The sequence below is a fragment of the Lactuca virosa genome, chromosome 4, assembly GCF_052849685.1.
Source record: "Lactuca virosa cultivar CGN04683 chromosome 4, Lactuca_virosa_CGN04683_v6, whole genome shotgun sequence".
Classification (NCBI taxonomy): domain Eukaryota; kingdom Viridiplantae; phylum Streptophyta; class Magnoliopsida; order Asterales; family Asteraceae; genus Lactuca; species Lactuca virosa.
Genome location: NC_136429.1, coordinates 521287718 through 521359806, shown reverse-complemented (window position 1 = coordinate 521359806; position 72089 = coordinate 521287718). Strand labels below are relative to the sequence as shown.

Genomic DNA, 72089 nt, shown 5'->3' with positions numbered 1-72089 from the left:
GAAAGGAATTGTTTGAACCTTCAGGACATATGATTATAAGTTCTGAAAGGGTTTGAACACACACATGTTATCTAATGAAGGGTGTATAAGCTTGAGAAGTCTGGTTAGAGACTTATCGAAGCATCACGTATCAGAAGTCTACACTTTAGTAAGAAAGTCAAGAGTGTTGATTTCTAGAAGTCCAGTCGATTTCTGGATACATGTCAAAGCTAGTGAGAGCATAATTTTATGCTAAGTGTTGGAAGTTGGAAATACTATTTGTAGGAAACAAGATTACAAATCAAGTTGCAAAGTTTGGAAATTTTTTCGCTATAGTAAGGCTTAAGGGAGAGGGCATTCATACTTCGTTTCAAACCAAAAAGTTTAGATTGAAGGGTTTAAAATAATTTAGTCTTGGACATATATGAATATCGTGTTGAAATGGTTCAACATAGGAAATTCGATATATGGAAATATTATAGCAAGAGCCTGATCAGATATCAGGTCTTTATGTAAGACATTATGAATCGAGTCTTATATGCTTCGGATATAGGTTTGATTATATATTTTATACTATTCACTTGTTCTGATTTTTCCAAATTCCTATGGCATTGAGAGGGAAAAAGGACTAGAAGTTGGTGTGACTGAAGTTGTTGACAACTGTTAAGAACATTCTGAGGTTTACCAAAAGAATTGGTTGCTTGTGGACAGTTGGAAGTATAGTATTGTTTGGAAGGACCATAGTGACATGTTTTAGATTAGGATGATTCTTGGTCAAAATTGATGGTTATATGGGAATATGGAAATGTTTCCATAGAGGGAGTTGATGATTAAAACCTACATGTGAGTTAGAAACTTTAATGTAAGGAAGGTGTTCAAGGAGTGTATCTTGAATTTGAGACTTCATTACCATGGAATTGTTCCAATGGAACATTTTGTAATATCGTTGGCTAAGTTTCTGTGACTTTGAACCCTCGACACATAGGATCATTGCATGTAAGGTTGAGCTCTAACACATTCTAGTAGTGACAAGAATCTGGAATTGTGAAATGAGCATCATTACAATAGTATCAGTCAATTTGTTCACAAAAGAATGACTATAGAGAAACATAGTGTGCATGTTTATAACATGACATGACTGATGTTTAATTCAAGTGTTTATTTGATTACATGAAACATTATACAATGAATAAAGTCTAATTAATATAGTGATTAAATAATAAGAGTTTTATTTATATTCAATATTTTTGAGACCATAGTTAATTAGTTTATTATTGTGTTTCACTTCGCATGTTTTACTTCCTGAATAATTTGATTATTCAAAATTCCACAGTCACTCATACTTTTGGAAGTAAGTAGTGAATTAAGACTGTCATGAACTGAATTGTAGATTGTCTATGGAGATTAGACATAGAAATAGTTTTGCTGCAGTGTTCATGAGTAATTAGAAAATGGGGATTTTGAGTATTGGATAAACCCACGCTCAGAGAATTACTTCATCGATTTTATCATGAGTAATTATGAGTGTTAAGTATTTGAGATATTGAAACTGATTTTGTATTTTTGGTTATTTAGGGAAGCCTTTTTAGGGTTTTATATTTTTAGTAAATATTTTTTGTTCCTTATAAATAATCATTAGGTTAGATTTTGATGTAAGCTTTTTCTCACAAAAGGGTTTTCTTTGTACGTTCATATCCATATCAATACACACAAAACCTTTGACAGATTACTTGCATATTGTGGTAATTGATTCATGATTGTTCTTCAGATTCTGCATTCATCATCTCGTCATTATTCTTAACAAGTGGTATCAGAGTGGGTTCTTGTAGATTGCCGCGATTATTGCAAAAATCGATCAGATATGGCGAAATTTTTTCATGAATCTCACATTGTTCTTCAAGATTTGTAAGTTTTCTTAAAAGAAAAAGTGAAATATCTCTTATTATTTTAAAACCCAACTCAGATCTGTTATCTTCTATATATTCTATCATCTGATTTGTTCTTAATTCGTGTTTTGGAAGAGAAATAGAAGAAGAAATTTGTGTTTTATTCTCATATTCGTGTTCAGATCTGTTTTCTCTCTCTAGAAATCATTTCAGATCTGTTTTCTCTCTCTATAAATCATCTCAGGTCCTTTTTCTCTCTCTAAAAATCATCTCAGATCCGTTTTCTCTCTCTAGAAATCTTGTCAGATCTATTTTCTCCTTCTTCGAGTTTTATTTCTGGTTGGAGATATGATGAACTCTTCAGTTTCAAAGTTGTTATCTTCGATTAAAGAACTAGGAACGAAAGTTACAGATCCAAAATTTAGACTTTCAAATACAGATCGTTGGTATCTTATATATGGTCCAATAAAACGTTCGCAAAGTGTCATTGATTTGTATAATCTCTTAGTAGATGGAGAGATTGATAAAAATGCATATTTGAAAAATATAGAAAAACGAATTTTGAAATTTTTGGATGATAATGAGCCTGTATTGGAACAATTTCGTATTATCAAAAATCATTTGGAACGGGAAAAAGAAGAACAATTGGAGAAAGAAAGAAAAAGAAAAGAATATGCTATTCAAAAGGATGTTCTTGGTGTGCTTGATAAAGTTCATAAAGTTCTTCAAGTTTCTGAAGAAAAAGTGACTCCAGATGTTCTCGTTAAGGGGGAGTCAAGAGTTTCAAGTTTTTCAGAAGTGTCACAATCTGAATCTAGTGTTTCAAATTGTGAATCGCAAAGCAAATCTCCAGAAATCATGAAAGTGAAAAAGTTATGTTCTATTGGAACTCAAACAGAAGATTTTTTATGTTCTGATGATGTTTTTGAAGGAATGGTTCCTTACAGAAAGCCAATAATACAATATATTCAGATTTACCAAACCCCTAATGATTGTGTTCAAAAGACTTCTAATGTTCAGATCACGAAATGTAATGAACATGTTCAGATTCGAAAACCATATTTGAAGTCTCAAAACCTGAAAAGGAAGAAGAAGAAGAAGAGTACAATGAAGAAGGTTTGGATGCCTAAGGTACAAGTCCCTCATGCTTGTGAAAAGTTTCAGAAAGTTGAAGCCAAGCATGTTGAAAGAAAACTTTATTCTCATTTTTGTTCAAACGAAGATGTTAGAAGATGGAGAAAAGAGAAAAGGGTTCATGGTTTGGTCAATGAGAGTTATGGAAATTTTTGTTTTCCAACAACGAAGCGCATCTCATTTTCAGAAGATGAGCGTTTTTCTTCAAAGAAATAGGCTTGCAAAAAGTCTTCATCAATTTTGAATCTAAAATGGGTACCAAAGGTTTCATAAACCTTCGTCAAAAAAAATAATAAAAGAAAAGAGAAAGGGGACAAAATTTGACAAAAATTCAATCAAAAGCGTGAAATTTTGTTGAAGAAATCAATTTTTATTGATTTTTAAATGGTTGGAATTGACAAAAAGCTGAAAAGTTGAAAAAGGGGGCTGAAAAATAACTTTTTCTGCAAAAAGGGCCGAAAAATGACACATTGCTGCAAATAGTGGACTGCAAGCTGTCATTTACTGCAAAATGAGGGTCAGATTCGGAATTTTGGTTTTAATTTCGGAACTTTGGGTAGTATCTGCCATTTCTTTAAAAAATTAAGGGATGATTTCAGAACTTATCAGAACTCGTTTGAGTTATGGAAGTCTCTCAAATCGGACTCGTATTTGGACAGCAGGAAATCAGAATTAAACAGGTTTCGGAATTGAAATCGATTTCGGAATTCACAATCAGAATTACTGTTCATATTCCGATCCTCGGAATGAACCGGAATCGGAAATTCAAAGCTTACGGAATAGGAATTCGTTGATAGCTATCGAAATCGGAACGAAAGTCATGGAAATCGGAATTATTTAATCAGAATCGGAATTTATTCGGTCTTGGAATCGTAATATTGATTTACGATATTACGAATCGGAATTGACAATCAGAACCATGTTCGATTGAAATCGGAATCAAACTTTGTAAATGGTCTCGGTATTGAAAATCCAAATCGGAATTTCTTAGAAAATCAAAATCTGAAGTACTGCAATCGGAATTGAAGTTATCAGAACAGCAATCGATGGGATTTATTGTGATCGGAATTTCAATATCGGAGGTATATTCATGGAAATCGGAATCGTGCTCTCAAGTTTTTTTAATGGTATTCGATTTTGACTTTTTGAGTCAAAGATCCTGTTTTCTCCGATCTGATTCAAGAAGATGAGATAAAATTTCATTTACAGCCCCTAATCTTTCCACAAATGACAGTTTCTACCCCGTTCTCACAATTCTTTACATTTTCTTGGGTTTTTATCATTTTTACCCCTTCTTACCAAAATATTTTCATTTCTTATCATTTTCTTTGGTCTTATTCTTTTTAAACCCTTCTAAATAATTGTTTCTGATTCTATTCTTTTTGTCTAAAATTTGAAAACCGAAAAATACAAAATAATTTTTGTTATTTTTCGGTTTTAATTTCTGAAAATCGCGAATATTCAAAAAGACATCATTTGTTCAAATCTGACAGGTTTTGAAGATCTATTTTGACAAAGTCGCTCCAAATGACATAGTAGGTTATACGCAGACTTACACTATGAGATAGCGTAGATTGTTGGTGATTCTTCTTAACTTTCCGGATTCTCTCCATGGTATTTGTTGAAGATTCAAGGGGGTGTTGATTATTCAAAGGGGAGTTCACATTTGGAAGATGATATTTGTTTCTCTCGCTTTGAAGACCCCATGTGCTGATGAGTCTCACAATTTAGGGGGAGAAATTCCAAGAAGATCGGAAACCGTGATATTCATCAGTTTCAACATCCAGGGGGAGATTGTTGATTATTTGAGATATTGAAATTGATTTGGCATTTTTGGTTATTTAGGGAAGCCTTTTTAGGGTTTTATATTTTTGGTAAATATTTTATGTTCCCTATAAATAATCATTAGGTTAGCTTTTGATGTAAGCTTTTCTCCACAAAAGGGTTTTCTGTGTACGTTCATATCCATATCAATATACACAAAACCTTTGACAGATTACTTGCATATTATGGTGATTGATTCATGATTGTTCTTCAGATTCCGCATTCGTCATCTCGTCATTATTTTCAACAATGAGATGATAATATCTTATATTCTTGAAACAGAGATATATGAGTTGTTATTTACAAGTCAGTTGTGCATTGATTATATGTAAACGCATCAGTAACTTGATGTAATAAAACATGTTGTTGTGTATGATTTGATGAGTAAATAGTACAAGCATATAAGTTAAAGTTTATTCGTTCCTTTTGCCCTAACGGGAAAATTGATATCTTTAGGCCCCTTGATGATATGATGTCGACATCTAAAGTGCTTGGCCGAGCCCGGACTAAATTGATGTGTTCAATTAGCAGTCTGAATTCAGTCGTCACAAATCAGAAATCAGGAAACAAAACTTGGACAATAAGATTGATTATAATTCATGTCTCATGTCCTGGTGATATCTTGTAGAATGAAGGAATATTTGATCACTTATCTTAGGACACGAAACTGACTGGGTCAGAGTGCGACAACGGCTTTTGGAAGCTACAATTTGCTGATCGGTTTGGAAGTTATACGGGCAATTATAGTTACAGACTTATCCAAGTGGGAGACTTTTGGATTGGGTGTCTAAGCCTATAACTATAAATGGAATAAACTCGAATTGATAGTGGCACAGTCCTTTTGCGTTGCCCTCAAACCTGGCAATTGAATAGGATAGCTTTTAGAGAGAGAGAGAGAGAGAGACTAATTTATTAATTTATTATATGGTTAATAAATTAATTGAAAATAAAAATAAGTAGTTTGTTAATATATTATGAGAATAATATATTAATTGGAAATAGTATTATTTAATTAATAATTAATCAGAAATTAATTAGAATTAATTTTGGGATTAATTGGATTAATTAAAAGTGCAGGGTTTGTTTGGTTATTTATTGAAAGTTGAGGAAAGGAGCCCATGGACCTCATTGGATGAGGTGGACAAAAATCACTTAGTCACCAAGCAAAGGGATTAGGGTTTCCCCCTTAAACCCTAGCTTTGGCACCAAGCTATCTTAGCTATATAAAGACCCTTAGCCTTAGAATTCTTGCCATGACATCCCTTTAGAGGTTTATGGCCGAAATTTTCACCTCTCTCCTCTCTCTCTCTTCAATCTCCTTGGTTGCTAGGGTTTGGGTGTGAATCATTAGAGGCGCGACACTTGTGGCGCTTGCTTCCAAGAGTCTTTCAAAGAGGAATTCAAGATTGTTTGCTATAACAATCTTCAAGGTTAGTTTTCTTGTCTTATGAATTAGTTTTTCATAAGAAAATTTTGTAATATGATGACTCATAGTATGTTGTCTATATGTGAAAGACATAGATCCTATTAGGTTGCATGTGCCCTAATCATTTGAATTGTTTTAATGTTTTCCGCTTAGTGCATTGTAGTTGTAACCCTAATAACCCATCATAATCTATCCCCATCTTCTCAAAAATGTGGTGTTGGTATTGAACAAAGTCCCTTGGAGCCCCCTAGGATACACTCACTAGTCAATTTAAACATCGCTTTCTCTTTAACACAAGCACAATCAGTGACCCCCTTTCCGAAGCAGGAGTAGTCCATTTGGTTTTGAAAGCCACAACCGGTCTGATACCTGGTTTAGGTAAAGGACGATCGGGTATTTTTGACAAAGATTGGGCAGATTTTGTTGACAGGACTCATATAATGCATCCAGGGCTCTCAAGAGAACAAGTGGAATACACGCTCATCTCGATGCGCCAACGAGCAATCAGCAGCCGCATCCCCTTTGTATATCCATCAAATGAATAAATTCATCAAGAACTTCAACCTTCTATCGATGCAGTCAAGGCGATATAGAGTTCTGAAGTTCGTGTTCCTGACGTTTCTCCACAAGCCAATGATGAGGTCATAGGAGATGTTCCCGAGCAAACCAATGCCTCGGATGATCCTCCTCCAAAGTTCGTGAGTGTTGAAGATTTTTTTTCTCCTGATAATGACGATGAAGTCTCGGAAGAAATTCTTTTTGAAGATGACAGTACATTTGTTGGTGTTCTTCTTGTTCGCACCTCACTCAACATTTTTCAAAAGCCTTCCTCCTCCAAATCTCATTTCCATTTCAGACTCACTTCGTCCTCGGAGGATTCCGATGAAAATGTTGCGCCTAAGCACAATGATGTTGTTCCTCCTCCAGAAATCACACTTGGAGGTCATCAGGATACTCCTACTCAAGAAGCTCCACACGATGATGACAAGAGCAAAGACAATTTTGATCACAAGTAAGAAAGTTCCACCTCGGAGATTGGCTCCTCCGATGAAAATATTGCAGATCCATTTTCATTTATGGAACTCCGAGATAATGTTGCTACAGTGTGACATCCCCATATTCACGATAATTCTAAAAATTTTATTTATGCTTATTTGAAAATCAGAGTATTCGTTTTAAAGAATAATATTGCGGAATTTGTTCCCAGAAAACATGATAAATATATTATCAAAGCATTTCCGAAGAAATGTATTTTATTTATATTAAAACTTTGGGATGTCATCGTCAATACAGAAACATAAGCATAAACAGACCTTACATTCATTTACACTAATGATTTACATCTCCATTAATCTCTTAGTGTAATGTAGCTTCGTATCGACACTTGTGATACAAATAAACTGAGTGGGTTTGGTTGGGAAACCAGGTGAGTACATAGGGTTTTCAACCCACAATAATATAGTTAATTTGTTTCTTCACATATTCATGTCAAACAATTAACCCGATTACCTATCCCCATTTTCTTCATTTAATCACCCCTAAATATTTATCCTAAGGGTCATCTCCTACATCGTATTTACCTCTCATCTCCTTACATCGCATTTCCTTATATGTTTGTTCCTAAGGACTTTTCTTAAGGATCATCACTTACATCGCATAGACAATACTGATTCGGGGATTACTCCTTCAATACGTGTCCAGTAAGGGTTAGGGTATCATTGCATGAATACGTAGTTACAACATCGCCTGAACTCGTAATTCATAGTAAGGGTTAGAGTATCATCGCATGAATACGTAGTTACAACATCGCTTGAACTCGTAAGTCATCACCTACAGGTTATGAGTCTGGTGGTGTTTCCACATGACTGTCTGGAATAGTCTGTGGTCGCCATCTATACTCTGGTAGATGACTACATCGCCACATTGTCGGTCAAGGTTATGGCATCTCGTCTCATCTCACATAACCTATTTATCATCACCTATCTATCATCACCTAGTTATCATCACCTTTCTATCATCACCTATCTCTCATCACCCGTCACTACCCAATATATATTTATAAGTATAAAAAGATATGTATAAAGTTTAAATCATGTAAACATGTATAAATTGTTCATCTAGCATAGGTACTAAGAACACAGATAATATGCACACATAGCACGTAATTTATATTAAATACTTCACATCTATGTGTAAGATGAAAGTAACTATGCACTCACTTATTAAAGTGATGACTCTAAATTTGGACAACGCTTCGCTTCTAACGATCGTCTTTTCCTTCGACGAAACCTAGCATTATTATTGCTAAGTTTTAGTCTAATATTTATTACGACTAATTAGCTCAAGGTCTACGAGCGTTATTGTTTTATAAGTGTTAAACAATACTTTTTAACCACTATGTACAGACATGGGCCAGACATGAAACACCAGAGGGCAGGACCATTTTGGCATTTAAGCACTTCTGAAATCCAACAAACCTATGCGGCCCTTCAAACCAGATTTCCCGTACCGCGAGTAGTTAAAAGATATTATAATAACACTTTTTATAATTTATACTTACCACATATATTGCTTATAGGTTCATAATAACGATAATGAACTTAAATATAATTTATACTTAAAGAAGGGTAAACATAACTCACTTACAAGGGGGTTTTAGCGAGGAGTCGGGCTCTACAGGGGCAGAACTTCGTCGCTGAATCATTTTAAAAAGATTCTTGCACCGCTTCAGCGCTCGCCTTACTATACTAAAACTACAGAAAGAGAAGTCGAATCACGAGGGACCGAAATGCTCGGGGGATAAGAAGAGAAAGACTCTTGAATCAAAAGAATGGTGCAAGAAATATGAGAGCCTAGAGCCTCTTATTTATAGTAATTGAATTTTCAAAAACCACCCTTTATAGTTACTTAAATGAATAAACACCCCTTTATAGTACTATTTTAAATAGATTTAACGATATTTGTACTAAACTAATGTCGAAAGTACTAAACACTAGTCTTATAACGACCGCATCGTCGATACCTTTATAATGATATATACATATGTATACGTATATATGATTTATACTTAATTTTAATACCTAAATACGCTATTATAAATTATAACTCGTTCATATGAACTCCGTTTTTGACGTTCTTTATATCCACGCGTAGCTATCGACGAGATCTACAACTTTCGTTTGGACTTCATCCGTTAATTTTGACTTTATTTTTCGTCCATATTTTTATAAAATTAAATGATTTTGCTAAAATCATAACTCTCTGGTACGGACTCCGTTTTGGTATTCTTTTTCTAAAAATTCCGATTTTTAGGGAGTACTACGATTTTCATTTTGGTGGCACTAGCTAAAAGTCAACCATTCTCTTCGTAGCTTTTTACGTCATACATTCGTTGTGCGCGGCTAACTTGTATATCTTATTAAAATCATATCTAATTCATACGGAGTCGGATTTCTACGAAATTTATATATTCGGGATCGGGAATTCGTGTGTATATATATATATATATATATATATATATATATATATATATATATGTTTTGACGCACTTATTTTTACGATTTACGGACGATTCCACTGATTTTTCCTATTTTATTATATTATAATAATCATGAAACACATAATATTCATATAATCCTTCTTTATTACGTCAAATAGGTTACATTTGTTGACCCTAACTATTACTTTGGTTAAGATTATTTATCCTAGATAATCTTCCATAAAAAAAATCATTTTTAACGCTTGTTATATCTTAATTGACTAGCCCGAATCTACGGGTTTAACACACAGCAAACTCTAAGGTCGACGCGGTCACTAAACAATTTACAGGCCTTGAGTCAAAACTTGAACTGGTACTTAAATCACTTTCCGAGATCAAAGCTGACGCTCCTTCCGAACTTGATCGTTTAAATCAACTGGATCAGCTTATCTCACTTCGTCTAAGTCGCACTCTTGAAGATGTCGAAGCATGTTATAAGGAAAACATGGATTATCACATCTCCACAGTCACTACTATGCTCAAAGTTCACGATGATATGATTTCTGCCACTAACACTCTGATCAAGCAAACTCACATCTGCCATGAAAAACAAATTCAGAGCTAGGAGAAAGAAATTTGTCACAAAGACGCCATGAACTTGGTTATGCAAGAAGTTCTTATTAAGGTCATTCGTGTAGCTCAACATCACCTGGATGTTCCGAACTACAAGTTCGAGGAAATTCTTCTTATCATTGATGAAACCTTCAATCACCTCAAAGCTCAAGCTCCCACTGCTGAAGCATATGATTCACTTTCTAAGAAAATCAACACAAGCTTTCAACAAGTTTTTGAATGCCTAAGTGAGCTTAAATCCGCTTAGTGCTTTCATCGGAGGCAGGGCCGTCCTATGCAAGAGGGGGGGAGAACAACGTGTGGGAGAACAACGATCAGTACAATGGAGATTTATCTCGGAATTTGCTCTCCGAGATGAAGACTCTGATAAAAAAAGTTATGGAAGTAAACACTTCTGAAGCTGCTGCTGATGATGATGATGATGTAGATGATCTTGTTGATGATGTAGTTCTTGGATTGCAAGCCATCAGAGAAACTCCAATCAAAGTCCTTTCCGAATAAGAGAATATGAAATGGTCCTCAGTTTCTTAGCCAACATCTTTTCCCGAAACGTTTAAAAAGAGCCGAGACATGGCAAAGGTTAAAACAAAGCTAACAATTGATGCCTTCCGAGCGACTCAATCAATGCCTCCTTCGAATCCTGCTTCGAAGATTGTCCATATTGACCAAGGTTCTCCAATTAGAAAACCGGATGAGATTCCTGATGATTCCTTGCTTCCTCCTCCATTCGAGTTGTTCGTTACTAAATCCGAACAACAAATCATCTCCTCCATCTCATCTCAAGTTGATCTTTTAGACAAAGGCATACGAATAGTCACCGATTTTGACAGCCCAATGAAGTCGTTCAAAAAGTCTGAGGGCTGGTCAAAGGAACAATTACAGCAAGCATTAAAAGAAAGCATTCGAATTCAAGATCTTAAGAACAATCCAAATCCGATGTTGGGCATTTTTCCTCTCTTATAATAAGGGATTCTTCATGATATACATTTTGTGCCTTTCATGTATTTCGAACTTCCAACTCAAGATGTTGATCAAGTGGACCTACAAATCTCTCCACATGGATGCTATTATATCAGGTTCACACCCCTGCATCCATCTGATGATCCTCAAATCATCATCCGAACTGAGCGTGAGGGATTGAGAACCTTTTACTCTACCAACGCAAGTCCTCAAAAGGAAGTGTGGTCCCGAAAGCGAATTACCAAGATAGTTGGTCATGGTAGAAAGGTCCAAAGCAAATACGATCTTGACTGTCTTCTGTACAGATACTACATATCTCAAAAAATAGAATCCACCATCACCATCACTGATGCAGACTTCCCTTTAATGAATCCAAATGACATTCTTGTCATAGCTTCTCACCTCTGAGATCGTTAAACAAACAAATCTAGCATCGAAGCTTACAACTCTACTATCTGCTTTTTGAAGGACTACATCGCTGAATTATGTCGATCCGATGTGGATTTCGCTCATCTCTTAGGAACAGGAAAACTTTTTGGCCAAGATCACTACCAAACTACCTGAAGCCCAGATCTTAGAAGAAGGACCAAATGAAGAACCAGAACTTGGTTATGTCTACCTCAAGAAGAAGACCAATCAAAAGGAATTTTTTAGAGTGCTTGATAAACATCTCATTCTTACCAAGATTCTTCAAAAATTCATTTCGAATGCTGCCAAGAGTGATTCTTCTGACCACATCAAGAAGAAATTTATTGAGCATCTCCAATGGGACATCGAAGTCCAAATCTGGCTCCAGAGTGCCTACTTGTTTGTGTTTCACAAATCAAAGTGATAAGTTGGATGGCTGTAAAGGTCACTTAAGGGGAGATTGATAGAACATGAAAAGTGATCCTTATGCAATCTGAAGTCAAGAAAGTCTTAGATGATGAGTTATGAAATACAGACCATTCCGAAGTAGAAGACAAGTCCGGGATGCATCTTAGTAATAGAATGTTTCTAAGTCTGTAATGATAAATTATTGTTCCAAGTACTATTTTGTTGTGTTCCAACTGTTTGATAGTATAGTAGATGAAACAAGATCAACAGAAACGTTTGTGTCAGTCTGTTGATCTACAGATGTCTGATAGTCCACGCTTACTTTTTTAGTTTGTCTTTCTACTTACTCCTTGGCTATTTAAGGAGTAGCCACCTTTGTATTAGAAAAACGGTATATACACCTTTTTCACATCAATCAAGAATTATTCAGTCAATCATTCTCCCTAACATTCTTATTCTTCTTCAATAACTTTACATTGTTCATACTTAATCTTTTTATACTTTTGAGTACTTTGTTGATTCTCTTTATTCCGAGACAAGACTGGTTTACCAGACTTGATTGGATCCTCATTATTAGTAGACATTGATCTTAAGTTAATTTAAGGTTTGAGTTTTCAAACCTTGTCTGTGCACTCAATTTAGCATTCACAAGGAGAAAATTTGGAAATTTGAAGATGAACTTATATTAAAGTGGATAAAAAAGATATATTTTTTTACAAAGAATTCGACGATGATATATGTGGATTTATACACCCTTCAGTCCGCAAAACTATTTGTCAGTCCGTAGAGTTGTTTGTCAGTCCGCAAAACTGACTTGTCATTCCTTTTTCTTATATAAAAATGACATAAAATACACATTTTACATAACATTATTTACTATAAGGTAAACAAAACACATACTTCAACTCGGTTTTACATAGAACTCAATACAAACTAACATTCGTTGTGATTCATACATTACAATTAAATTATATTGCAAATGGGGGTAAGACAACCACCCTTTCAACTGGTATTTCCCAATGCAGAATGATTGGAATAGGATTCACCATCTTAGTTTGGAAAGCATTTCGATAGACTGCAGAAGTCAACATATAACTTACCATCTGTTGGATTTAATAAAGTATAATAACATTTAATTATTACCTTCGAATTCAGCTCGTTGAACATACACTCCTTCAATCGACTCATGGACCGTCTGAATGATTGACGTTATTGGTAACGGGTGCCTGTTACCTCTTATCCAATTCACAATAACGGGAATGGCGATGGATTAAACATTGAAACATACTTTAGGAAAAAAAAAGCTCGTTCCCATTCTGCAATGGCAAATATTCTCAAACCGCATTTTGTAATATGTTAAAACACGCATACAAATTAGACATATTGTACATTTTTCATGTCTTCTAGAACAACTGTTCAACAACGGTATCACTTCCAGTGGAAGCCCGTATTTTCTTAGTTATATTTTTACAGCAATACCCATGATATGAATCGGGGTAGAATCTTCGAATGTCGTAGTCTATTGAATCAGACATGTGGTTTATGAAACCAACTTCCGTAGTGTCACCTAAACATTCTTTCAACCTCCTCATGAACCATGTCAAAGAATCGTCACATTCTATGGTTCCCAAAGCGAATGTTATGAGAAAAGGTTCATGATTTCCGTCCAAAGCAACTACAATGTACATTGTTGTTATGTTGGTCCCAATAAGGGGTACATGAGCAACAAATATGATTGGTATCATAGATGTGAGAAATGTACGAATCTGTAAGAAAAGACACCAACATTAGCCAAATAACAACTTGAAATTAAAAATAATTTACTATAAAAGATGACGTACGATGCATCCCAAAGCCACAAAACAAAATTGAAAATGATCTCTCATATCTTTCTTAATGCACGTGAAGGTATTAGGATTGATTCTTTGTAGATTATGGAAGAATATCGGTAAGTTGGAGCAACTTTTTTTTAATACCTCATTAACCGAACTTATTTTGACAACTTCTAAACATGAAATTGGTTCTCCAATTTAAATGGGTTTCATTTCCATTTTTTGCAGGGGTACAGTCTTTTTCATAGATTAGTCATTTGGAATACCCAACCCGAAATAACAATACATAACTGTTTGTCAGTCTGCGGAGCTGTTTTCCAGTCTGCAGAGTTGTTTTGTCGGTCCGTAAAGCTGTTTGCCGGTCCCTTTTTGTATTTAAGTAATTTTTTAATCTATATGAAAATCATACCTCTATTCCGAAATGGTCTCTAATGTACCAACTTCTTCCAATGCAACAACGTCGTCCAATGCTCCACGTCCGTGGACGACAAGAGAGGTGATGGTTGTGACACGATGTTGGATGAACGTTAACGTGGGTGTAACAACAATGGCTCCCCCTCATTGCATTGTATGTGACGAATGGACATGCATAACATGTTTGTTCAACCATGAGATGGGACAATGACAACACCGGGTAAAAACAAATATTGTTAGTAAGTGGATGGATTTAAAGGAAAAAATCACATGGTTCAATCGTTGGTATCATTATGTTAAAAATAGAAAATATTATTACGCGGACGATGAAAAACTTTTAGAAATTGTTAAAGAACATTACTTTTGCGAGAGTGACCTATAGTGTCATGTATTATGGTTTCTACAACTTCACTATTTGTTTGCCTATAATTTGGATGTATCAGTAATGAAGAACATGTGTGTTCATCATTAAACGTATTAATTTCAACCATTGCAGTATCTTTAAGGACAATTGCATATAAACACCAATGATATTCTTTTTGCAGACAAACAACCTGGTACCGAGATTTGGTTGATTTTTCTACCTTAATCAGTTATTCTGAAACTTTTCCTTAACGACTTTGAATTTAACAACAAATACTAATTCTTTTTTTGGTGTTATAAGTTTGATTCACAACTATTTTATCATTCAGGCATAAACTATGAAATAGTCTAGGTTCAAGAATCAGATCTTGACAATAAGAAATGGGAGGAATACAATACAATGGGTTAAGAGCAATTTTTCATTGTGTGAACTCATCTTTTGACCATTCTTAAATTTATTATTCATCAGATAATCGAATATCCAAATCAGGTAGTTCTCCAAACTTAAATAAATTTTGTTGTTCTAATTTTATCATGTGCAAATTTTGTTATTCATCATTATCTGATACAAAGTTATCAAGAACTGAAGCACTCTTTTGATAACCCACTCCCACGTCATTTCCTCGTCCACAGTACGGTTTCCACCGAATTATCTTCCTCCAGAACCTATACAAGTTTTAGCTCCGATAAACTGATTCAACAGAGGTTGTTCTTCAAGTTCTGCATCAAGCACCGATAAATACAAATGCATCGTCCGCTTTGTTTCATACATTCGTCTGCAAGCTCTAAGGCATAACCACAATCCGGATGTTGAAAAGACAACTATAGCCTTATCTCTAACCATTTGTATCAAGATCCCGTGGTCAAAATTATGAGGAAGATTTAAAACAAAGTTTTTAAAAGTATTTCTAAGGTACATGTCATCTCCATTAACATATTGAATAACCCTCTCTTCACAAATGCTCTTTCAAAAAAAAAACCTTTCCTACACAAAAAATAATAAAACTCATTTTTTCAAAAAACTCTCCACGGAATAAGATAATTATCAAGAGCAAAACTATAAGATAATTATCACAAAACTGCTCTCTAATGATTAAAACATTCTTTTAAAAAAAACATGTTTCTGTTCTAGATAAAAATCATAAATGTTACTTGACCACTCCAACAAACATTTCCGTAGAAAAATGATAGTGTCGCCGAGGGTAGTACGATTTCCACAGATCCTTGTTCTACAGAAATTGCGGAAATGTCAGACGTAAGTAATTGCTTTCAGTTGCCAATTCCGCAGAAACAATACTATTTCCACAAAGACCCGCTCTGCGAAAGCATGCCATCAGACATGATTTTTCGTCTTTTTGCCCACGTGTCCAGACATGATTTTTTCTCTTTTTTCCCACATGTCCAATTCCTCGGATATGAAGTTGTGAAGTTGTTCCGTAGAGACCCTCTCTACAGAAATCGTAGTTATTTTATGAAAGTTGAATTTTCTTGGTCATTTTTTTCGACCACACCTCATTTTCGGTTATTTGATGAGCTTTACAGCGAAGTGATGCATATAAGGCACATGTTCTAAGACTATATAAAAAGGGAAGTTATGTTTTTTTTCAGAATGAGCAATTTGGTTTGCTATTTTGTTCACGTTATCACCTTTAGAGATTTCTAAGAGGTAAATGATAGGAATTAGATAGTTAAATACTTAAAGAGGTAAAAGGGTAATTCCTAAGAGGTAAGAATGATAGAGTGTACTTTCGGAAAACCCAATATTTTTTTAAAATAAGCTGTAAGTCTTTAGTCCAAAGGCTAAAAATGTAAGTAGTGTTGTATTGGAAAATAGTATTATGAAGTTTTATCTATATATAAAACTACTTGAATGTTTGTTATCCTCGCAAACCAAATGTTTTGTTAATACCCCATGTGAGTTATCATAACCATGCTAATGACTGATATTCCTGCTACGACGTTCTTCAGGCGTCGAAACTGTTAGACATTTGTCACCCTAGACTAGCCGATCTAACTGTAGCTAACAACTCAGGTGCGGGGTTGTCAATCCCATATAGATCTATACACAAGTGTCACACTCTCCCTACAAGAGACTCTGGTTATAATGCAGGACTTAGTGTGTACTCTGGTAGGTACGGTGAAGCCAAATGTCTCACAAAATTGTATCAACCGGTTTACGTGTACTGAAAACCCTTTTTCTTGTAAATGTAAGTACTACCCTTCCATGGTGGTTACATAGTGTAAAAATAATTATACTTCTAAATAATTACTTCTTTGTCCCGAAAGGGTAAAATAGTGTGAATGCCCCATAAACTATACCTATTATAGTTTATAAAAATTGTTTCACTGAAATGATGAATCCTTTGTATGTACCCTACATATATATATCATGCTTGCAGAAATCGGGATTAATCGACGATTAATCGTGGATTAATCGCTTGGCGTTCTCCAACCGTCGAGGATTAAGGCATTAATCGGAAATTTAGGATTAATCGGGTTTGGCGGGATTAATCGGCCTCGGCGGGATTAATCGGTCAACAAAAAGTCAACAAAAGTCAAAAAAGTCAAAAAAATTCAAAAAAAAAGTCAAAAAAAGGAAAAAAAAATTAAAAATTTTTTAAAAAATTCAAAAAACCAAATTTTTTTTTACTCCAAAATTTTCAAATTTTCAAAATTTCAAATCTTATACCAAAATGTTTATATTTTCGTATTTTCAAATTACAAGTTTTCTTATTTTCTATTTTTGAAGTACTTGTTTTTCTTAAGATATATTAATATTTAATTAATTTTAATATTTTATTAATAATCTATGGTCTCCGATTAATCCCCGCCAAGACCGATTAATCCTTTAACACCAGTCGAGCTACCGTCAAACGATTTTTACAACCTTGATATATATATATATATATATATATATATATATATATATATATATATATATATATATATATATATATATATTCTTATATGAATATACTAGTGTATTTGTAATCATTTCTCGTGGTTTTGTGTTTTTAGCAAAACGTTGTATGAAAAGTTCACGAGTTTTGACGCAAAACTATTTATGAATTTAACAGTTTTGTATAAACGGTAGGAAAATGTATTTAACCATTCGTATTTTTAACACAAGTTTTCTTGTGTTTTGCTTGTATCCCCACCCCCCCCCCCCCCCACCCCTCTAAAACATAGAAAATCTCGGAAAATATAGGGGTATGAACTCACCTTGAGTGTGATTGTGGTTGTATAAGGAGGTGATGGTGGAGATCTTCAAGTCAAAAACACTTGAAAGTGGTTGTATCCTATGAGGTTTTAAAACATAGTAATGTGTATGAATGATATGAACTATCATGAAAGGTGTTTGTAAAAACACTATATTAATAAAAGAAATACTTACAACAATTCTTAAGATCTATCTTGAAGTATGCTTCCCTGGAAATGGTTGAAGGTGTTACTGGGGAGAAATGTATGAAGGTTTGAAGACGTTTCTTTGAGAGAAATGGAGAAAATTATAAAGATGTAAATGAGAAAGGGGGAGGTGAATTCGTCCTAATATATAGATCAGGGGGTGAGAGTGATGTGATGTTTGCATTGGTTTGTGTATCTTATCTTATTGGGAAAGGGATCAACCAATCACATTGCAACATTATTGGATCAAATTGGTGATTTCGGCCAAGGAATGACCGAAATCACCTTGTACACCACCGAAATCACATGTGATTTCGGTCTAGGCATGGTTTTGGTCTAGCATGATTTCGGTCTTAGTGTGAATTCGGCCATGGCATGAGATTCCGGTCCATTACAACTGAAATCTCATGGTTTTTGATTCCCAAAACCGAAAACTCTTAAGAAAGGTATAAATTCATGCTTTATGACTTATCTATTTGGATCTTGCTTGACTTTTGTTGACCCGAAATAGCCGGTTGTCACAAGTCTCTAGAGTGATATTGGCTCATTGGCTACGCCTTTGAGAGAGGGATTCATCCGTGGGCAATCATCCTATTAGGATATTGTATTCTCTATTTTGGTTCATCCAATCCTCAATATCAATTCCAGTTTTTGATGGGGTTTTGAGCATTACATCAATCCTATGGTGCACATGCAACCCTAAAGCTTTGGATCTAGGTTTTCTCTAATTGTACATGCAACAAAATTATCCAAAGTTATAAACCCTAATCTAGCATGTTTATTTCAAAATAGACATAATAAACAAGTTAGAATGATACCTTTCTTTGTAGCTTGAAGATCTTCAACCTTTGAGAGCATTGTTATCACAAGTGTAATACCTCTAATCGATCACAAACACCAAAAGCAAGTTGGAAGAATATAAGAGAGAGGGAGAGGCACAAAATCGGCTGGAGATCCTTCTAGGCTTTCAAGTGGCCGATTTCTGCATGCCCAGTGGTCCCTTATATAGCTGAGGTATTAGGGTTTCAGTCAAATACCTAATCTAGTTGCTTAAGCCTTAAGCATCCCATAGGATCCTTCCAGAACACCCTATGGACGAATTCTATTATGGACGAATTCTATATGGACTATCCATAAGAATCCGTCCATCCCTTAACTTAGGGATTATCAGCCCATTTTCCAATTATCTTATAATTACAGTAGCAGTCCCCGTAATTTAATTAATCTCTTTTGACCCCAAAATTAATTTTAAATTAATTCTTGACCAATATTAATTAAATAATATGATTTCTCTTTTAATATATTATTCCTATAATATATTAATAAATCATAATAAACCTCTTTCTCCATAATTCATCTAGTCAAGTTGCTATGGTGAAGGCAAACCAAAAGGATCATGCTACTATCGGTCAAGTACATACCAAATATAGTTATGGACATAGACACCTAATCCAACAGTCACCCACTTGGATAAGTCTAATAACTATAAATGCAAGTACGACTTCAAAATCCGATTAGCAATCGTAACTCTCAAAAGCTGATGTCGAACTCTGACACGTCCTATAAATAAGGGATCATGTAGTCCTCTGTTCTCAAGATATCATGCAGACAAATACATGGAACATAGTCATACTTATTGTCCAGTAGTTTGTTTCCTAATTCCAGATTTGTCTGACATAGAACTTAATTGAACACATCAACTTAGTCCTGACCGGGCCCGACACATAAGTTAAAACAAAATCATCGGGGGGCCCAATATATCGCTTTTAATCCTCTTAGGATAAAAGGAACAGATAAACTTTGACTTATATGTCTGTACTATTTACTCATTAAATCATACACAACAATATGTTTTATAACATCAAGTTACTGATGCGTTTACGCATTATCAATGCACAACCAACTCGCAAACAACAACTCATATATCTAGTTTTAAAAATTATATGATATTATCGTCTCACAATCACTCGTGATTAGATTCCATGAAGTGATTCATGTGAGCGGGAGTCTAATCCAATACTCAAATCTTATTTCAAAAGCACTCATGAACGTTGCAGCAAACTTTTGCTATGTCTAAACGCATTAGACGATCTACAAGCCAATTCATTACAGTCTTGATTCATACCTACTTCCAACGTATGATTGAATGTGGATAATTTAAATAATCTTATTATTCAGGAAGTCAAAACACGCAAAGTGAAACAATAGTAAACAATTGACACAAGACAGTAACATTACATATAAATAAAACACCTTTATTTAATCATCAAATGTCAATTACATTTTATCTATTACAAGTTTCTAAATAGCTACATAATCACTAAAACTAATATCGTCCTTCAGCCCAATACTCCTAGCATGTTGCAAGTGCTTAACCCTACTCAGTCCCTTCGTAAGTGGATCTTTTAGGGTTCTCTTCTGACGATACCCTCTTCACTACGAGGAGTCCCTCTTCTACTCGATGTCTAATGAAATGATACTTTCTGTCGATGTGCCTGGATCTGTCATGATCCCTCGGTTCCGTGGTTAAGGCGACCGCACCTTCGTTATCACCGAAAATCTACATAGGCTCCTTTATGGCAGGTACAACTCCAAGGTCTCCGATGAAGTTTTTTAGCCATATTGCCTCCTTCGACGCTTCGCTCGCTGCTATGTACTCTGATTCGCATGTTGAATCAGCTACTGTCTCCTGCTTGGAACTTTTCCAAGTCACTACTCCTCCATTTAGGGTAAACACCTAGCCCGAATGAGAGCGGAAATTATCTCGGTCGGTCTAGAAACTGGCGTCACTATACCCTCGCACTCTCAATTCATCACTCCCACCGAGGATAAGGAACCATTCCTTAGTCCTTCGTAGGTACTTAAGAATATTCTTTACTACAATCCAGTGGGCTCTACCAGGGTTCCCTTAATATCTGTTGACCATGATTAAAGTGAAGGCCACATTAGGGCGAGTACACGACATATCATACATGATCGAGCCAACTGCGGAAGCATAAGGTACTCGGCTCATATATGCCATCTCAGCTTCGGTACTCGGGCTTTGAGACTTACTCAGCTTGGTATTGCTTTGGATTGGTAACTCCCCCTTCTTGAAATTCTCCATGCTAAAACGTTTCAGCACTTTGTCCAAGTAAGCACTTTGTCGAAGTAAATTCATGCTTTATGACTTATCTATTTGCATCTTGCTTGACTTTTGTTGACCCGAAATAGCCGGTTGTCACAAGTCTCTAGAGTGATACTGGCTCATTGGCTACGCCTTTGAGAGAGGGATTCATCCGTGGGCAATCATCCTATTAGGATATTGTATTCTCTATTTTGGTTCATCCAATCCTCAATATCAATTCCAGTTTTTGATGGGGTTTTGAGCATTACATCAATCCTATGGTGCACATGCAACCCTAAAGCTTTGGATCTAGGTTTTCTCTAATTGTACATGCAACAAAATTATCCAAAGTTATAAACCCTAATCTAGCATGTTTATTTCGAAATAGACATAATAAACAAGTTAGAATGATACCTTTCTTTGTAGCTTGAAGATCTTTAACCTTTGAGAGCTTTATTATCACAAGTGTAATACCTCTAATCGATCACAAACACCAAAAGCAAGTTGGCAGAATATAAGAGAGAGGGATAGGCACAAAATCGGTTGGAGATCCTTCTAGGCTTTTAAGTGGCCGATTTCTGCATGCCCAATGGTCCCTTATATAGCTGAGGTATTAGGGTTTCAGTCAAATACCTAATCTGGTTGCTTAAGCCTTAAGCATCCCATAGGATCCTTCCAGAACACCCTATGGATGAATTCTATATGGACTATCCATAAGAATCCGTCCATCCCTTAACTTAGGGATCCTCAGCCCATTTTCCAATTATCTTATAATTATAGTAGCAGTCCCCGTAATTTAATTAATCTCTTTTGACCACAAAATTAATTTTAAATTAATTCTTAACCAATATTAATTAAATAATATGATTTCTCTTTTAATATATTATTCCTATAATATATTAATAAATCATAATAAACCTCTTTCTCCATAATTCATCCAGTCAAGTTGTTATGGTGAAGGCAAACCAAAAGGATCATGCTACTATCGGTCAAGTACATACCAAATATAGTCATGGACATAGACACCTAATCCAACAGTCACCCACTTGGATAAGTCTAATAACTATAAATGCAAGTACGACTTCAAAATCCGATTAGCAATCGTAGCTCTCAAAAGCTGATGTCGAACTCTGACACGTCCTATAAATAAGGGATCATGTAGCCCTCTGTTCTCAAGATATCATGCAGACAAATACATGGAACATAGTCATACTTATTGTCTAGCAGTTTGTTTCCTAATTTCTGATTTGTCTGACATAGAACTTAATTGAACACATCAACTTAGTCCTGACCGGGCGCGACACATAAGTTAAAACAAAATCATTGAGGGGCCCAATATATCGCTTTTAATCCTCTTAGGATAAAAGGAACAGATAAACTTTGACTTATATTTCTGTACTATTTACTCATTAAATCATACACAACAATACGTTTTATAACATCAAGTTACTGATGCGTTTACACATTATCAATGCACAACCAACTCGCAAACAACAACTCATATATCTAGTTTTAAAAATTATATGATATTATCGTCTCACAATCACTCGTGATTAGATTCCATGAAGTGATTCATGTGAGCGGGAGTCTAATCCAATACTCAAATCTTATTTTAAAAGCACTCATGAACGTTGCAGCAAACTTTTGCTATGTCTAAACGCATTAGACAATCTACAAGCCAATTCATTACAGTCTTGATTCATACCTACTTCCAACGTATGATCGACTGTGGATAATTTAAATAATCTTATTATTCAGGAAGTCAAAACACGCAAAGTGAAACAATAGTAAACAATTGACACAAGACAGTAACATTACATATAAATAAAACACCTTTATTTAATCATCAAATGTCAATTACATTTTATCTATTAAAAGTTTCTAAATAGCTACATAATCACTAAAACTAATATCGTCCTTCAGCCCAATACTCCTAGCATGTTGCAAGTGCTTAACCCTACTCAGTCCCTTCGTAAGTGGATCTGTTAGGGTTCTCTTCTGACGATAGCCTCTTCACTACGAGGAGTCCCTCTTCTACTCGATGTCTAATGAAATGATATTTTCTGTCGATGTGCCTGGATCTGTTATGATCCCTCGGTTCCGTGGTTAAGGCGACCGCACCTTCGTTATCACCGAAAATCTACATAGGCTCCTTTATGGCAGGTACAACTCCAAGGTCTCCGATGAAGTTTTTTAGCTATATTGCCTCCTTCGACGCTTCGCTCGCTGCTATGTACTCTGATTCGCATGTTGAATCAGTTACGGTCTCCTGCTTGGAACTTTTCCAAGTCACTACTCCTCCATTTAGGGTAAACACCTAGCTCGACTGAGAGCGGAAATTATCTCTGTCGGTATAAAAAATGGCGTCACTATACCCTCGCACTCTCAATTCATCACTCCCACCGAGGATACGGAACCATTCCTTAGTCCTTCGTAGGTACTTAAGAATGTTCTTTACTACAATCCAGTGGGCTCTACCAGGGTTCCCTTAATATCTGTTGACCATGATCAAAGCAAAGGCCACATCAGGGCGAGTACACGGCATAGCATACATGATCAAGCCAACTGCGGAAACATAAGGTACTCGGCTCATATCTGCCATCTCAGCTTCGGTACTCGGGCTTTGAAACTTACTCAGCTTGGTATTGCTTTGGATTGGTAACTCCCCATTCTTGGAATTCTCCATGCTAAAACGTTTCAGCACTTTCTCCAAGTAAGTACTTTGACCAAGTCCTATTAGTCTTTTACTCCTATTTCTCAATATCCTTATCCCTAGAATATAGGCAGCTTCTCCGAGGTCCTTCATAGCGAAGCACTTCCCAAGCCAGGACTTAACCTCCTGCAAGGTTGGGATGTCGTTTCCTATGAGAAGTATGTCATCCACATACAACACCTGAAAGCTAACTATACTCCCACTAGCTTTGACATATACACAGGACTCATCCTCGCTTCTCGAGAAACCAAACTCTTTGAATTTCTCATCAAAACAAAGATTCCATCTGCGAGATGTTTGTTTCAATTCATAGATGGATTTCTCAAGGTTACACACTCTATTAGGGTGCTTTGGATTGACAAAACCCTCTAGATGACTCATGTAAACATCTTCAGCCAACTTTCCATTTAGGAAAGCAGTTTTGACATCCATCTGTCATATTTCACAATCATGAAATGCAGCTATGGCTAGCATAACCCTTATAGATTTGATCTTTGCTACTGGTGAGAAGGTCTCATCATAGTCAACTCCGGGATTTTGAGTAAAGCCCTTTGCAACCAATCGCGCCTTATATTTGTGTACTTTCCCATCCATGTCGGTCTTCTTCTTGAAGATCCATTTGCACCCGATCGTCCTACGACCTGGTACATTGTCAACCAAGTTCCAAACTTGATTGTCATTCATGGACTGAATCTCGCTGTGCATCGCCTCTTTCCATTTCGCAGACTCCGGGCCTGCCATGGCTTCCTTGTAGTTGTTAGGTTCATCCAAATTTACCAATGTGTTATCACTGATAAACGTATCACCTTCAGTAGTAATATGGAAACCATAAAACTCAGGTGGAACGCTAAATCTATTGGAACGTCTCAAAGGTAAGGACTCGTCAACTGGTTCAACAGGAGTTTCCTCCTCGGGTTGATCATTAGTGTTAGAGGTTCCTTTATTGCTTGACTCTTGAAGCTCTTTAAGGTCAATTTGCCTCCCACTATCCTCTTGGTATATGAGTTCTCTCTCACGAAAGACCCCTCTCCTCGTAACGAAGACAACATTGTCACTCGGTCTATAGAAGAGATATCCAAAGGACTTCTGTGGGTATCCGATGAAAATGCATCGCTCACTGCAAGGTTCAAGCATGTCGTGAGTCTCTTGTCTTACGAAAGTCTCGCATCCCCAAACCTTGATATGTGCTAACGATGGAACCTTCCATGTCCACATCTCGTGAGGTGTTTTGGCAACCTTCTTAGTTGGGACTAGATTAAGGACATGGGCGGCAGTCTCTAAGGCATACCCCCAGAATGAGATGGGTAATGAAGCTCGACTCATCATGGAACGAACCATGTCCAACAAGGTTCGATTGCGCCTCTCAACCACACTATTCAACTGCGGTGTTATAGGCGGTGTCAATTGCGATACAATTCCACATTCCTTTAGATAGTCGTGGAACTCGATACTTAGATACTCACCACCTCGATCGTATCGGAGCATCTTTATATTCATGCCCAGCTGATTCTCCACTTCTTTCTTAAACTCTTTGAACTTTTCAAAAGTTTCTGACTTATGCTTGATTAAGTAGACATACCCATATCTACTATAATCATTGGTAAAAGTCACATAGAAGCGGTTCGCATCCTTTGTGGTGGATCTAAAGGGTCCAGACACATCCGTATGTATAAGATCCAATAAACCCTCACCCCTTTCACAAGTACCAGTGAAGGGTGACTTGGTCATCTTTCCAAGTAAACAAGACTCGCACGTGTCATCGGCCCTAAGGTCAAATGACTCCAAGACTCCATCCTTTTAGAGTTGGGCTATGCATTTCTTGTTGACATGTCCAAGACGACAATGCCACAAGCATGTTGTGTCCAAACCATTGGACGAATCAATATGCAAAACATTATTTCCTAATTTGTCTACAACCGTCACAGTTACATATATTCCATTACAAGGCAATGCTTCAAAATAGAAAGTACCATTAAAGAACGCATTAATAGAACCAATTTCGTTATTAAACGAAAATCTAAAACCTTGTTTATACAAACCATGAAAAGAAATAATGTTTCGTGTCCTTTCTGATGAGTAGCAACAATTATTTAACTCTAAACCTAACCCACTACTAAGCACTAAATAATAAACTCCAATCTTGGTGACAGGCGATGCTTTCCTATTCCCTATGATCAAGTTCATCTTCCCATGCTCCACATCCCTACTTCTTCTTACACCCTGTAAATCAGAACAAATGTGAAAACCACATCCTGTATCGAGGACCCAAGACATAGCATGCAATGAGTTATTATATTGAATAGTATAAATACCTGCGAAGGTGGGCTTTATCTACCCATCCTTGATATCTTGCAGATACTTTGGGCAGCTTCGTTTCCAATGCCCTTTACCGTGACAGTGGAAGCACTCTGCATCCTTCGGATTAAAGGAAGGAGTAGCAGTACCAGCGTTGGTCCCACTAGAAGAGATCCATCATGGGTCTTTCCCTTATGGCTCTTAGAAGCAGCATTCCTCTTCTTCCCTTTCCATTGTCCAATTTCCAAGACAGAGGCAGCAGTAGTAGGAGTAGATGCAACAGATTTGCCTTTCAGACTACTCTCAACAGTCCTTAGCAGGCCTTGAAGCTTGCTTAGAGTGACCTCCTCCTTGTTCATATGATAGGTCATACGAAACTGATCATAACAAGGAGGCAACGAGTGTAGAATGATATCTATGGCCAGCTCCTCGTCGAAGTTTACATTCAACTTTAGCAAGCGGTCCACAAACCTTTGCATTTTCTGCAAGTGGGCCATGATGGACTCTCCATCCTTCATTTTGGTAGTGATCATCACGACGATGATTCTAATACCTCTTCTGCCTAGCACTTTGATGGTACATTTCCATCAAATCTTGGTGCATCTCGTATGGATAGTAGTCCTCGTAGGACTTTTGGAGTTCAGCAGTCATTGTTGCGAGCATGATGCAATGCACCTTTGTTCAGTGGCGGATGCAGAGTCAAAGTAAAGGGGTATCCCAAAAAAATTGTGTAATATACAAAAATAAAAATAAAAAGACCGCAAATTTCTTTAGACATAAAGTTCAAATGAAAGTTTGGCAAGAGTATTAGTTAAATAAGAAAAAAAATTAAAACCTTAATTTTAAAGACTAAATTTTGTAAGTTTTGCAAGTCAATTAGTTAAATGAAAGACATTATTTAGATGTAAATGGATAATAATAATAATAATAATAATAATAATAATAATAATAATAACAATAATAATAATAATAATAATAATAATTTTTGGAGTATATAAGTTCAGGGTGTAAATTGTATTTTCCGGAAATTTGTTTTGTAAAGCAAGTTAGGCTGAGGGATTAAATTTGTCAAGATGTTGAACCTTAGGGACCAAAACAGCCTAATTCAGAAATCAATTTGTCTTCTTTGCTTTAACAGTTATGCATCGACAGGAACTCTTTTCTCTTCCATTTTTGGACCTGCATATATTTACAAATTCGAAAGTCTTTTGATCCCTACCCTCTTGTACACGATTATGTCTGTTATAGTGCAATCCCCCTCCCCCCTTGAGTTCAAATCCCGACATAAAGAGAGAGATAGAGAATTGAACTTCAGAGAGGTCATGCTTCTCCGGTGATTTTAGTGAGTAACGAGATCAGGAGAGAACTTCGTTAAGCAAGGGTGCAATGTGACCCACTTGCGATTTCTGTTTCATATTCTTAGAGAGATCGACATAGATAAGAGTGAAAAGAAAGGTGAAGGTCCGATTGACAATGAAACTCGACATTTGTTAATGGTGGTGTTTGTATGCTCAGTACTCCGGCAAGTGGAGAGTATCAGGTTCCTGAAAAAACTTATACTACTGAATTTCTTTTTAGGGGCATCCCGGGCTACCCCGGGATCCAAGGTGGATCCGCCTATGCCTTTGTTGCGTCCCTTTCATGAGTTTCGTACGCAGCAATTTCCTCGAGAGTAGCAGTGTTTGGGTTAACCTCCTTCAGCTCCTTGTCGAGAACATACTCTTTTTCCTAGTAGCGGGTGACCATGCGAATGTTTCGAATCCATTCATTAAAGTTGGATCCATCAAAGATCGCCCTCCCACACAAGTTCATGAGTGAAAATGAGCCAGAAGGGGTTGAGCCAGAAGCGTTGTTGTTTGGAGTAGACATCTGAAAAAGAAAAGAGTCAAAGTTTAGATTAGATAAGAATCCCCAATTTAACACCCAAAGGAGAAATTAGGGCTAGGACCCAACACAATTATTTACAATTCAGAAGAGGGATGCCGTAATCTAATTGCAAATAATTTGAAGGTAGGTAAATGACGATTTACCAATTTCCACCATGAAAAACGAAAAAGAATTTTAAGTTTTAAATGAATTGAAATTCCTAGATTCTTTTGAGATTCATTGAACTTTTCAATGGTATGTTTAAATCTCAATTACGCCCTTCAAGTTTGTGACTGGGATACCGAGGATCACAAACAATGTGTGAATAACCATGCAAATGTGTTTGGTACTCTAGATGTCATTTATCACCTAATTAATGTGTCGGTTAACCACACACGCTCCATTAATCTATGATAAACATCGAGCTACCCTTTGCCACCCTTGCTAGTCCCAAATTAGTGTGTCGGTTAACCACACACGCTCCACTAACGACTTGACAAGGTTCAAAGTGCAATTTCATGGAATAGCATCATTTTTCACATTTTTCCTAAAGTAACTAAGATTGGGAATTTATGAAAATATTTAGTTACTGTATATAATCATTATACTTGTTAATGAGGAATTAGTTTGTCCTATCCTACCCGTTCGGCTAACGACCCTCCACCAATCAAGGAAGCGGTGGGTAAGAGTGGACACCCATTCAACCGTCATTTTATAGGCAGTTTCCTTATACCCCCCCCCCCCCTCTTATAGATCGGCTTCATGAATAAGGCCTACTAACGGTAATACTGACTTATCTTATACATATATATATATATATATATATATATATATATATATATATATATATATATATAATTATTAATCTTTTAATATTATATTAGTATAAGGGTTGAATTTTAAACCTTTAAAACTCTAGGGTTTAGAATTTAAATATTTCAAAATTAAAACATTTTAATCAAAAATTAAATTCCAAAACTTGGGCAAGTTTTGAAACTTTTCAAAACTTTTCTAGATCAAATTAAAAAATAATTTACTTAATCAAATAATTTGTCATTATCTAAATTTGACCTAATTCAATTTATGGCAAGATAATTCACATCAAATAATACAAATAATTATCTTTATCACATAAACTAATAATTATCTTATAGTTTGACAATTATCTTCTAATTGGATGTAGATAATCATTACCATATAATAAAATTCGAGTTTTATCAGTCAAAAACGTTTTTGGTAATTATCTCAATCCAATTCTGGTCAAAATCCCGAAAAATCTGCCAACTGACGAGCTGACTCGTCGATTCAAACATTGGACTCGTCGAGTAGCCCTGACTCGTCGATTTCATCAGAGGACTCGACGCGTTCATCAGCCAGATGCAGATTTTTCGATTTTTCAGCTAAGAACAATTAAGTTATGCATCAAATACAATAGAAAAACGACCTAGGCTCTGATACCACTGATGGGGTTTTGAGCATTACATCAATCCTATGGTGCACATGCAACCCTAAAGCTTTGGATCTAGGTTTTCTCTAATTGTACATGCAACAAAATTATCCAAAGCTATAAACCCTAATCTAGCATGCTTATTTTGAAATTGACATAATAAACAAGTTAGAATGATACCTTTCTTTGTAGCTTGAAGATCTTCAACCTTTGAGAGCTTTAGTATCACAAGTGTAATACCTCTAATCGATCACAAACACCAAAAGCAAGTTGGAAGAATATGAGAGAGAGAGAGAGAGAGGGAGATGCACAAAATCGGCTGGAGATCCTTCTAGGGTTTCAAGTGGCCGATTTCTACATGCCTAAGGGTCCCTTCTATAGCTGAGGTATTAGGGTTTCAGTCAAATACCTAATTTGGTTGCTTAAGCCTTAAGCAGCTCATATGATCCTTCCAGAACACCCTATGGACGAATTCTATATGGGCTATCCATAAGAATTCGTCCATCCCTTAACTTAGTGATCCTCAGCCCATTTTGAAATTATCTTATAATTACAATATCAGTCCCCGTAATTTAATTAATCTCTTTTGACCACAAAATTAATTTTAAATTAATTCTTGACCAATGTTAATTAAATAATATGATTTCTCTTTTAATATATTATTCCTATAATATATTAATAAATCATAATAAACCTCTTTCTCCATAATTCATCCAGTCAAGTTGTTATGGTGAAGGCAACCCAAAATGACCATGCTACTATTGGGTTAAGTACATACCAAATATAGTTATGGGCTTAGACACCTAATCCAACAGTTTTCTCTATCAATCATCCATTGTTTGTATGTTCTGTTTCAATTCCTCATCATTGGTCCGACTTGCTACGACCTGCCTTTGTTTCACCATGTTTGATATCAATGAGTTTCACAAAATGATGGCTCATGAACGGGAAGAAGAAATAGCATTCCGAAAAGCGATGTTGACTTGGATGAAGCAACAGGATCCTGAGTTTTTCTCTGATATTAGCATTTTTCCAGATTCGATTGTGAAGTTACTAGAACCGGTGATTGGTGAGGCTTCTAGGGATATGTCTTCTGGAGTTCTAGATTCCTCAGTTACTTCTCCTGTCACCCTTGTACCTATGAGTGAGGGTTCAGTGTGTTTATCTCGTTGCGATTCCCTTCCGACGTCATCAAAGGTGGTGGAGTTATTTTTAATGACAACTATACATTTTTATAATTTTACTTGTGTGTGTTTTAACCTTGGCTATTGTTTCTACTTGAAGGTTGAAGTTCATCATAAAGAAGAAAATGGTGTTGGAGAATTAACTTTGTTTTTGGAGAGAAAAAAATTGGAATTATGGCTATTACTTTAGCACTTGAATTATCTATGTTTGTATTAATATTTAGTTTGAACATGTTTCTATGAATGTTTTTAATTTTCATTTGGATGTTTAAGACTTTAGTAGTTAAGTGTCTAAAATTCGGATATGTTTGCATCAACCATCAAGAATTTATTCATGTTTAATTGTCAATTTTATTTATGAAATCTGACCCAAGAACCCAAATCTGACAAACGAACCCGCCAACCTGTGAACCCGTATAAATAAATGGGTTGGCGGGTCATATATGAGTTTATGTTCCAAACCCGCCAACCCGTGACCTGTATATTTAAATGGGTCGTGTTTGGGTTGGCATATTTTGACCCGCCAACCCGCGACACGCCAACCCGAACACGATTGTTAGGCCTACTTCTTATCTCCCATCACCATTCACACACTCATACCAACTAAACCCTTTGCAAATTGTTTTCGGTCCTCAAAATCATCCTTCCTTGATTAAATTTCCTCAAAAAAACACTTAAAACCTCATCTAACTCAAGTTTCAGTTTTACCCTTGTGCACGAGTCAAATGGGGCTCCATTTACGATCATGAAAATGGTTTGACCAAGTCAAGGTATGTTCAAACCTATAGAAATTACAATTCTAAGTTTCATGACACGTATAAACTTGAATCTAGTAATTACATGCATACCCTTGGGGGAACCACCGCCTCATGTGTTGTTAATAACTAATTGTGGGGAAGATGGGTTAAATTCTGAAGAGAAATTTTATAAAGAAGTTAAGGAGATTCTACTTTCAAAATTCAATGAAACTTGTGATTGACCTCTAATGGCAAAAATGATTGGGAAGAAAACAAATGAGGCTGCTTGATTGTTGGTCAAAAAGCCCCGAATTATTGACACTAAAGGCTATATTTTAGATGCATGGATATGTGATGAAGGGCATTTAGACATTGTTTTAAGAAGAGTTTGGCTCAAAACCTCATGTGAGGTTAATCAAATCAAGGACAAGTCAGCGATATGTTTGAGATATCAATAAGTGTCGGCTCATCTTCAAGGGTTAGTTTGGATAGTGATGGAAGGAGTGAGTCATCATCTTAAGGATTAGCACAGTTGATGGCCAAATGGAAATTTTTGGGCTAAGTTTTGGTATGCTTCCAACTTCAGAGGGTTCATGAAGCTTACATATGAGACTGTGTATGACCGAAATCCACTAATAGAGAGTCATTGTGTACCACGAGGGATACGAGTCAACGCATGATCTGTAGTTTATACGTTGGATTTCTCTACCCTTAGCAAGATGCATCTGATCCTTCTTACTTCATTGCTTACAAAAGCCATGAGTTCTCTCTTTGAACAGGTTTTGCTATTAGAACGGGAATTGAGTGCTTCGGATTGGAGAATCCCCATCGCTATACTTGTTATCCATTTTATCATTACTCACTGGAAAAAAAATTAAATGGTGGTTAATCTCGTGGAAATAGCACATGACCGAGAAGGCTCCAGGGTTGGAATCATGGGCAATTAGTGATGGGAATTAAATAATTAAATACTTAAAGGGGGTAAAAGGGTAATTCTAAAGAAAGTTTGGTAGATGTTTGCTAATAAATAAATATCAAAATATCTTAGAATCTTATTAGTCTCTAGAGTGATATTGGGTGGATCCGCCTTTGAGAGAGGGATTCATCACTGGGCAATCATCCTATCAAGATATTGTATTCTCTATTTTGGTTCATCCAATCCTCCATATAAATTCCAGTTTTCATCCATATTGTATTTTCTCTATCAATCATCTATCGTTTGATTGTATTGTTTGTTTTGTTTCAATTCCTCGTCACAAAAGGATAAAAAAAAATTAACATTTCCTCATCATAAAAGATAAAAATCACATTTCTAAAAATCATACAACTAGGGCCGTAAACGAACTGAACGTTCATCGAACAGTTAATGAACCGTTTGGCGGGAAGTTCGTTTATGTTCGTTTATTTAATAAATGAACGAACACGAACATAAATTAATCGTTCGTTTAGTTAAACGAACGAACATGAACAATGATTTTGTTCGTTCAATTATGTTCGTAAACGTTCGTTTATGTTGTTCATTTAAGTTCGTTTATGTTTGTTCATATAAGTTCATTTTATATTCATATATGTTTAATCGTGTTTGATTACATTACTATATTATATGTTCATATATGTTCAATTATGTTTTTTTTATCTTTGTTCGTTTATGTTCGTTTGTTTATGTTCGTTTAACTTGTTCATGAACATAAACGAACGAACATAAACAATGTAATTTGTTAAACAAATAAACATGAATAAAAAAACTCGTTCGTTTATCCGTTCATGTTCGTTCATTTGTTCGGCTAACTGAAATGAACAAACATGAACAAACCCCTGTTCGTTTTAAGCCCTACATACAACCATTATGGATATTTTTGAAAATTTATAATTTATTTTAAAACAATTTAAACAATTTTTAATTTTACAAATACGTATTACAGTGATACGAAATTAAAGTTATACAAATCATGGACAAATGTCTAGACCTATAAAAATAATTATCTAAATCAATAAATTGACATATTCATTAAAGTGCATAAATAAATAAATAAAAATTACACAAACTAATATTAACTAGACTAAAACTAACTAATAGTAATTGTTGTTGAATGAGCTCTCATAAACGTTTATTTTCCAGTCATGTAACAATCGGAATAGCGTATATTGCCTAAACTGGCATTCGATCATAGAGCTGTTAAGAACCACAAGATTCACTTAAAAAAGTAAGAAACTTAAATCTAAGTTTTAGAAAAAGGTAAAATTCAGAAAAAAAGAAAAGAAAAACACAGATTTGCCATTAAAATGCAGAGCTAGTGGAGATCAGAGATTGGTAAAGGTTTATCGGTCACGATTAATTCTGAAACACGGACCAAATGATTCAACATCATATCTCCTCCAATAACACCGAATAGTTCTTTAAAAACCAAAACAGAAACAGATACTATGAAACGTATGAACAGTTGATCTATGAAGAGATTAACAGGGAAAGATTATAAAAAAAAAAAAAAAAACAAAAAAACAAAAACAAAAACGATTTTCCAAAATAAGTAAAGAAAAACAATCGAAATAACAAAAACAGCAAGAAACTATATTTCAGGAACATAAATTTCAATATTTCTAACAAACATGATTTATTTGGATGAGGGGTGCCGGGTGTGAATGAAATGAGAGACTGATTTTCGAACATATAAATATATGTAGAAAGTAAGAAACCCTAAATTGAACGGCGATGGCCTCCATGTTTGTAGGCTGATGATAAAAGATTGTAGAACTTGCAAAGCCCGTTGGACGTTTATAACTGTGGGCTGATCCGTAACCTTGCTAACCAATATTTCCAAAAGAGCCCACTTTATAAGCTGTGTGATTGTAATTACCTAAATAAGTAAATAATTATTCAATTAGATAGCATATTACAATTATTAGATTATTAGTAATTATTAGATTATCAGGAAGACTTATTATGCTAGTTAGCAACACAAAACTCGTATTGTTTCACATGTAATTTTTATTTTTCCACATGTAATTTTCTTATTTTTTTCATAATAAGTTATTGATTCCTTTCGATAATTGACAGAATATCATAATAAATGCAAAATCAATCTTCACATAAATCAAAATAAATGCTATAAATAATGACAACTCGGAAATTACTTCCTTTCTATTGTAAATCCATAAATTCAGTCATTCATAAAAGCATTCCAAAGGCGTCAATGTCGGTTTCTTATAGTTATGTTCTTTATACGATTTCTAATATTGTATCAATCATAGAAAGTCAAAGAAACGATTTCTCATATACTCTAACCATTTCCAACATTGTGCATTTTTCCTGTGAGTATCAGGATTACTTTGTATTATTTTGAAGTCGTATCTCCTACTTAATCATCATCGTCAACTGTAACATCTAAAGAAGGTTAGAAATCTTAATTCCTCGGTATTTATATCACAATAATAGAATGAAACAATGATAATATATACGATAACAACTTGATGATTGCAAGATATTTGACTGAAATCTTTCTGAATCTTTCCTCACTCTCATCTTTTATGCGATTACATATACACATCCATTATTACATACGCCTTTTATCTAGGGTTTTTATTGATTTGAATGGTTTTTAGATTTTAAAATGAGGGTGAAAGTGGCTTCTGTTTCTCGAAGTGGTATTTCTTGAATTGTTTTGCATTGTAGAAGTTGCCATGATTTTAGAATTGTGTTGATTTCATGCCCTAATTTTCACTCTCAATTCCGATTTGAAGGTAAGCAACAGTTCTATCATTATTTTGAACCTTTTCTTTGAGTTTGTTGATGATCATTTTGACCATGGATTGATTTTTGTTTTTCTTTGTATAACGTGCAATGATTTTAGAACCTATGACTATTTGAAGACATTATCATCACTCTTGATCATGATTTCAAGGCAATCAATGGTTCTTTTTTTCGTTCACTGTAAATATTTTGTTCCAATAGTATTTGTTTTGAGTATTCAACATAATAGTTTGATGTTTTTGTTAGTTTCTAAGAATTAATTTTGTAGTGACATATTATTAGTTTACCCTTACATCGTACACACACATACCCAAAGTGGGAATGACCAAATAGCCCCTAAACTGAACCCATACACTTCCATTTTTCTTATATCACAAACACACACACACACATCAGGTAATTATTTACTATTTAAACCATTTTGTCTATTTCCAGGAATTTGCGACTTCAAACCGCCCAACATCAAATGTTTTTTGTTTCTCAAGTTCGTTTCACTTAACCTCTAATTCTTGGATTCAAAATGAACTTTAAAACTGTGTTCAAAACCGTGTTGATCAATTTGATTTTTTTTCTTAAAGTAATGGATTGGTTAAACAAAGTTATGTATGTATATCACTACTATTTTCTACCACTGATTGGTTAAAAAATGGTGTTTATGTGATGTGGGTAACAAATCCGAAAAATTAAGAATAAAATAGAAAAATGATATTTCTGGAATGTTGACATTGGTATTATTGAATGGGATAAAAGTTGTTGCAGTTTTTGATAAAAGATGGATAAAATTGACCATGAGTTTTGAAAACTAAAATGTCCCTCAACGTTTTTAATTAACTTAATTATAGGTATACAAATCAGGATTTGTTACTTTAATCTTTTTTTTTTTTGCTTGCTAATGTTAAAACAAAAAAGTTGTATCCATTTATATAATTTAAATTGATTTTTTTATTTGTTTTAAAATAAAATGACTATATGCCATTTACAATTTGATCCTATAATAATTTATGTATGCATTTTCATCAAATTAACTATTCAAATGCATATGCGAGGACACTAATTCGGATTTTATCAGTTGTTTAGTATGATATATTATAAAAATGTAGATTAGTGTAACATAAATGGGGCCTCAAAGTGGGTGAGTCAGAGGTCATATATATAAATGAAAGAATTGTTTGAAAAGAAAATAAGTTTATGGGATAAAATGGTCTAGCTTTTCGGATGGTTCAAATAATTTATTTCAAACTCCGGCGTTGCGGGTGTTGGAAGGTATTTTTTAGCCTCTTATTAAAAAACAGGAAATAGCAACAAACTATACAATGATTTACATATAGTGGCTCTAATTTTTCCTATGTTCCTATAGGAAAAAGTAATGTTAAATGTTTGGTAATTGTAGAAGGTACAAAAATGAATGTCAATTGGTTTCACAAAAGGAAAGTAAAGAATGGAATGGAATTGAAACGAATGGAATGGAGTTACTCAACATCATTATCAGGCATCTTGTAATCCCTGGATCACAAAAAGCCATTGTTTTGTTGCTGCAAATGTAAGAAGTAAAACATGTATAAAGACCATTCCTAAAAATTTATAACACATGAATCTTGTAAAAGTTAATTAGAATGATAAAATTGGACGGAATTATAAAGTTAATACAAACAATAATCCAATGAAACTCCCCGGATATCATCATCCTGTTACGTTTGTTGTAAAGGCTTTACCCAATCTTCTTATGAAAAATCCATTGAATCTCTTTTTATATGTATCTGCGATTCAACAACATACAAATCCATTAGAAAAATAATATAGGAAAACCCATTGATCAAATTCCCTCTTATTGGAAAAGTAAGAAATAATCACTAAAAAACAAAACTTAGAATTTACCTCAAAAGATTTTGATTTGTAGTCTGTGGAAAAAAACTAAAAACCAAAATACAGGGGCAAATTTGTCCATTTGATTTCCCAAGCCAAAGGGCAAAGACTGGCACATAAACTACCAGCTTAGAATCAAATACTCAAAATTTAGCCATTCAGCTTAATAACATCGAATAATCCACAAATTTACAACACTAAAAAAGCGGTTTAATCAGTTTTTATTCTAAAAAACAATAAGATTAAAACATAATTATAAATATAGATTTTGAAAACAGAGAGCTTACTACTGTCGGGACTGCCAAAATTTGACAGTTTATCTTTCTTAGTGACGTAGCCAATGCAGGATACATGTGGAACCCACTCTGCTCAAAACAAAATTAGAAAACAATAAAAACGAAAGTAGAAAAATTCGTTAAAACAACTAAAGCATGTTCAACATAGCATAAGTACAGCAGGAACCTACAAACATGACTTAAAGTTCCAACAGAAGAAGCATGGCTTTTATTGACAAAACCCACATCAAAGTAATAACAATCATCAACCTATATAAATTTTATGCAACTGAACCTAATTTCTAAAAAATAGAATGCTATAAAAGATGTTTTTTTTACTGCTGCCCAGTGAATAGGTACCAAAGGCTCAAGGTTTCAACATTAGGTTGCAACTTACAATACATGTAAGTAATCATCTGAGACTAACGATATGTTGTTATTTAATGAACACACCTGGAAAAAAAATTAGAAAGAGAAATCATTTTCAATGGAGAAAAAAATAACAACAATAAAGAAGCTTGCATGACATAAATGTATTACCTGTTAAATGTCTAATACAGAAGTAGCAAATCATAACAGAAACACTAATCTTGTTTCAAAAAATAAAGCCTAATTGACAGAATCACAGTTTTAATAAAAACATTAAGATTCGTTTCTATTCTATTAGTGCTCCACAGTCATATGAAAACCTTTTGATTCTCAACAATCCTTCAATTAGAGTGTTTCAAATTTAAGACATAAATTCAAGTCCAATCACTGGTCAACATAATACTGGACCATAGAAAATGCAGTTAGCTATGAGTAAACATGAGCTGATAAAAGAAAACTTCAACTTACTTGAGGCTATAAGAAAGTAAGCTTTCGTCAAGCTCATTCAAGAATATCTATACATATGAGTATATGACTATTCCACCAGATCCATTAAACCCAAATAAATTTCTTCAAAAAGACCTAAAATGAAAGAGTGAGAAAAAAAAACAATAGAAAAGCATATAATGAGAAAAATTCTATAAATGGTATTCGTCTTTACTTCCAAGAAATCAGATTTTTTCTTATTCTTCCTCAATCTGAAACAGAATAAAGATTCTGTAAAAAGGTTTTGGGTTTAATTCACGGAAACATAGATGAAACCTCAAAGCTGAAACGTGAAAGAGGTCTTGGACTTGAATCAAAGTGATAGAGATAGATCGAACCGTAGATGCGTTGCTGCTAAGGTTTATGAGAATGAGCTGTTTGCTCAATCGGCGTCGCAATTCGTCGGTTTGATTTGAGAGAGGAAAAGAAATGAAGAAAATGAGAAAAATTGGGTGTTCTCTACAAAAGGAATCGGCAACCGACGTCAATTTGGATCCACCGTTCTTCCTCCAATCTCTCCTGACGGGAAAATAAAATGAGAAACAGTAAGACATCGCCATTCCTTCCACTGTCGATGAGTTTAGGGCTTTCTTTGGTAGCGATGGTTTTCCTGTTAACCGATTGAGAAGAAGAAGCATTAGGCGGGGTGAGAGAAGCAAATAAAAGGTGGAGGAACGACTACCGCAGAGTGAACTTGATTCACTTCTTTGTCGATCACTTCGTCGCACCTTACAAATCCATCCGCCCGGGGACATACAGAATGCGAGGACTGATAGGTGAGGCGGTGATTATCCAGATGGGAGAAAGAAATGGCAAGCTCCAAAACGGGGCAAAAACCGGGGACTATTATACCGGTGGGAACCATCCAGAATGAAAGAGAAAGAAAGAGATAAAAGGGAAGGCGGTGAGGAACTGAGAAAGAAACGTGGAAGAATAAGAAGCTGAGTAGGCAGTAACATTAGACGTAGCTGTGACACATGTAATCCATTATAGAGATTAAAAATAGATAAATAAACAAAGAAAAAAAATAAACAGAAAAAAAAAATCAGCCAATGGGAGCAATGTACTGTTCATCATGTAGTTCTAAATTAGTATATATATAAATAATTCTTGTGGTTATAGAAGGTAGTGAACATAATAAGAAAAAAACCCATAACTACAAATTTTAATTTACCGTTGATAAAAGCAAGAACTCAACCAGTAGTAATGGAAACCTTATAATTGCACGACATGAAACCTGCACATTTGAAACTTGAATATTTTGAGGTTGAATACAACAAATAGCAACATACGTTCATTTATTACTTATTATAGTGCTCTAGATTCAATTTTCCTATTGGGTGGTTGTACTTTGAAAAATCTACCAATTATAACATGTGACACAATCCAATTATTTAAGATTTTAAATCCTTTAATTTTCAATTTTTTTAACATATTAAAAAATCTTTCAAAACTTAACCCTAAAACAAAGTCATGCTAAAAATATCGTCAGTAAAAGCAACTCCAATAGTAAACATATGCTATGATGCGTTAAAAATAAAAGTTGGTTGTCATTATGTGTTAAAAACGAAATTAGGAAGTTATTATGGATTAAAAATGAAAATAGTTTGTTATTATGGATTAAAAATAAAAGTAGACTACTATTATGGTGTTTAAATGAAAGCAAAATGTTATTATGGGTTAAAAATTAAAGTATGTTTTGTCCGGTAATTTATGTTAATTTGTTTGTCGTGCAAGGTTACCGTAGCCTTGCCAAATTGTAGAAGAACCTTTTTATGTCTTTGCACTACCTACCCGAAGAATCTTTCCCCTTATTTTTTCGTCTTCCCAAATTCAAGTTTCGGTGCATCGTACATATTTTTGACCTAATCGTATGTTATTTGCGATTTAGATGACTAATAATAACACATGATTCTATGTAAATGATATACAGTTATGTTGAAATGGCTACAATTATTCAGTTACAAAAGCATTTTTCCTTGCTTTTATGTTGACATTCTTTAATGCATTTGATGTTCCTATATTTTGGCATATCCTATTGTTCTATTAGATTGTGCTTTTTGTTGTAGCAACGAGGAAACATATAAGACATATGATACAATATAGATATGTACCCTACTTTTTTACAAAAAAGGTAACAAAATTACACATAAACTTCTCAAATTAATCCATTATTTTGGTCTAATAGATGCATTTTATATGTTTCTAATGTTACACATGAAGGAAAAAAGAAGTGGTTGTCTGGTTGATGATGTATCCCCTCTTACAAGTTGAATCTTCATCACTTCATTAGTCACATCTGTTGCATATTACTGGTACATTGAAGCAATTTAAATGATTAATATTAGTTATTATAATGATTTAATTAACTAAATTTGCTATACATTACAATCTTGCAGTATTGAAAAACAAATTGTTAGTTGCCTTATTGAATTTCTTATTACTTGTCACGATAATTGTTATAACGATTTGTGAACACGGTATGATCAGACTGCTTTTCCATTTTTGAAACATTATAATTTGGGAAAAGTGTACGGAATAATAACATGATTTCGTTCGATTCATATTAAATTACAACAATGGTCATTGGCAATTAAAAGTTTTCTAAAAAAGGTACCTAAGTACACAAATTGCATTTTGTCCATAATTCGGGTAAATGTAAGAAAAACCAATAAACTTTCAATTATACTCCATTATAACAACATTCTTTCATTGTATGGTTGTGAGAGTTAATGATTCAGTCACGATTGCTCAACCTAGAGACTGCAAACAACTTCGTCAGTTAATTAGCTGGGAGGGGATCCCGAACCAACGCTGTGATGATAAAGTCATACATATTCTTGAGATAGTATGTTATAAGTCGAAATGAGACACTATAGAATGTGTGAATGATTGGGTACCTCATTAAGCGATTCTTGTTACTTATTTATAGTCAATGTTAGGAGGTTACGACCTCTTCTTGTACCGAGCAGGTTTGCCATCATGTTGCATTAATGGTCATATGCCCGAAGGTACACTTTTGTGTACTTACTAGCCGTTTAACAGTTGTTTCTCGTTGGTCAAAGGATCTATCAATCATATGTCGTGGTATAGGTTGTTTACTTTGAGTTCCAATGTACTATGATACTGTTGTGAGTTATCTTGTACCTTAGTCGTTACTTTCTATAGTTCGGTACTCATGCATAATTCGACATGCATCTAGTTCGGTATATATCTGGTCCGATAGATACCTAGTCCGGTATATACCTGGTTCGGTGTATACCTGGTCCAGTATATACCTAGTTCGGCATAGTGAGGGTATGAACGTAGCTTCAAGCTAGACTATACCCTATTAAGTCCCCTATTTTGGATTGTTACTTTTCTTCCAAAAGCAACAATTCAAATTTAAAAACCTTACAAGGTAACTATTGTAATCAGATAAGCATAGATACATGAATTAAATTATGATGTGACGGTTCTGCCACTCTTAGTGTTCATCATTGCCTATAACTGTCTATTCAGTTCTTTTCCATTTAAAGGGTCTATAGTGTAAAACTGCCACTTTGTCTCCTGCATAAATGTAGCTTTACTAATTCCCTATAGATACCCTTCTTGCCTGGTTATTTTCTTCATCGCTTGTCATTACCTTCAAATTACGAAAAATCATTTGCTTTGCAATGCTGTGTTTTTCTCTAGACGTGATGCCTTTTATCGCCATATTATGCCACTTCTATGTTACTATGTCCAATCGTGATTAGGTATTTTTTTTCTCCACCATGCCTAGTGGAGATCTGTGATGGCCTTCCTACTTCTACCATGTATTGGAAAGAAGAGTTATTCTTCGTCCATGCCTCCGCTTTTTTTTAAACTATGGTATATGGTGCTACTGCTGACAGGGCTGTTGGTCCTTCTCCTGATTTATCCCTTGAAGAACAAAGAGTTGTTGATCTTTTATCAATGAACTTTTTCAAATGCACCGATCTTGAAGAATTAATGTTAGCATGACGGGGATAAGCTCTTGATGGAGCAAATTAGGGAAAAAGTCAGTGGGAACCATAGTGGGTCGAGAAGTCACTTTACTGGAGCGATTGCATCGCAAGCATTTGGCGAATTCTACTTTGGTTACCGAGGAGGTTACTATTCCCAATTCTCTTTCTCGATCAAAGTCCAATATGGATTCTACTGTCAATCCTTCTGGCCAGGATACTACTGTGTCTGTAATACCTTCCCTTTTCCAAGAAAATTATGAAGACGGAGCATGATAGCGGGAATCCTCTGTCTTCTTCAACTAGGGAAGCGTTAAGGGCTCAATCTTCCAAAAGGAAAGCTAGGACAGAGAAAACCCTTTCCTTGGAAGGATTAATGAATCTTCCTAACAATGTAATCGATCTGTCCTCCCCTAAACAAAAAAGAACCACTCGTGGTGGTGAAGCGAAAAACCGTGGTTTACTACTATCTGGTAGTCAAATTTCCTCTAAGTCTATTGATCTAGAGTCTTCCTTGGAACCACCTGCAACATGTACTCCTCATGAGTGTCTGGTAATTATTGATCCTGGATTGAAACATGCTGAAGAAAATCTTCCTTCTCCTGACGCTGAAGCTCCAGGTTCTGGGATCCATCTCCATCCTACTTTAAATGTCTTAACTATTCCTAACTCTGTCGATCCATTGTCAAAAGATTAGACTCCTTCCACTTTGTCCACTACTGCTGTCTTCTAGCAAAAACTTTTTGGAGCTAGGTTTGGACTTTTTCAAGCATTCAACATTGAATCTACAACTATCACTTTGGACCCTCTTCATACTGGTTCAAGTGTTCCTGGTAGTTCGAACCTTACTCTTGTGGAAAATTTTGACACCACTCCCTTGTTTGGGGGTGATTCTCACCCGAAATCAGCTGTTGATGTTTCTCAAAGTACTTCAAAACAAATTGGTATGTTGTTCTTTAATTGCCTTTATTCTTTATCCTTTTTTTATGATGATATGTTATTTTGCTTATTTAAGTATTACCTTCTTATGAGAAAGATGCTCCTATGCCTACACTTGTCACACTCGCAACCTCATTGCCCTAGTTTCAACAACCTTTTGCTAGAACCCATGTTTCCAAAGGTCCCAAACTTGCGAGTGTATCAGATGAGGAGAGCCTTTATAGATCGTGTTCATGTTTGATGGAAGGGATGCACTTACTGAATGAACTCTCTGCTCGTACCTGAACACGTTTATATATTCTTACCAACCAACAACTCAAATTTGAAGAAGTATTACAACCTTTAAAGGGTACACGAAGTAGTCATGAACCGTTGGAAGAAGAGGTGAAGAAACTACGAGCAAAGATATTGGGCTTCTCCAAGAGAAACAAGGATCTGGTGAATGACTTAAGTGATAGTCTCCATTACCAATACGAACCAAAAAAGTTGAATCAAGACCTTCAGCTTAGAACTGACGATACCATTGGTCATCGTTCAAACTGAGCAGAGAATTGGAAGAAAAGTCCCAACAATTCGAATCCCGGAAGCTTCAATATACCGAGAAAGTATCCCAACTGGAGATTACTTGTTCAGACAAGGACGTACGCATCAAATTTCTCGGGGAAGATCTTGCAAACTACCAAGCTCTTATTTCTAAGAAAGACACCCAAATCATGTCTTTAGTCGAGCTCCAAAATTTAGCTAAGCATAATGTGCTTCAACATCAAGCGGTATTAAAACTTGGAACTTTGGATTTGCAGTGGGTTATGAAGGAAGGCCTTCATTTTTTTGTCTGAGCCATGTTGAATTCAGCTAATTTTGGGTATGTCAACGCCGCCCTCCAGACTGCAACCATCCGGTTGGGGCTACATCAGGCTTGTGTTGAGATGAAAAATAAGTACCCTAAAGCGTTGTATGGAAAGAATGATATTTATTCCTATCCCGATGCCCAATGTCATATTCTATATCACTTCTCTGACATGGTTACCTACACATATTCATTGTTTGAGCCTTTGGAGGGGGACAAAGTAGACATCAATGTGTTAAAAGAGAGATTGGCAGCTTTGGATCCGCTTTTCAAGTGTGATAATGCGAGTACTAGTGCATGATTTGGCCATGGTTTGTGTTTTTGTGTAGTTATCCATTGGTAGTTTGTAAGTTTCCTATTTTTAAGGTCGAACCACAATGCTATCAAACAATATTTTGCATCCATGTTTATTTAGTTACTCGTTACTCATATATTCTGGCAATCTGTGATATGTTTGTTTGAGCTTTCTTTTCAACAACTTTTTTGGTTTGACTGTTGGTCTTGTGGCTAATTATTGCTGCTAACTTTGGTTGATTTAACATTCCAAGTTGTGCTGATCGTTGATTAAATTGATCATCTCTTGTTGATCTATAGGACTTCAAGTAATGCCAAGCTACGAGTTTTTCAACATAAATTTTTTTTGTGTCAATCCTACTTCTTAGTGAATTATAGCAATTCGTTTTACTCTAAAGTATGAATTTTGATCTTAATGATCTATTTTATTAATAAGCCCTAACCATGTTTTTATAACTTCGAACCATGGTTTCATTTGACATTTTATGGTTTGTGCATCATGATAAGTTGCAATTATATTGAACCATAATCCATAGGAACTTATGGCTCTTGTTAATAAAAAAGTTGAACCATGATTTGGCAGATCATGATGACTTGTAATAATCTTTGAACCATAAGTTGTAAAAACTTATGGTTCATGCTAAATATAAACAATGTCATGATTGGGCAGATCATGGTGACTTGTAATAATCCCAAACCATAAGTTATAAGGACTTATGGTTCATGCTAAATATAAATATAGATTCCGTTGAGATTCAAAATAAAATAGAGATCTTGAGATTCAACCTTAGCCACATATTTCACATGCGCCGCTCTAACCGTCCGGCGTACCGGCGCATCGGGTCAGTTATAATCATAAATGATTATATAACGCCACTTGTTCCTTTCTCCCCCCCACCATCCCCACCACCACAAATTCAACCGCCACCACTACCACCACATCTAACACCAACCAACCCTGCCATTGCCACCTCCGCCACTTATACCACTGCCATGTCTGCCACCACCACCTCTTCTACCACCAACTATCATAATCATATACGATTACTTAATTTGTAAACAAACATATATGTATAATCATTTATGATTACGCATATACGTATAAAGATGTATAATCATATATGATTATACATCTCTGCCATATAATCATTTATGATTAGGCATACCCCACTGCTGCCGGTACGCTGGAGCGTCAGAGCGTCAAATGAGAAATATATGGTTGAGGTTGAATCTCAAGATCTCTATTTTTTTCTAATTCTAGTGAACCGTCTATATATATATATATATATATATATATATATATATATATATATATATATATATATATATATGACTAGATTATAATGTAGATGGACAACTATTGTGCGGACATGTGGACAATACTATTCTATGAGAATTACTAAAAGAATAAGTTGTTTAGCAATGTGAATACGTTCAACCTCACACAATTATTGTTATTTCCATGCATTCCCATTAATTCTTATTCATATGCATATACATATCAATAAGTATATGAATCTTGGAACATATGCATATGCATATGCATATACATATACATATGCATATGCACAAGGTAATTAAATATATATGATTATGCTTATGTATATGCATATACATATGCGTAATATGATATATGCATAAGAAATAGCATATGCATATACATATAAATATGTGTATGTATATGCATAACAATACATATGCATAAAAATAAGTATATATATGTGCATATGAATAAGTATATGCATATGCATAATATTCCATATGCATAAAAATAAGTATATGCATATTCATAAGTATATCCATATGTATATGCTTATAAACATAGTATTACATATATATGCATAAAAATAAGTATATCCATATTCATAAGTATATGCATATGCATATGAATAAGTATATATTCATATGCATAAGGATAAGTATATGCCTATGCATATGAATAAGTATATATATATATATATATATATATATATATATATAGCATGTCATATGCATACAAATAAGTATATACATATTCGTAAGTATATGTATATGAATATGAATAAGTATATGCATATGCATATGCGTAAGAATAAGTATATGCATATGAATATACATTACATATATATATGTACTTAAATTTTATATGCATATGCATCTTAAGATGCATATGTATATGCACATACATATGAAATGTATATACATGAACATATATACATGTATACGCATATGCATATGCATATTAAGATGTATATGGACATGCATACTGATACATTTTTAAAACATCACCCTGCCTTCTCGTTCTCTTCTTTGTTTCCACTTTTTTTTCTTCTACCAACTGACCCCATCCTTCTTCTCTCTCTGAAATTAAACCTCACCAAATGAATGCCTAGGGAATGAAAAATAGAAATTAATAGTAAGATTATAATAGAAATAAACTCTTGTGGCACACCATTAATATGATTGTAGATTAAGCTCAAATGAAATATCAACAATCACTTTATCTTGGTCTGAGTCTTTAAGCAAACTAACGCCAGGGGTAAAGATGTCATATCCAAAAAAGATGAAAAACCATTTTAATTGTAAACATAGCAGCTCTTAGACAAAGCACCCATAGTAACTTTTATCAAATTCAAGGAATATAAAGTTTCCAATATTTTCCATTCTTCCAAGCTACAGTTCCCGGTACAAAGGGTAATAATGTCACTTTTTTTTTGAAAAATAAAGAAAATAATATGGTTTTATTTTTGTCAACATTGGTAACCAAAGAGAATTATATAAACAAAATTTCATTAACCAAAGAGGAGATCAGGGCCTTCAGTACCATGTAGGGGTAGTTTTGTCAAATCAAAAAAAAAAATATGTTTTATCCTCATATTCACCATCTTTTCAAAGTGCCAATAGAACCGTAAAGTAAAACCGTTTGTAAACTTCCAGCAGTCGATTGTTGCTTTACATCTATGTGTGACCCCCCAATGTAACCATATTACCAATAAGAGGGTAGAGTGTGTTATTTTACCAGACTATATAGACCAAAATCCAAACACTGCAGCAACCATCATCATATTTATACATATAATTTTTTCTTCAATCCGAGATAAGTGAAATAAATGAATATAAAAAGCAAGAAAAATCAATAAATGACACTGAAATGAAAGTAATAAAATATTTTTTGAAAGTACAATGCTACTAAAACTGTAATTTAGGATTTAAAAAAAAAAGAAAAAAAACTCACATCTGATCGGACCTGGTACCGATAGACATGAATAAACTAAAAGATTAAAAAAGAACTTAGTAGACAACAAACCTGTTATTTAATGCATTAAGTTCTAAAAGTGCATGTTAATTCAGATTACATGATCAAATTGATAAAATAAACTTTACACCTAACAAATTGATGCAAGTGATTATTGTTGGTGCTAAGCATTTCAGGTGCCCAAAGGTTCTGTTCCACATCCATAATCACAATGGAACCTGATGGGATTCATGAGACCACTTATAATTCTATCATGAAGTGTGACGTGGATATCAGGAAGGATCTGTATGGTGACATTATTCGATTACATAGATTGAAACTTATTAATTTCAAGTAAACTTTTGAAAAAAATCTTATGCATTTGATTGATGCATTGTTTTTTTTTTCTATTTGTTTCGCATTTATTGAAAATCGACAATTCGTTATAATCATGTGGTTATCATTACAGTAAAAAAAATTGGACATATTTCCCACCAATTTGACATATTTGCCCCTGTAGAGTAACTTGACATATTTCCCATGCACAATCAATTTACCACTTTTCAATCTTTCAAGTTACTTTATTCAACACCACCTCCTAAACAACATTTTATCTATTTATAATCTAAAAAAGTTTTTTTATTTTAAATATGCATTTTGTAATCTGAATCTAATCAGCTGTCACTAACATTTGAAATTTGTTCAAAGGTTTATAAATGGATTAAGATTATAAATTAATATGATTTGTGAAGGAAAATGGATGAAATCAACTTCTTTTACATTTTCTTGATCAAACTAAACCTAATTAGGAGAAACCCATCTTCTAATTAGTATATACATTTAATCATCTTCAACATCTGAATCCAAAAAAGCAACAATTGCTAGAATTCAAAGTGATCTTCTTGTTAATGAAAAAACAAAGCTACAAAAATACTCAAAAGACTCACTTACTGAAAAAAAAAGTGGTGTTTGTTTCAGGCATTTCATCGAGAACTAGATGTGCATCTGTAACAGGCAAGAAAAGGTTCATAAATCCTTTACAACAAATTTCGTTATTTTAGGTGTAGTAACGAAAGGGAAAATAGACAAATCCATTTAGTAGGGGCCAATATAAACCACAAGCTTCTGGAAAACCATGATAAATATTTAAACGGGGAAACATTAAACATGTGTAGATTCATTGGAAAACCCACTGAAGGAAGTTAAATCGAAATCACCACCTGGAATATGTTACTCGGTTGCTTAAGGTTATGAGAATACAGTAGAGTCGGAAACCACATAAAGAAGAAGAAAAAAAATCAAGAAACACTTGGTGTGCAAAGAATCAAAAAACATATGCATTGGATTGATGCATATGTTTTTTTACATGGTTTCTTAATGATTACCTATAGTCGCAAATTGAATGAGATAACCAAGCGATTAAAGCCACAAAATAGCAACACAATTTTACAATTATCTCCATGATATCTCAAATCACATCACTTTATACGCACATCGAATCAATCAAGTTGAAAATGAAGAAATTTACCTGTAAGGAGATGAGGCGCATGTAGACTCAGTTGTGGTGGCCTTGATTGAGCAACAGGAACAATGATTTTGTGTTGTTGCTGCAGAGTTATGTGCTTCTATTGTTGATCAATTGGGGCTAAGTGCATGAAAATGTGTTGTTAGTGGGTTCGTTGGTTTGCTCTCATTATTTGAGTTCGTTGTTGATCTTTCTCTCTCTCTCTCTCTTTGTATATATATATATATATATATATATATATATATATATATATATATATATATATATATATATATATATATATATATATATATATATATAGGGTTTGGTTCATTTGAGACGGCCTAATCTTGTGAGACCGTGAGAACTACTCTTTTCTAGTGAAATATACTAATATTCTAGTGTTTATAAAAATTAAATATGTGTAATATTACAAAATTTTAAGCCAACAATTTTAATATATTTTACATTGAAATATTCTAAAACATATAATGTTAGAATATATTGCATATTCTATTTTTACGAACAATAGAATATTAGAATAATTAATTAAAAAGATTTGGTCTCACGATCTCACAAAATTTTGTTCGTCTCAAATGAACTCTTAACTCTCTCTCTCTCTCTCTCTATATATATATATATATATATATATATATATATATATATATATATATATATATATATATATATATATATAGAGAGAGAGAGAGAGAGAGAGAGAGAGAGAGAGAGATAAGATCGAGTGAGGACTCTTTTATATGTGAGGACACCTTAAAAATTGAAAAAAAACTAAGAAAAATACAAATCATAAAATCGAGCTTAGTACTACATCGGAGAGAAAAAAAAATTGGATCATTAAAACTGAAGCATGAATCAGTTTTATGATCCATGATTCGATTTTAATGATGCAAAAAAAAATTGATTTTTTTTTCTTCCGGATATAGTACTATGCTCGATTTTATGATTTTTATTTTTTTTAGATTTTGTTTCAATATTTTAAAGGTGTCCTCACGAGTCCTCACCGAAAAGAAAAGTCTTCCTCGGAATCGGAACATATATATATATATATATATATATATATATATATATATATATATATATATATATATATAGTATTATGCTAGATTTTATGATTTGTATTTTTTTTAGATTTTTTTTAAAAATTTTTAAAGGTGTCCTCACGAGTCCTCACCGAAAAGAAAATTCCTCACCGGAATTGGATATATATATATATATATATATATATATATATATATATATATATATATATATAGGTTAATTTGAGACCATATTAATTTTATGAGACCGTGAGACGCAATTTAAAAATAATTTTAAAATGCAAAATAAAAGGAAAAATCTGAAAATTGTTTTCTTAATTATTATTTTCATCATTTTCTTTACCTAAAAAAATAAAAATAAATTACCGTTGTTTTTTAAAATACGTGAAATATTTTAATAGAATATTACACTGTATATATTCCAATGTGATTTTTAGAAAGTTAGAATATTCTTATATTTTAGTAGATTTGTCAGATATGTAAAATATTCTACTAGAATATTCTAATTTTACTAAATATTTCAAAAATATTTCAAAAAAACGGTAATTTTTTTATTTTATTTTTATTTTCTTTTATTTTATTTTGATAAATAAAGTGACGAAAATAGTATTTTTAATTTTTTATTTAAATTTTCAATTATTTTGCATTTTAAAAATGTTTTTTTTTCTAATATATATATATATATATATATATATATATATATATATATATATATATATATATATATATATATATATATATATATATATATATATATATATATATAAACCACCGTCAAGATGACTTAACAACGATCATTTGAGAATTATTCAATTCGCTATGAGTTTATAATATTTCAACCTTAAGAAGGTGGGCAGACATTTATTAAAAAAAGTTAACAAAATTTCTAAATATATTATGGTTTTGACGAAATTTCAAATTATACTTTTATCCTTAAAGTGGGATGTCATTTATTAAAAAAACAAAAACAAATTTCTAACTATATTAAGGTTTGTCTTATTTCTAATTTCTACCAAAAAGTTTAATGTTTTCTTGGTGGAGTTTATTCCAATGCAAAACCAATTATAAAGTGTGGATGGAGTTTTCAAAGGGGGTGAGATATTCTTGAGGAATTCTGTGGATTTTTTATGTTAGGATTTGACAGATGCATATGTTAAAATTTTAATCTAACCAATGTTATTATCAAACTTTAGATTATATAACATTGCCATTTTATAATCCAAGATGTTGATATTTTGATATCTAATAAATAAATAAGTGGTATTAGTCATTGTAACAAACAATCACTTTGCTTGGTCTCCTACAAAGACCCACACTATATAAGACACATAATGCGGTCTACTGGAACGGAGAAAACAATATTTGAGCATAAAAACAAAAGATTAAAATATGTAGATCGAACAAGGATTTGATGAGTTCTGTATAGTTTGAGAATGTTCATAACCGGAAGATATTTAACTTATTTTTATTGATTGATGACAAACAGAAGTTGAACTCTATTGATCGGGGTATTGTTGATTTGTTTCTAGCTTTTGAGTTTGCTCATATTGTGCACCATCAAGTATCAACAAAAACTCAAGCAATGTCTAGAAATAAAAATGAAACAAGATATAATAAAAACTAAAAGTATTTCACCGTAAATATTTTATATATCGAACATAATATTTATACACGTTATAAATATAGCAATATATCTTAATTTAAGGAAAGGAAATATTACAAATATATGATATTAGTTAAGGTTATCTATTTTTGACGAGGATGTTGATAGGATATTTTTTTCGATTTCTAGTAGGTCTACTAAAGCTAAATTCCCATGGGTGTGTTGGTTACAAATCCCATTTTTAGTTTGTTTATTTTTGCAATGGTGTTGTTTTAGTTTCTTGTCAGTTTCTAATAGAATCTCGTTGTTCACAAAAAAAAAAAAAAAACAAAAACAAAACAAAACAAAATCTCGCATACTCGTAACGAAGAGGAACGAACATGAACACTACCTTATAATTCATCAAACAACACCTTTTGTGAGACCTTTGATGAATATATATGCATATTGATAACATGGCATAATATGCACAACCTGGGTATTGGCTGTGAACAACCTTCTCACAAACAAAATGAATATACAACTCGATGTGTTTAGTCCTCTGGTGTTTGTACGAATTACCAATGTAACATTCATTTTCGGGTATGTCTCTTCTTAACCCTAAGTGTAATTCCTTTCTTTTTGTCCTTTAAGCTAGTACGCGGGGCGTACAGGGTGGTACGCTTAGCGTACTAGCCCGAGGATGAGCGCGCCTTTGGACCACTTACGTTGGGCGTACATTGAGTACGCATGGCATACGTGTGGTAATGAAACCCTAATTTTTAGGGTATTGCACCTTATTTAAGCGTTATGATAGCCTCATTTGGTCATATTTAGACAACCTACATCCCCTCTTGTCCAAAATCGAAACCTTAGTGAGTTATTGAGAGTTTTGAGCCATAAAGTGGGTTTGTTGGTGCTTTGTGAAGGAGAAGAAGAAGTGAACCATTTGGACTTGTGCTTGGAGCTTGATGATTTAGGATTAGTTCATCATTTGCTATCCTTGTGAGGTAAAAAGCTCCCATCTTGCTAATCTGTGATGCTAGATCTAGTTTTGTGCCATTTTGTGCTTTTTGAGTCCTTAGAATGATTGTTGAGCCTCTTGATTCACTCCAGAAGTGATTGATGGTAAATCTAGGGTTCTTTTGTTCCCTTTGTCCATAAAAATGCAAGCTTGGAGGTGTTTATGGACTCATGCATGTGTTAAGACCCTTTGTTAAGCTCTTTTGAACTATAGAAACCCATTAAGCCATGCATGCACGTAAAGTTGCCAACTTTACGTGATAAACCACCTTAAGGAAGTCAGATCTGAGTGTTGGGTTGAGTCTTAACCGAATAAGAGCTTAGTGATGGAAGTTGGCCAAACTGGGGAGTACGTTGGGTGTACAAGCTGGTATGCTGCGTGTACAAGCCCCAGAGCGACTACACTAAACGTACGAGCTGAGTACACCCTACGTACTCAGCACCGGGCTTCAGAACATTGGGCTTTTCGGTATTGGGCCAATGTTGGACTTTAGGAGTATAGGGCCTTGTTGGGCCATCAAAATTCAAATTTTGGGTTGATTCTTATTTATTGGACTCTCTTGGTTGAAGGCCCATGAAGGGATTTGGGCCTAATTTGGAAAATTGGGCCGTATTTGGGCATTGGGTGATTATTTTGGAATTTGGGCCTTTTCGACAGTTGGATTGGGCCTTGGCCTAGGCCAAGTTGCGTAAAGGGTAAAAATGTATTTTACCCTAGTTTGGACTCTTAGTGTGAGTTGGGATCCAATTATTAATTAGATGTTATTTTGTGATTGATAGCGCGGGGATATTAGCGGTCCAACAACTAGAGATTTATCTGGGAGATTCAACAGTCTGAGGTGAGTTTCCTCACTGTGTTTATTGGGTCGAACGCACCAATGTTGGCCCATGGTTTTTAATGTTAGGATGCTAGATGTCTGTGTGACTCTTTCATGTGAATGCTTTGGTATGTATGCCGAGCCGGGATCGATGTCCGGCAAGGCCAGATGACTATATTGTATGTTGTTATCTTTGTGGTTATCACATATGTTAGTATGATTATGTGTTTATATGATTATATGTGTATCGGGCAGGGTCCAATGTTAGGCGAGGTCTGGTGATTGACAGATCTGTAAACCGAGTGAGGCTCGATGTCGGACGGCGCCCGAGGCCGAGTGGGACTCGATGCTGGGTGGGGCTCGATGAAGGGCGGGGGTCTAGTATGTGTTTATTATGTATGTATGAGATATTTTAGGGAACTCCCTAAGTTTGTGCTTACGGTTTCCAGTTTATGTTTTAGCTACTTGTGGTTCGAAAGGGAAGAGCCAGGGATGATTGTAGAGCACACACCACCTTTTTCTGCATTTTGTGATTTACTCTGATATGATATGATGCAGTGACATACTTTGGTCTATCTTGGTTGTATGACAATGTTTTGATGTACCGTTTTATTTAAATTAAAAAGGAATTTTTTTGGGTCTTATTTTTGGGATGTTACAAGTTGGTATTAGAGCCTTGGTTTGAGGTATTCAGATATACTATCGGGTGTGTCTGAAATCAAACTGAGGATTTGGTAAAGTTTTTTAAAAAGAAATGTTTTTTTAGAAAAGGGTTTTCTAGTACAAGAATTGGTGTGGTGAATGCAATCGACTGAGCTTAAGTAAGTTTTCCCAAAATACCCATACATGTTATCTGATATGATTTGAATTCTGAATTTGTGAACCACTTGCTAGTTAGGGCTAAGGATCTGCTCAGTATCTGCATGATAGAATGCTATGAGAGATGCCTTTGTATGCCTATTGTATGAGCTTGTAGACTTGCATGCTAGTATTAACTAATTAGTGATAGAATGGCATGATTAGGTTATGTTTGGTTTTGATTACTTGATGCTTGACTGCTGCTTGCTTTGTGCTTTTTAGGAGTTCTCACTAGTTTCAGCTAACTAGTAAGCGAATATGTTAAGTTACATATTACTGAGACTAGATAATTTTAGAAGGTTAGGTTTTAACTCTATTGCACAACTCTTGTTTGAGTCCAACCGTTATAGTGTGAGACCTCTCAGTCGAAGAATTATATGGTTTTGGTGATATGTAATTGTATTCGTGAGCTAGTTAGAGGAAGTTAGCAGGATTTACTTCTGCAACTGATGGCGGAGAGTAGTGTGGAGTTTGCCCTAGGAAAACCAAGGAAGAGATGTAGTGTTGGGAGCCTTATCTTGTTGAGGGTTAATTGGATGGATATAAAGTGACTTGGCGGATTCAAGGCAATCCTTGAGGAAAGTACGGATAGATATGGAAGGTAGTATGGGCCCGTACTACTGGAAGCATAGGATCCGTACTTGAGTCAAGGAGAGTTGAGATGAAACCAGGAAGCTTGTAGAGTTTGTGATCCCTCGATATATTTTGATGCGCATTCTGATGGTTTATATGGTCTATTTTCAGTATGGTGACTATGCGAGGCAGACCGTTTGCCAGTTCTGGTCCTTGGGAGGGCCCATGCTCAGGTTATGGAGCCAGACAATTGGATGACCAGACGAGGGAGTTCATTTCGTCTGAGATTATGCGTTGCATTCTTGAGCAGACTCCTGTGATCTTTAGTACGGTTAAGGAGGGCATTCTGGAGATTTTGGATGAGCGTTTGAGCTCATTTCGTTCTGAGATGGTGGCCTTGGTAGGCGCGCATTCTTTGACCTTCAGGGAGTTCGGGTCGTGTGGGGTGTACAATCATGCTGACGCCTTCCCGCGATCCTGAGATGTACCTGAAACACATTTCACACAACACTGTAAGCACACAGCTTAGTGAGTTCCCCAAAATACCACACACAAATAATTAGCCTCTCATGGCTATATCTCAATAAGGACCCTCCAGTCATGTGTCTCAGTGAAGACCCTCCGGTCTCACGGCTCGGTTGGACCCTCTAGTCCTGTATCTCAGTGAAGACCCTCTAGTTTCACGATTCGGTTTGGACCCTCCGATCCTATCTCAATAAAAGCACATAATAATATACATCATAAATCACAAAGACAAAATGCATAATATCACTTATCTCAGTATAAGCACAAAAGACCCTCCGGTCAGTAACTCAAATAAGACCCTCCGGTCGCACAGTAAATACCACTCAGGTAAGTATAGTGAGAAGACTCACCTCGTAAGTAAATCAAGTATGTCTCGTACTCAAACTGTCGGTCTAGACTCCGCCTACATATATCACAATCATCTCTAATTAACAATTTGCATTAACAACCCCCAAAGATGTTAAGCTAACTCATCTACTAATTCTCAGAAAGGGTGAAAGACCATTCCCCACCCCCCCAATGGTCTCCAAAGTCCACAATTTGACCAAACCCTAAAAAGTAAACAGAAGTCAACACTCAAGTCAACAGTCCATGTTGACTCAACTCGTCGAGTGCATCTATGCGACTCGTCAAGTTCCTTCTGCTCTTTGAAAATCAGGAAATTTCGATTCAACTCGCCGAGTCGTCTCATCAACTCGTCGAGTTTGCACATCGTCCAGAATATCGGGGAAAACCCTAACCAACTCATCGAGTTGGCTAACCAACTCGTCGAGTTCCTTCAGCTCCTTCTCTCATTCAGATGCTTTTAAGCGAGACTAAGGCCCCAAACTCTAGATCTAGCCTCCTAGGGTTGAGATACCATGTAAAGCTGCAAGCTTTACATCCATGCATGGTATTTAGGGGCTAACTTTGCCAAAACAAGGTTCAGCAAGTGGTTTAAGGCATGAAGATTGGCCAAAGCTTGATAAAGCTTGAGTCCTTAGGCCTAAAGGGCCTAATAGTGTCCAGATCTGAAGTCTCAGCTTCAAAGCATGCTCAAAACCAATAATGACTCAAGAAGAAGCTAGAAATGGCCATAAACTCTCTAGTGGAGAGATCCAACAAACAAGTGATCAAGGTAATGGCTTTTTACCTTCCAATGGCTGCTACAACTGAATGGATGTCGGATCTATAGACTCCTTCTTGTTCCAAGCTCTTTACTCTTCAAGGAATGCACCAAAACACACACTCTTAGCCTTACACACTCTCAAGATGGAAGGTAACTCGATTAGGGTTTGTCTTTTGGTGATAAGGTGATGAGGGAGGCGGGGTAAAGGACTTAAGGTCCTTTAAATAGGGTGCCAACCCTAAAAATTAGGCTTTTCTCACTCAGCCCCAACTCGTCGAGTTGAGTCCACTAACTCGTCGAGTAGATCTGTAAAATTGCGCGTCCTCCTTGGTTTCTACACGACGAGTTGGAGCCTCCCAACTCGTCGAGTAGGTCCTACAATAAGCATAAAACCCCGACATTCCATACCTGTGAATTGGGATGTTACAAAATGTCAGACTTGCATCCTGTCTTCTGAAGGACAGGGCACGGAACTGGTGGGAGGTAGTTGGGTGCTCCGTTGTTGATGAGGCTGTTGATTCCATGTCATGGGATGATTTTGTGACCAGGTTCAGGGCTGAGTTTGCACCAGTGATTGAGGTGTAGCAGTTGGCGCGAGAGTTTCAGGATCTCCGCCAGACTACTGAGACGGTGGCTGAGACCACCGCGATGTTTCGAGAGAGGGTGCTTTTGGTTTTGCAGTATATGGCGGACGAGGAGATGAAGAAGGCAATGTATCACGAGATGTTGAGGAGCGATATTCGGCAGTTTGTGAGCCGATCCAGTTGCAAGACACTGTAGGATATGATAGCGAGAGCCCGCGAGATGGAGAGGAAGAGGAAGCCAGATCAAACTCACGTTTCAAGGGATCAGGAAAGGGGCCTAAGGTTCAGGATTCGAGATCGAGAGGCCAGCAGGGCCGGAGCTGCTATGGGAAGTGCGACAAGACGCACGAGGGACCATGCAGGGTGGGTGGTACGGGCTGCTCTAACTGCGTTCGGATGGGTCATTATAGCAGGGATTGTACTGCTACCACCACCACCCTAGGATCTGATCTGATTTGCTTTCATTGCAATCATAGGGGCCACAAGAAGGCTCAATGTCCACGTTTGGTTGCTGCAGGGCCGGTGTCAGCATCTGCTCCTGCGACTCTTCGGATCACTGACGGCAGTCAGGGCAAGGCGGATGCACCTGTGGTGAAGAGCAGGGCTTTCTAGTTGACGGCTGAGGTGGCTCGCACGACACCTGATGTGGTGAAAGGTATGTGTCTTCTACTTCTCTCTTTATTTATATTAAATTGTTTGCTTTTATTTATGTGTTTTATTTTAGGACCGTTCCTCGTGAATGGTATTTCTGCTTTGGTATTGTTTGATGCGGGGGCTACCCGATCCTTTGTATCGCTTGCACTTAGCAAGAGGTTTGCTGGAGCTCCAGGGGAGCTGGATTGTATTCTTCAGATGTTCAGCAAGCAGTATCCGATTGATTTGGTTCCCATCCCTTTGCGTGGGAACAAGCTTATTGTGGGTATGGATTGGCTGAGCCCCGATGGGGCGGTAAGCGATTGTGAGAAGCAGTTAATTTCCATTCAAAACCCAATTGGGAGAGAGTTATTGGTGCAGGGAGAAAGAGCTCAGAGTGGGCCGCATTTGTGTTCAGCAGCGAGGGCTAGACGTTATATTCAACAGGGTTGTTCTAGATTTGTCTCCTATGTTATGGATACTAGGGATAAGGGTAAGGCGACCATGGATGATGTGCCGATTGTGCGGGATTATCCTGATGTGTTTCCAGAGGATTTGCTTAGGGTGCCTTCGGAGAGGCAGGTTGAGTGCACGGTTGATCTGGTTCTAGGTGCGGCTCCGATAGCCAAAGCATCGTATCGGTTGGCTCCTCCCGAGATGCAGGAATTGTCTACACAACTGCAGGAGCTGTTAGAAAATGGATTCATTCGACTGATCAGTTCGCCATGGGGAGCACCGATCTTGTTTGTGAAGCAGAAGGATGGGTCCCATCGTATGTGCATTGACTACCGGGAGCTGAATAAGGAAATAGTGAAGAACCGTTATCTAATCCCGAGGAGTGATGATCTGTTTGACCAGCTTCATGATGCATCTTTATTTTCCAAGATTGATTTGCGAGCGGGTTATCATCAGATGAGGGTTAGAGATGAGGATGTGCAAAAGATAGATTTCCGGACTCGTTATGGTCATTACGAGATCATGGTGATGCCTTTTGGGCTCACCAATTCTCCAGCCGCGTTCATGGATCTCATGAACTGCGTGTGCAGGCCGATGCTGGATCGGTATGTGATTGTATTTATTAATGATATCTTGGTCAATTCCAAGACCCAGGAGCAGAACGAAGAGCACTTGAGGGAAGTGCTGGAGACTTTGAGGAGGGAGAGACTTTTCACAAAGTTCTCCAAGTGTGAGTTTTGGCTGCACGAGGTGCAGTTTATGGGGTACCTTGTCAACCAAAAATTGTATTCTGGTCGATCCGGCCAAGGTCGAGGCCGTGATGCAATGGGATGTTCCGAGGTCCATCTGAGATTCAGAGTTTCCTTGGTCTAGCAGGTTATTATCGGAGGTTTATCCAGGATTTCTCCAAGATAGCTGCTCCTTTGACTCAGTTGACAAAGAAGACGATTACATTTCGCTGGGGGCCTGAGCAACAGGCAGATTTTGAGACCTTGAGACAGCGGTTGTGTGAGGCACCGATTTTGACCCTTCCAGATGGTGTTGAGGATTTTCTGGTTTATGGTGATGCGTCGATCACGGGCTTGGGGGCAATGTTCATGTATAGGGGTCGCGTGATCGCTTACACTTCGAGGCAGCTGAAGCCTCATGAGGCGAATTATCCGACACATGATTTGGAGCTGGGGGCTGTGGTTTTCGCCCTCAAGATTTGGCGTCATACCTCTATTTGGTTTGTTGTACTATTTACATGGATCACAAGAGCCTAAGGTATCCGATGGATCATCCAAATCTGAACATGAGGCAGCGCCGGTGGTTGGATGTGGTGAAGGATTATGATTGTGAGTTCCTTTATCACCCGGGGAAGGCCAATGTGGTGGCTGATTGTTAGATGCATATTCATGCATTCATTTTGTAGTTTTAGTTCATAAAAGTGCATTGCATTTAGGTTTAAACTCATGCATTTTGCATATTTTTCGGGATTTTTCATGATGCAATTCCATTCACACACTTTTATGATATTTCAGGGACTTTTGAAGGTTGGATCTTGATGGAGGAAGTTAAAAAGAGTTGGAAACGAAGTTTCAGAAGTTTTGGAGCATTGAAGAGAGAGAGAATGAAGAAATGAAGATTTGAGCCTTTCAGACATTTACACGGCCGTGTAAGTGATGGCTTATAATTTACACGGGCCGTGTAAACGCATATGCAAGAGCGTTCTTCTTTTCTTGTTTACACGGTCGTGTAAATGGCACCCTATAATTTACACGGGCCGTGTAAACGTCTCGACAGTTTTTAAAGTAGTTTTACTCTCATTTAATGGGGACAATCAGTTTTGTGGGAGGTTAGGTCGGATTTTGGACAGGGAGAAGGAGATTTTCAGAGCTTTTGGAAGTAGATTAACACTTGGAAACACTTTAATTTCCTTTTTGTAAGTCAATTTGAAGTTTGAACTTGTTTGATTTGTAGTTTAACCTAGTCATGTGTGGTTGATTTCATTATCATTTCCGAATCTGAATTCTTAAGTATGTGTTGTTAGGTTGTAATTTGAACTTAATTTGTGTTTAACATCTAGTAATCTTTGATTTGATCTTAATCATGTGTTTGGTTAGTTCTCTTTTTCACTTGATCAATGAACTAGGGTTCTTATCAATCTAGTTAATCAAATTATGAAATTCGTATATGTTTTATGATTTGATGTTAGTAACACACACTTACTTGGTTGTAATTAGATCAAAATTAGTGCAATCAAAGATTAAATGTTTATATTCCCAAGCTTAAGAGGAATGTTAAACATTGTTGGTAATTAGTGCAAAAACTTAATGTCATTTAATGATTTGATGCAAGAACTTATTTGAATTGAATCAATTAAATGAAGTTTTATTTGAAGAGCTTGTTTTGAATAAAATACTTTTGCCAATTTGGATATTAGAGTTTATTAATATCTAACTTACCAACCTAGATTGAACATGAGTTATAATCATATTACATCTTTCAACATAATACATGTATAAGAGTTAGAATCGGAAATGTACTTCTTTTACTGCGTTTTGTTATCAATCTTTCTTATTTATGAAGTTTAATTCAAGTTCAAACACAATCCCCCATTTTAATATTATTTGTATTATGTGTGAGAATATGGCAAGATAAGAAGTCCTGTATTCCTGTGGACCGACCCTGCTTACTCTATACTATCTTTAGTATAAGAAATAGCAGTGACTTGAGCTTTATTAATATTATTTTATCCCATTATTTGTTGGGTTTGACACGCCTAACACTGATGCTTACAGCCGCAAGGTGGTCGCAACTCTGATGATGGATATATGTTTGATGATGACCGTGATTACTCCGTTGTTGGAGCAGATCCGTGAGGCTCATGCCGAGGCTATAAAGGAAGAGCACTAGAAGAGTGAGCGTATTGTGGGTCAGGTGGCTTCTTTCGATTATGATAGTCGTGGATTGTTGACTCTTCATCGGCGGGTTTAGGTTACATGTTGGGGCGGTGTACATTAGGTTCTGATGGAGGAGGCGCATAAGTCTAGGTTCTCCATTCATCCCGTGGCGACGAAGATGTATAGGGATCTTCGTCCAGATTATTGGTGGCCCTGTATGAAGAGGGATGTGGCATGGTATGTGGAGAGGTGCTTGACTTGCCGGAAATTCAAGGCCGAACATCAATGACCTCACGACAAGATGCAGCCATTAGAGATTCCCGTGTGGAAATGGGAGGATATTACCATGGATTTCATCATGAAGTTACGCTGGACTGCGCACGGAGTGGATTCAATTTGGGTCATTGTGGATCGGTTGACCAAGTGGATGCATTTCATTCTGATTCCAGAGAGTATTTCTATAGAGAAATTGCCTGAGGTTTATATCAGGGAGGTTGTGGCACGTCATGCGGTGCTGGTTTCAGTGGTTTCAGACAGAAATGTCCGGTTTACTTCCAGGTTTTGGAAGAGGTTTCATGACGAGTTGGGTACTCGTCTCCATTTCAACACAACATTTTATCCGCAGACCGATGGTTAGAGCGAGTGGACTATTCAGACCCTAAAGGATATGCTTCGGGCGTGTGTTTTGGAATTTGGTGGGAGTTGGGATACGTATCTTCCGTTAGCGGAATTTTCGTATAACAACAACTATCATGCCAACATCGATCGACCTCCTTTTGAGATGCTCTACGGGAGGAAATGTAGAACCTCGATATGTTGGGGTGAGGTTAGTTATCGGGTTATGGGGAGTACTAAAGTGGTACTCAAGACCACTGAGTTGATACAACAGGTTTGGTTAGGCTCCAGACAGCTCAGAGTCGGCATAAGAGTTTTGCCAACAGACGCCGATCAGATCTATAGTTCCAGGTGGAGGATATGGTTCTCCTGAAGGTGTCACCTTGGAAAGGTATCATCGGATGCAGAAAGAGGTGCAAACTGGGCCCCAGGTATATCGCTCCTTTCAGGGTTTTGGCCCGGGTGGGCCGGGTTACATATCACTTGGAACTTCCAGATGAGCTCAGTCAGATTCATAGCACGTTCCATGTATCTCAGTTGCGGAAGTGCTTAGTGGATGATTCCACAGTGGTACCGTTGGAGGATATTCAGGTGGATGACTTCCTAAATTATATTGAGAGACTGGTGGCGATTCTTGATCGGAAGACGAAAACCTTCAGGAACAAGGTTTTTGATTTGGTGAAGGTCCAGTGGCAGCATCACAAGGGTTCTGAATGGACGTGGGAGCCTAAAAATAAGATGAGGGAGCACTACCCAAAGTTATTTGGAGCAGCGGACTTCGAGGACGAAGTCTAATTCAAGCGGGGGAGGATTGTAACATTCATTTTCGGGTATGTCTCTTCTTAACCCTAAGCGCAATTCCTTTCTTTTTGGCCTTTAAGCTAGTACGCGGGTCGTATAGGGTGGTATGCTTAGCGTACTAGCCCGAGGATGATCGCACATTTAGACCACGTACGCTGGGCATACATTGAGTATGCATGGCGTATGTATGGTTAATGAAACCCTATTTTTTAGGCTATTGCACCCTATTTAAGCCTTATGATAGCCTCATTTGGTCGTGTTTAGATAGCCTCCATCCCCTCTTGTTCTTAAATCGAAATCCTAGTGAGTTCTTGAGATTTTTGAGCCATAAAGTGGGTTTGTTGGTGCTTTGTGAAGGAGAAGAAGTAAACCATTTGGAGCTGTGCTTGGAGGTTTAGGATCTGGTATTAGTTCATAATTTGCTATCCTTGTGAGGTAAAAAGCTCCCATCTTGCTAATATATGATGTTAGATCTAGTTTTGTGGCATTTTGTGCTTTTTGAGTCCTTGGAATGATTGTGAAGGCTCTTAATTCACTCTAGAAGTGATTGATGGTAAATCTAGGGTTCTTTTGGTCCCTTTGTCCATAAAAATGCAAGCTTTGAGGGTTTATGGACTCATGCATGCGTTAAGACCCTTTGTTAAGTTCTTTTGATATATAGAACCCCATTAAGCCATGCATGCACGTAAAGTTGCCATCTTTACATGATAAACCACCTTAAGGAAATCAGATCTGAGTGTTGGGTTGAAGTCTTAACCGAATAAAAGCTTAATGATGGAATTTGGCCAAACTGGGGAGTACGCTGGGCGTACAAGTTGGTACGCCCCAGAGCGACTACACTAAGCGTACGAGCTGAGTACATCCCGCGTACTCAATAGTGGGTTTCAGAACTTTGGGCTTTTTGGTATTGGGCCCGTGTTGGACTTTAGGAGTCTAGGGCCTTGTTGGGCCATCAAAATTCTATTTTTGGGCTGATTCTATTTTATTGGACTCCCGTGGTTGAAGGCCCATGAAGGGATTTGGGCCCAATTTGGAAAATTGGGCCGTATTTGGGCTTTGGGTGATTACTTTGGAATTTGGGCCTTTTCGACAGCTGGATTGGGCCTTGGCCTTGGGCCAAGATGGGTAAAGGGTAAAAAGGTCTTTTTCCCTAGTTTGGACTCTTAGTGTGAGTCGGGATCCAATTATTAACTGTATGCAATTTTGTGATTGATAGCGTGGGGATATTAGCGGGCCAATAACCAGAGATTTATCTGTGAGATTCAACAATCTGAGGTGAGTTTCCTCACTGTGTTATCGGGTCGAAGGCACCAATGCCTGCCTATGGTTTGTTATGTTAGGATTGTAGATGTCTGCGTGACTCTTTCATGTGAATGATTTGGTATGTATGCCGAGCCGGGCTCGATGTCGGGCAAGGCCTGATGACTGTATTGTATGTTGTTATCTTTGTGATTATCGCATGTGTTAGTATGATTATATGTTTATATGCTTATATGTATATCAGGCGGGGTCCGATGTCATGTGGGTCCTGGTGATTGACAAATTTGTAAACCGAGCGGGGCTCAATGACGGGCGATGCCCGAGGCCGGGTAGGAATCGATGTCAGGCGGGTCCCGATGAAGGGCGGGGGCCAGTATGTGTTTATTATGTATGGTATGAGGTATTTTGGGGAACTCACTAAGCTTGTGCTTACAGTTTTCAGTTTATCTTTCAGGTACTTCTGGTTCGAGAGGGAAGAGCCCGAGATGATTGTAGAGCACATACCAACTTTTTCCGCATTTTGTGATTTACTCTGATATGATATGATGTAGTGATATACTATGTATGGTCTATCTTGGTTGTATGCCAATGTTTTGAAGTACCGTTGTATTTAAATTAAAAATGAAATTTTTTGGGTCTTATTTTTGGGTCGTTACAACCAAACATGTAAATAGCACTCACTTTGTCACAATACATGTACAATGGTTACTTTGGTAAGAGGGTATTGAAGTTATAAGTTACATAGACAGCAAGTTTCAAACACAACATTTTCTATTCATCGATATTCGACCTCGATACTGGACCGGGATAAAGCTGTTGTCATTTTAAATTCCATGACATGAGTTTATCTCCAAAACATACATAGTACTCGGATGTCAATCTCTTACACCCTCCCAGTCGGTGTGTATATAAGCCACCAATGGAGAATTCTTCGATGGAGAGAATCGTAACCTAAAATTTAAAGTATCATTGACATATCGGATAAAATCCGTTTAAGTACTTGCATATGCTCCTCTCAAGGATGATGCATAAATAATCAAACTTATTGAACTGCATATTGAATTTATAGTCCTATGATGATAAGATATTGTAGAGCTCGGGCAAGATTTTTTTTACAGTGTAGGATCGGATATAGGAGGTTTGGAAGTTGCACTTCGTTTGGAATAGGTATTGACATGAGCATTAGCCGAGTTATATGATGACATATTGACTGGTGCTAGAATTTCCTAAGCATATTTTTCTTGTGAAATAAATAAACCTTGAGGGTTGATTGAAACCAAAGAGGTTAGTGGTGATCTTAGTGGTTGAAGGAAACCTCAATTTGTCAATAAACCTCAATGTTCTTTTCTATGGGGAAAACTAAAGGCAAGTACTTGGAGTTCTTGAGCGCATATTAGAATTGGGATATGATTTGTATGATTTACTTTGTACTAAGTCCATGATCATTTAAGAATCATATGAAAGCGGTGAATTAGTTTAACAAGTGAAACCTTTGACTTTTATGGTTTGTTCAAACAAGCGCATCAAATGAAACTAGTGGGAATATGTTGAAGAGAAAGATGTATATGTGTTATAATGTATAATTAAGAAACTATGGATTGTAATATGTTATAGAAAAGGATTCTAAGAAATGTTCATAATATGGATGGAAATTTGTAAATTACAAAGTGTGATGTTATTACATGTACGTGTCAAATGAAAAGAATGATCAAAAGGACACATTCTAGTGATAATTTAGGCGAATTTTGAGTAATAAACTACTTTGGTTCTAAAATCACGAGGTTTGGACATAAAACATCATATGAATATTACTTGAGAAACATGTCAAAAGTTAAAGGATATTACTGGGATTTAGTTCAAAAATAGTTTCAAAAAACTTTAATAATATGGCAACGGAAGACTTTAATTTTGAAGTAACATAAACATTTTATACCCACCAAGGATCTTCTTGCAAGTTATAGAAAGATTAAAACACCAACCAAAGAAGAGGTGAAGAAATAACAACCTTTGTAGTTCTTTGGGTCCTCTTGGGAGGCTTGGAAGTTGATGAAGAATGTGGAACCTTTGAGACACCAACAATGAATCAACTTGATGTAGATGCTAGTCCAAAACTCTTAAAACATTAAGCTTTAAGTTCATAACCAATATGAACTTAAAGAGGGCTTGAAGATGCAAGTGTTCTTCAAGTTTTCTAACCAAAACTAGAGAGAAAGGGAGAGGGAAGAGAGGATTTGGATTTTGCATCAAGGAATGATGAGCAAATAATCCAAGTGCAAGCTCTCTTATTTATATGCATAAAGTGAAGTTATTAACCATTAGTCCTTAGCACTTTAAGCAAACTTGTCCCCATTGTCATAAGCATGTCTCCCATGCCTTTAAAGCATGATTAGACAAGTCATACACTTCTTCTTTTTATGCATACCTCGAAAATTGCATAAAGAAGAAGAAAGAAAGTCAAACTTTTATAAACTCTTTTATAAAATATAAACCTTGTCTTTTAGGAAAAAGATAAAAGGATTCAACTAGTCCAAAAGTTTGTACATGACTTATAAATCATACCATATGATATATATTAAGTTACTTGCTAATGGAATTTATTATTTCCATGAAATAAATAATTTCCAATTTAATTATAAGAGTTTTATTGAATATTTATTAAAATCAATTTCTAATAAATAATCAATTGTATCAAGTTGTTGTTAGTGTGACCCATTAGTATCATATGTTATTTAACAATATCACTTTAATATGACTCTTGAGCATACTGGACCTTTCAATCTCCCACTTGCGGAAGACTCATATTAGACTGATATAGACAATGGTGAACGTCTAGCAACATTTCACTGCCCCTAAGACCATATGACTGTTTGTGCCATTCTTTCAATACCCAATTCCCAAAAAGCTCAAAGCTACAATTGGTGTATAAGGTAAGTTTATCAATTATCCCCTTGCTACAGACATCATGTTGAACATGAGATTCAGATCGCGATCAATCTCATTAGTTGTTCAATTTTTGGTAAGGCGCCTTAGATGTCTAACTCTCAACACATAAGAGGAACAAATCCCATCTTGACTACATAAGCCTCTTGCATAGTTCACACCATACTTGAAAATGGCTTTTATAACTGCCCGGTTAAGGAACAACATTTGACCATTATCAAAGCATAGTACTCCCTATACTTAAGTCCCACTATGTATCTCAGGTGTTAAGGATACAAAGATAGTACCTTTTAATCAAGTATCATTCATGATAGCGATCCATGAGATGATCTTGATGCGGGTCAGTTCAATACTAGTTCTCTAACAAGTACCTATGAAACTTGGTTACAACCACTTGCCTACTTTCAGCTAGTGAAAGTCAACCAATCCAATTCATATTAGTGTTACTTTATAATTGCTCCCACAATTATAACCGACTATGAACTTTAAGAATAATAATATTATTCATGGATTAAACATGTTAATATAGAACACAACAAGTATTAATGTGATGAATATATCCCAATATATCATAACATTATCTAATAGTTGTTGTTATAATGTTCCAATATCCAAATACTAAATCCAAATCAAAAATCCATTTCTACAATAATAAAGTCTTATAGCTGAAGTGTGACCATTCGTACTTAGCTCAAAAGAATGACTTTATCAATGGTTCTGACAAAATTTAATTTGTGTGAATTCTGTGAATATTATCATCTCTATACTTAACTTTACTCTAAGTATAGTCAAATATTTTGGAGAATATGATTGGTGTTATTTCGTGACATAGAGTCTCTTAGCTTGATTAAGTATACTCTCGAAGTCACAAAGATTTCTATGTGATCCTCGAATGGCAGAAATCAACATAGTTTTTCAATGATCTCATTCATCCAATCATATTTGAATTCAACTTCTAAAGTAGTGTATTCTTATTTTGTAGTAGATTGTGTCATTATGTTTTGCTTGGACCTCATTCCAAAAAGACTTACTCTTCATTCTATAATGAAGTCAAAATCCAATTATAATTCATAATTATTTATATCTGTTTAAAAATTAACATCTTATGTAGCTCTTTCCATAAAGATCCTTTCTAAATTGATTGTCTTATATACATTCTCTTAGTTCTTCTAAAGTACTCTTAGAATGCTCTTTTAGTCATCTAGTGACTTAACCATGTATTCAATTAGTATCTTATGACATGCTTACAGCATGATCAAATACCATGTCCTATGCATAATATGGCGTAAATGATGAATTCATTTTCCAAACAAATAGAATATAAATCATTTCATCTAGTTTAAACCTATGAGCTATGTACTTTTGAGGCTAGCTTAAAATAGTGCCATACGACAATGCCAAGAATTCTCCAAAAGAATCTTGTGTCTTGATCCCTTTCAAGATATTGCAAATATATGTATAAGGACATGAAACTTTTAACATTCATTTTATCTATCCCGTATAGATTTTACATTCCGAGAATGTATCTTCTCCTTCCTAAGTCTTTCATTTTAGAAACACTTTCCGAGTCAAGGTGAAAACGACCTTGCTTATTCAGAATGTGATTTCAAATGATTAATTATGACTCATTCATAGAAGATTAGGAATTTCACTATACTCCCACTCGTTCTTAGTAAACACACATGTTCTATTCATTTTGATATAAAAAACACACCTTGCGGTTTTATATAAAATGATGATTATAACATTGAGATGTTTGTTTTATATCCACAAGTGGATCTCAAGCTCTACACACTTTGTTAGGATATCATGGATTAAGAAAACCTCCAGGCTAATCTATATAGATATCTTCTAGTAGATGTCTATTAAGAAAAGCGGTCTTTCTTGAAACCTATTTACTATATCTCATATTAAGAATATGAATTTATAGTAAACAATATCTTTATTGATCTAGTCATAGCTACTTGTGAAAAAAGGTTTGATCATAGTCAATGTCATGAGTATGATGAGGACCATAGTCAATGTCATGAGTATGAGAAAATCCTTCTATAACAAGTCTTGCTTTAAATGTGTATGGTTATCCATGTAATTTATTCTTTCTAGAAGAATCATTTACTCCTTCTAGCCTTGCTATAGGGAGAAATTTTAATCAAGACGATACCTAATTCTCATACATGAATTTCATCTCATATTCACGACTCTAAGTCATTTATCAGATTCGAGATCTGACATAGCATCTTGGTATTTGATGGATTTTCCAGAAACCATCAATAAAAGCTCATCAATGAGAAATTCCACATTTCTCAAGTCATAGATGACTTCTACCACTAATGCGAATAATTTGTGTTTGTGGATATCTATTATTAAATTTTAACAATCATTGTTAAAACTAGTGCCAACTATTATTACATAAGGTTATGGTTCTTGAGCTGCTTCAAGTTCCATGTACCTCCCACTTGCTTTGTCATTAGAAGCTTGCTTTCTACTAACTTAGCTTTCATAAGAATAAAAGAACATATTCTTGGTGGGTTAGCATATAACAATCTAAGACACATTTAGAGTATTATGTAAATATGTATTTAGTAGATTTTGGGTTTAGAAGCTTTAGTCCAACATAGGCTTTAAATCCATAAAACATTTAATAAGATATGGATGGAGCCTTTCCATACAAAATATTATAAAGTGTCTAATCCACTTATTAGTTTGTATTTGTATTCAAGATACAGTTAATAGTGATTGAAGTATTATCCCAAAAAGATTAAAGAATGATATTTCTACCGATTAGAAAGTAAATCATACCAAGTAAGATTTAATTCATCCCTTATTATCATTAAGGCCTTAGATGGTTCTTACCGGTTTGTATCTCAACTTTTGAAACCTTCAACAAATATTTCACAATTATATTTTACCACGTAAAATATAATTAAAACTACTATAGTTGTTAAAGTTGACTTGGTATCTTATGCTTAAACTCAGACATTCATTAGAAAGAAAGTCATACACCAAAGTGTATAATTCTTTAATTATTTTCTCTACACCTTAGTGAAAATTTAATTAGGAATCCTTTACATATAAATAAGGTTCACATATGTCAAATAAACTATATTATTTTCCTTCAAAGATCCCTTTCTTGAAGTTGCAATATGTGAATGCCATTTATATAATAAAGATAACAATGTCAAAGATGAGTTTGATTTAAAACAAGTTTAAGTCAAAAAGGTTTGCATATAGAACAAAATTTTATTTACGAAATGTTGATATTTACTTCATAATTCTATTAAGAGATCTAGTCTCATAAATAGAAGTTAATCATTTCAGAATATGATTATTATCGTTATGAAAAACGATTAAGTAAATTATCAAACATTTAAATAAATAACTGAGACATAAATTTAGACATGCTAAATTAAAACATATATTGTTCCAAAACAAATATTGTTTCATATTACAAGTAATTTATGTTCTAAGCATAAATAATAAACTAAACTCCGAGAGTGTAGTTCCTACTTGATTGTGCTCAGCTTGGTTACTCTTCAATAAATATTTGCAAGCCATTTACAAATATTAGATTAACATTTAAGTACCAAGTACCTAAGTGTTATATGAAAAGTATGAGTTCTATCTAGTAGATACAAGAAGTACTAGTCTCTTCCGGACTTTCTTTCCAAATAAGACGAGTAAATCCTCTTCCAGTTACCAGTTTCTTCACAAAAGAAACAAGATCCATCTATGTGGGCTTTAATAGATTTCTTGGGCTTAAAGGTGTTCAGTCCATAAAACATGGGCCTCCTGGATCACACAAGGTGATTCTTTTAGCCTTGCATTATTCCAATGTTTAAACTAGCTTTAAATAAAATATCATTGTATTTATTGGAATATTGCTTGACCTGTTATATAATCAGATATATGTTGAAATTATCCAAGACTTCCTAGAAGTTATGAATAACTATTCCTAACTTGATGTTAGAAACATCTTAAGCATCACAGTGATGCCTTTACTAGGTATCATGTTCAGGTTTAATTTCTCAAAGCAAATAGTTTAGGACTTGGACCTTTAAGTGTATACAATTTCATATCTCTCACGAGATTGTCTCTTAAGACATGAACCCATTCATTGAAGTTGTATCTATTGAATGTTATTGTTTCATCAATTCATTAAAGAAAATGACAATACATGATAATGAGAATGGATTACTTAACTACAAAATTTTAACAAAATTCATTTAGCATTTTCAATATTTAATCTTCAATAATTAATACCCTTTTAGTTTCCAAAAACATTAATTATCAAAGTCTAGGATCCAAGTTGTAAAACAAATAAATGGTTAGGTATCCTTTATCCCATCCATTTGAATTCAACCCGGTAGATATCGATTATCAATTATATCTCACTATATAATTCCTAGATTTATGGGGTCGCTAATAACAAATTTAATTGGACATGTTTGATCCCATCTATCCCTCGGAACTCTCTTGCTTAGGTATCCTTTATCACAAAAGATTTCCGATCAAATCGTCCAACTTGAAAAACATGTGTCATCGGCCTATAACATGGTTATAGAAATCGCGAAGACACCCCGACCATCAAAAGACAACACTAAGAGGTTATATCCTTTATCCCACTAGTGCATACAAGAGATGCGTGAGTGTTTTTCAAAAGGATTGCATAGATTTGAGGTTTGTAAAATAAGGGTCTTTATATGTTTTATAATTCTAGTTTAAAAAACATATGATATCATGGTTATTACATGCATATAATAAACCATGGTATCAATTTGCAAAAGAAAATTACTTTTTAAAGGTTCTTTATAAAAAGCTAGTTTTTATATAATTTGACGCAATTCAATTTTAATAACCGGTATTAAGTCTGAATGCATTTGAACCTTTTATATATTTAATAAAACTTCCTTTTATTACTTATATATTTGGAGTTTGTATAAATTATAAAAATAACCATTTTAAAACTTATATTGGAGTATTTCAAAATTTGCTCTTATTAACGATTTTATAAAAACGGGTTTTATTTTAAAATAATAACTTGTTACATCTTATGTCCAATTTTTGAAAACCCAAACTCCATGTGATGTTTACTTTGTCCAAAATTATTTTAGCATGTGAAAAACTAATTTATCAACCACACATAATAATTGCATAATATAAACAACACAAACATGTATAAAAAGATATGTGCGTAAACATAACCAACTAATGACATTTTTGTGAGCCAATACAAAAATGCCAAGTCCATTTCTAAAGGGACATTTAAGGGGACCAAAAAACTTCTTGTAATGTTGTTGTAGAAGCTCCCACTTAAGTAAACACCCATTGCTTACAAAAGATTGGAAAAACTTCTTTAAAGGAAAAACTG

General features: G+C 35.3%; 2 long non-coding RNA genes and 1 other non-coding gene across 8 annotated transcripts; 1 reads left to right on the top strand and 2 right to left on the bottom strand.

Annotated features, from left to right (window-relative positions):
* Positions 1-33591: 33591 nt before the first annotated feature.
* LOC145110535 (small nucleolar RNA U54) lies at positions 33592-33673 on the bottom strand. Its single transcript, XR_013709912.1, has one exon. It is a non-coding gene; the product is annotated as a small nucleolar RNA U54 (small nucleolar RNA).
* Positions 33674-34675: 1002 nt separating this feature from the next.
* LOC145109448 (uncharacterized) lies at positions 34676-35963 on the top strand. Of its 2 annotated transcripts, none has more exons than XR_013709019.1 (2): positions 34676-34889; positions 35682-35963. It is a non-coding gene; the product is annotated as an uncharacterized LOC145109448 (long non-coding RNA). The 2 variants fall into 2 exon arrangements; XR_013709018.1 differs by having other exon boundaries at positions 35099-35963.
* Positions 35964-36630: 667 nt separating this feature from the next.
* Positions 36631-39129, bottom strand: LOC145109447 (uncharacterized). 5 transcript variants are annotated; one of them, XR_013709015.1, is made up of 3 exons: positions 37397-39129; positions 37122-37218; positions 36631-37003 (listed from the first exon to the last, which is right to left on the bottom strand). It is a non-coding gene; the product is annotated as an uncharacterized LOC145109447 (long non-coding RNA). The 5 variants fall into 5 exon arrangements; XR_013709017.1 differs by having other exon boundaries at positions 36631-37218; positions 37397-37837; positions 38222-39129; XR_013709014.1 differs by having other exon boundaries at positions 36631-37218; positions 37397-38335; positions 38415-39129.
* Positions 39130-72089: the final 32960 nt, after the last annotated feature.